Source organism: Puma concolor, unplaced genomic scaffold (genome assembly GCF_028749965.1).
Source record: "Puma concolor isolate L17-30 unplaced genomic scaffold, mPumCon1.1.hap2 unalloc_scaffold_11, whole genome shotgun sequence".
NCBI lineage: Eukaryota > Metazoa > Chordata > Mammalia > Carnivora > Felidae > Puma > Puma concolor.
Window position 1 is genome coordinate 105,676 of NW_028240136.1, and position 72,089 is coordinate 177,764.

General features: G+C 41.2%; 1 protein-coding gene across 3 annotated transcripts; it reads right to left on the reverse strand.

Annotated features, from left to right (window-relative positions):
- Positions 1 to 14,126: 14,126 nt before the first annotated feature.
- On the reverse strand, positions 14,127 to 60,469 carry LOC147571704 (uncharacterized). Of its 3 annotated transcripts, none has more exons than XM_086696132.1 (5): positions 59,516 to 59,705; positions 58,487 to 58,672; positions 58,268 to 58,362; positions 56,911 to 56,993; positions 14,127 to 15,238 (listed from the first exon to the last, which is right to left on the reverse strand). In XM_086696132.1, the coding sequence occupies exons 2-5, from the start codon at positions 58,525 to 58,527 to the stop codon at positions 15,212 to 15,214; spliced, it is 246 nt and encodes an 81-aa protein (XP_086552258.1). In that variant the 5' UTR covers positions 58,528 to 58,672; positions 59,516 to 59,705; the 3' UTR covers positions 14,127 to 15,211. The 3 variants fall into 3 exon arrangements, 2 of the variants coding, with proteins under 2 accessions (XP_086552258.1, XP_086552257.1); XM_086696131.1 differs by lacking the exon at positions 14,127 to 15,238 and adding an exon at positions 53,278 to 53,429; XR_015247118.1 differs by lacking the exon at positions 14,127 to 15,238 and adding an exon at positions 60,007 to 60,469 and having other exon boundaries at positions 56,709 to 56,993; positions 58,268 to 58,672; positions 59,516 to 59,616.
- Positions 60,470 to 72,089: the final 11,620 nt, after the last annotated feature.

Here is a 72,089-nt window from a genome sequence, read left to right on the forward strand (position 1 = left end):
GACTGAATATAAATCTTACAAAATATAGTTTTAAATTATCATGAGACTTATGCTGTAAGAGTCTTGCACTTAGTTCTCTAACAATCATTTCATATGCGATTGCAGCTCTAGTATTTACTAGGTATATGGCCGTAGGCAATTTATTTAATCTCTCTGAGCCTCGGTTTTCTCATCTGTAAAATGGTTATCTTCATTAGATCTATTCTATTTGTTCATTGTGAAGACGGAGATAGTCTAAAGCACTAGTACAATTCCTGGTGCTGAATAAAAGGCAGGACTCAGTAAAAGATAGTTCTTATCTCTTGAGGAGTCTGGGTGACTCAGTCAGTTAAGCACCCAACTTCGGATCGGGTCATGATCTCGTGGTTCGTGGGTTCAAGTCCTGGGTTGGGTTCTGTGCTGACAGGTCGGAGCCTGGGGCCTGCTTTGGATCCTGTGTCTCCCTCTCTTTGCCCCTCCCCCACTTGTGCTCTGTCTCTCTCTGTCTCAAAGAGATGAGTAAAAGTTAAAAAAAAAAAAGATAGTTCTTATCACTAAAAAAATTTCATAACTACTCTTAAGAATCAAAGTTTCTATGAGTTCACTCAATAAAACCTGGTTTTGAGATGCTGCTAGATGTTTCGAGGAAGATACACAAAGAAATACAGACCTCATTTTCACTACCTTTGAAGAATTCACAGTACCTTTGTGGGGACTATCACTAAGTGAGGTTCAATAACCTACCAGGAAATACTGTGATTAAGCAATAAATTGACACCATAGACCTACATTTCCTGAAACTTAAGACCTTTTTTAAAGAAAAGTGTTCTATCAGACTCCCAGGGTTTACCTGAATTATTTTTACTATAATACTATTTAAATATGTACAAACATAAAAGCATGTTATAACTCCCTATTATTCTTAACTATAAAACAGTAACAGGGGCTCCTGGGTGGCTCAGTCGGTTGAGCGTCCGACTTCGCTCAGGTCACGATCTCACGGTCCGTGAGTTCGAGCCCCACATCAGGCTCTGTGCTGACAGCTCAGAGCCTGGAGCCTGCTTCAGATTCTGTGTCTCCCTCTCTCTCTGGCCCTCCCCCCGTTCATGCTCTGTCTCTCTCTGTCTCAAAAATAAATAAATGTTAAAAAAAAAAAATTAAAAAAAAAAACAGTAACAAAAAAGAAAACAAGTAAAATTAAAAACAAGCTATAAAATCCATAAAAATTCAAATAAACAGCATCTAACATAGTTAATAATGTTGCTGAAACCAAATGGTGTTTTAGAATTTTTTGATTGGGGTCAACAGGGATGGAGGAAAGGCTTTCTGAAGACTTTCTGGAAAAAAGAGAGGGTTTGAGATAGCAAAGAAGGTAAAGAGGAACAATATAAGCAAGCTTTCTTCAGAGAGTAAATCAGCTGCCTGGGAACCTGATGAAAAGAAGGGGAAAAAAATAAGATGAGAAGTGAAGGTTACAAAGTTAGAAAAATTCTCTTTCAAGCTAAGGGGTATCTGCACTTATTTGAAGACAAGAAGAAATAACCAATTGAAAGAGAGACACTGATGATCGAGGGAAAGTCAGGAGGGAAGAGTTTGTCAGTATCACTGCACTTCTATATTTTTTAAAACTTTTATTATTGAAGTATAATGGATATATGATGTTATATTCGTTTCAGGTGGTCAACATAGAAATTTAATAATTCTATATATTATGCAACATTCACCACAATAAGTGTATTTATTGTGTATTTATGTCATCACACAATGTTATTATATCATTGACTCTATTGCCTATGCCATACTTTTCATCATTATGAATTATTTATTTTATGATGGGAAGTTTGTACCTCTTAAACCCTTCTATCTTGCCTATTCCTCCCCCTTCCTCCCCTCTGGCAACCACCAGTATGTTCTCCGGATTTATGAGTCTGTTTCTGTTTTTGTTTGTGCATTTGTTTTGTTTTTTAGATTCCACATATAAGTGAAATCATATGGTATTTGTCTTTCTCTGCCTTATTTCACCTAGCTCAACACCCTCTAGGTCTATTTCTACTATAGTACTACCCTTATCTATCCAGCACCTTTGCTCCCCTTTCTTTCAGTGACAGACCCCAACCTCATCTCACTCCACTGTGATTGGTCAGTGAAAGGGCTTCTGAAACAAGCTAGCCAATCAGATTGTTTCTTCTGAGATTTGAAACTTAAGCAGATACTTCCTTCCATCATTTTATGACACCATCCCTGAGGAAAGAACCACATGCTCTACTGCCGAGGTCCTTAGTAGGTCTTTCTTTTCTTTTTTCTAACATTCTTGTATAAATCAGTCTTTGCTTATACTATCCAGAGGTACAGTAAGTTAAATGAAACTAAAAGAACATTAACCAGTATGTAGGTAGGGACTCTAAACATTGATGTAGAGAGCCATTTTCCTTTCTTTGGGACCCAAGGAAAGCATAAGGGATAGGTGTTAATCACAAGCTGACAGGTAGATGAAGGGGTTCAGGTCAAATGACCTCAAACTTCTTAACAAACTAAGGATTGGACTGTCTGCCAAGTGTGAGGTGATAGAATGTGATTTTTAAAATAACTTAACACTAGGGGCACCTGGGTGGCTCAGTCGGTTGAGCGTCCGACTTTGGGTCAGGTCATGATCTCGCAGTTTGTGAGTTTGAGCCCCAGGTCGGGCTCTGTGCTGACAGTTCAGAGCCTGGAACCTGCTTCAGATTCTGTGTCTCCTTCTCTCTGCCCCTTCCCCGCTCATGCTCTGTCTCTGTCTCTCAAAGATGAATAAACGTTAAAAAAAATTTAAAATAACTTAACACTTGAAAACATTTTATGTACTGATCTTGTGGTACAAAATCTCTGTAGAGAGAGATCCAACAGTCTTTAGAAGATTTTTTGATGAAACCAATTGCAAGCCTTTGAAATCTAGGTTTAGAATTTGAGTCCAGTTTTCACAAGGAAAAGGGAAGCTAGTCTGCACAATTAAGGGGAGGGAGAAGTTAGATCTGGTATGTGTTGGCAGATGGATAATCTTGAGAAGAGTAGTAACAGGACTCAACACTATTTAGAGAAAAGGTGAGGGTGGAATGTCCCCCTGCAGTCTTGCAAAGTGGGACTTTGATGAGATTAGAACTGACTAGTGAAAGAGGATTTACTATGGCTTTTTGCTGAGTGGTGTGTGATTAAAAAAAAAAAAATCTTCTATACAATCTTTCCTAAGAAAGTTCTCATCAATGTTCCATCATTCTTCTCTGTTTGGGGGATAGTAGGACATTTGCTTGTGCAGGGGAAGCAGGGAAGGGCAAACTAAGAGGGCTGGAGAAGATGCAGATCTCATACGGGTTACACAATTACTTGGGAATCAACAAGTGACAATAAAAGGCTTTCAACTAAGAATCTGCCCTAGAAAGAGTTGTGTGTGTCCTAGGATTTGCTCTGACAATGCAATGGTCAAGCGTAGCCTGGAAGCAGACTGAAAAACACAGGGAGGTGGAGGTTGTGTAGATTCTGGTTTTGAAGTAGTGAGTAGCTTGATAAATCCTCTTTCAAAAACAGCAACAACGAAACCTACAAAACGAGGCAAAATTGTCAAAAACAGTCATTTTGGGGCTCTGGAAATGGACCAAAAGGAAACAACAATTTGAAAAGCATATATTCATGAAAAACTGCTGACCTTCGAGTAAGAACAGTAGAAGTCTGTGGCTTTCTTGCCTGTGGCTACTCCCACACCCCACCCCAGATTGGCCCGCACACCAATTCTATCAGATGAGACTGACCATGAAAACTGACAGCCTTGTTGCAAGAGGAGCAGGCTAACTTGATTTCGAGCAGAGAGTGGAAAATTGGCAACTGGGGTGAATGGGAAAGGGCTAGAGCCCTCTCTCTGAGCCCAGGATTTCAGTCCCTCTGGGGGGAAGGGAATGATAGACTGAAGGACTATCAAAAACTTTAATAGGGATATGAGTTAGCCATTGAAAGGTTTAATAACCATTCTACAGATCACTGGCTGTCTGGGAGCCTATTCTTATGCACAATGGGAGAACTGAGAGTCGGTGGAAAGTAAATGTTAGGGCAGACTTGAATATTGCCTAAATTTTGAATGCTTGCCTCAAACCAAACACAGATCCACAAGCAGATGGTGGAAGCCTTTTGAGCTTAAGATATTTTGCACAACCACTGGCCGATCGCTGGTTGAACACTAGGTTATGTAGACATAAGCTAAACAAAGAAAATAAAGAAAAACTGAACAGAGGCATCAGAGGCTGCACATTGTGAGGTAATAATCTAATTCTATAGATTAAGTACAGACAAGTTGCTTTAAACAGCAAGAAACAAACATTAGCAAATAAAACTCACCATAGGAAAAAAGGAAAATTGCAATCCAGTGTTGCTATAATAAATTATCTAAAATATCCAGTTTTTAAATTGTGAGAACTAGGAAACCAGGAAGGGTGACCCATATTCAAGACAAAAAGTAATTAGTAGAAACTGTCTCTTCATGGGTCTAGGTGCTGGATTAACTCAATGAAACTATTACAAGTATGTTCAAATAATTAAAAGAAGCCATGTTTAAAGAACAAAGGAAAATGTGATGACCATAACTCAACAATAGGGAATATCAACAATGGAACAGAATCTATTAAAAAGAAACAAATGGAGGGACACCTAGCAGGCTCAGTCAATCCAGCTTGTGACTATTTTTTTAAATGGTTATTTATTTTGAGACAGAGAGAGCAGGGGAGGGGCAGAGAGAGGAGGAGAGAGAATTCTGCACTAATAGCACAGAGCCTGACATAGGTTCAATCTCACAAACCATGTAAGCAGAGACCCAGAGTCTGACACTTAACTGACTGAGCCACCCGGGTGCTCTGAACATGTGACTGCATGTGACTCTTGATCTCTGGGTCACGTGAGTTTGAGCCCCATGTTGGGCTTAGAGCCTACTTGAAAAAGAAAAAGAAAAAGAAAAAGAAAAGAAAAACGTAGGAATGTTAAAGTTGAAAAATACAATAATCATAATGAAAAACTCACCAAATTGACACAATAGCAAAATTGAGAAGGCAGAAGAAAAAGTGAACTTGCATAAAAATCAGTAGAACTGATTCAGTCTAGAAGACAGAGAGAAAAAAGATTGAAGAAAAATGAAAGCCTTGGAGATCTATGGGACAACATCAAGTGCATTAACAAGTGAAAAATGGGTACCCCAGAGAGAGAGGAGAAGTAAAACAGGGCAGAAAAAAAATTTGAAGAAATAATGGCCTAACACTTTCCAGATTTCATGAAAAGTATTTATCTATAGATCCAAGACTTGCCAGGAGCTCTGAGTAGATCAGCAGGGAAATTCTCGTCTAGAAAGACAAAGAAAAGTTCTCAAAAGCATCAAGAATAAAAGGACTCATTACATAGAGTCAAACAATCCAACTAACTGTTGACTACTTATCAGGAAAAATGGAGGCCAGAAGGCCTCAAACTGCTCAGAGGAAATGCTTATCAACTAAGAAGTTTACATCCACTAAAATTGTTTTTGAACAATGAAGGCCAAACAGAAACAAATTCAGGTAAACAAAGGCAGAGAGCATCCATTGAGAAAGGCCTGCTCTACAAGATATGCTAGAGGAAGTGCTTTAGGCTGAGAGCAAATACCTTCAGGCAGTAATTCAAATCCTTGAGAAGGTAAAAAAAAAAAAAAGCACAAGAAATGGTAAATATAAAAGATGATGTGGGTAGATTTTTCTCTTAACTTCTTAAATAATTTAAGATTGAATAAAGCAGTCACTGTACCACTGAATGCAAGTAGTAACCATCAGAGACCTGGAGTGGTAATATTAATATCAGACAAAATAGACTTTAAGACAAGAAATATTGCTAGAGATAAAAAGAAAGGTTTAATAGTGGTAAAATGGTCAATATATCATGACAGTATTACAATTATAAATGTATATGTACCTGACAAAGGATGCCCAGAATACACGAAGCAAAAACTGACAGAAGTGAAAGGAGGAACCAAAAATTTGAAAGTTATAGTTGGAGATTTCAATATCCCATTGTAAATAACTAATAGAATAAGACAGAAAATCTTGTTAGCAAGAATAATGAAAATCTGAACACTTTCAAGCACTTGACCTCACTGACATTTATAGAATATGCTACCCAACGACAAAAGAATACACATTCCTTTCAAGTGCACATGGAACCTTTTCTAGTATAGACCATATGCTAAGGACTAAAACAGTTTCAATCAATTTTAAATGTTAGGAATCATTCGAAGTACATTCTCTGACTACAAAATAATTACACTTAAGAACTCAACAGAAAGAAATTTGAGTAATCTCCAAATATTTAGAAATTAAATAATATACTTATAAAAAACTCATAAGAAATTAGAAAATCTTTTTACTGAATGGAAGTAAAGGTATAAAATATCAAAAACCTGTGGGTGCAGAGAAAGGAGAACTTAGAAATTTATAGCATCAAATGCTTATAAAAGGGGGCACCTGCGTGGCCCAGTCAGTTGATTTCAGCTCGGGTTGTGATCTCATGGTGGTCTGATGGAGCCCTGCACCTGGCTCTGCACTAGGCATGGAGCCTGCTTGGGGCCCTTTCTCTCCCTCTCCCTCTGCTTCTTTCCCCATCATGCGTACGCACGCGCACTTTCTCTCAAAAAAAATACAACAGAACAGATAAAAAAGGTGTCAAATCAATAATAGAAGCTTCCATCTTAAGAAATTTAAAAAAGAAGAACAAAAAGAAAAAGTGAGCAGCAGTCAATGCAATAGAAAATGGAAAAACAATGAAGAAATTCAAGGAAACTGAAAGTGTGCATTTTAGAAAGATTAACAAAATTGATAAGCCTTTAGTTACTAATGAAGAGATGAAGAGAGGAGACAAAAATGATTGAAATAAGGAAAGAAGTGTCATGCTATCTACTCTACAAAGACTAAAAGACTATATGAGAATATTATGTACAATTCCATGTATAAGTCTGTTAAATACAACTCTGTCTTTGTAGAAATTGGTGTATTCTTTTTTTATTTTTTATTTTTTTATTTTTTTTAATATATGAAATTTATTGTCAAATTGGTTTCCATACAACACCCAGTGCTCATCCCAAAAGATGCCCTCTTCAATACTCATCACTTACCCTCCCCTCCCTCCCACCCCCCATCAACCCTCAGTTTGTTCTCAGTTTTTAAGAGTCTCTTATGCTGTGGCTGTCTCCCACTCTAACCTCTTTTTTTTTCCCTTCCCCTCCCCCATGGGTTTCTGTTAAGTTTCTCAGGATCCACCTAAGAGTCAACACATATGGTATCTGTCTTTCTCTGTATGGCTTATTTCACTTAGCATCACACTCTCCAGTTCCATCCACATTGCTACAAAGGGCCATATTTCATTCTTTCTCATTGCCATGTAGTATTCCATTGTGTATAAAACCAAAATTTCTTTATCCATTCATCAGTTGATGGACATTTAGGCTCTTTCCACAGTTTGGCTATTGTTGAGAGTACTGCTATAAACATTGGGGCACAAGTGCCCCTATGCATCAGTATTCCTGTATACAAATTGGTGAATTCTGAGAAAGATACAAGTGATCATAACTGACTTGAAAATAAATAGAAAATCTGGGCTCAGTCTCTTAAGTGTCTAACTTCAGCTCACATCACAACCTCGTGGTTCTTGGGTTCGAGTCCTGTGTTGGGCTCTGTGCTGACAGCTAGGAGCCTGGATCCTGCTTCAGATTCTTTGTCTCCCTCTTTCTCTGCCCCTCCCCCGCTTGCACTCTGTCTCTCTCCCCAAAAATAAACAAACATTAAAAAAATATGAAAAAAAGAAAATCTTAATGGACCTACATAACGAAATCAAATTAATAAATAAAAACCTTATGTTGAAAAGCCTAAGGTCAGGGGCGCCTGGGTGGCGCAGTCGGTTAAGCGTCCGACTTCAGCCAGGTCACGATCTCGCGGTCCGTGAGTTCGAGCCCCGCGTCGGGCTCTGGGCGGATGGCTCAGAGCCTGGAGCCTGTTTCTGATTCTGTGTCTCCCTCTCCCTCTGCCCCTCGCCCGTTCATGCTCTGTCTCTCTCTGTCCCAAAAATAAACGTTGAAAAAAAAAAAAATTAAAAAAAAAAAAAAAAAAAAGAAAAGCCTAAGGTCAGAAGGCTTCACTGTTACCTTCTGTGAAACAGTTAAGGAAAAAACTACCAATTATCCAAACCCTTTTTTCAAAAATTAAAGAGTGTGAAAATAGAGAGTGTCAGGTCTTTGTGCTGAAAACATTGAGACAGCAGAAACCACGTGTTGGCATTTGTATAATGCAAAAGAAAGAATTCTCTTCCCCACCCACCCCCCTGCAACTTCCATACCAAACACGTTATTGAACTTGTTCAATTCAGAGTTCTTTTCAGAGTTCTTTAGAGACAAAGAGCAAATGGGATACATACATACATACAAGACGAGATGTATTATAGGAATAACCTCATGCAATCAAGGAGGCTGAGAAATCCACGTGGAAGCTGAAGAACCAGGAAAGCCAGTGGTAGAATTCAGTCCTCAGAAGGACCTGTGAATGATTAAGAATTCAGGTCTCAACGGGTGGGATCCAGGACTGCCAATGTCCCAGTCCAGGAGAAGATGGATGTATTAGTTCTGGCAGAAAGAATTCACCATCCTTCCACTTTTTTGTTCTCTTTAAGCCCTCAACAAGTTGGATGACACCCACTCATTTTTAGGAGAGCCATCTGTACTTGGTTCAGCTATTCAAATGTTAATTTCTTCTAAAATACCCTCACACATACACCCAGAAATAATATTTTATCAGCTGTCTGGGCTTCCTTAGCCCATTCAAGTTAACACGTAAAATTAATCATCACGGAACTGTTAGGAAAATATCAGTTGTCCTCTTTGACAACCCAGAAAAAAATGGAGTAAGCAATGCTAAGAGGGTTATTTAAAATGGAGCCGGGAGGACATTGAGGAGGTGGGACTTATACATGTCTTCCATCTCAAATTCTCAGAAATTTTTCTGAACTCAGCCCAAAGCCAAGATATCTGCTATAGGTAAGAATGGACACAAATGAACTTTCCACCTAACACTAGCCCTAGCAACCAGCCACCTATAGATTAGTGTAACTGTAGCTATACCAGCACCTGTTTCATTTCATTCAAAACAACTTATATAAATTTCCTCTTTGCTCTTCAAAAGCTCTAACCTCTTTGTCACCCCAGAACATGCTTTTGATTTCAGTGGAATCTGTGTCTCTTGGATTGCAATCTTTTTTTTTTTTATGTTTATTTATTTTTGAGACAGAGAGAGACAGAGCATGAATGGGGGAGGGTCAGAGAGAGAGGGAGACACAGAATCAGAAACAGGCTCCAGGCTCTGAGCTGTCAGCACGGATCCTGACGCGGGGCTCAAACTCACGGACCGCGAGATCATGACCTGAGCCGAAGTTGGACACTTAACCGACTGAGCCACCCAGGCGCCCCTCTTGGATTGCAATCTTTAAGACCCCAAATAAATGCACTATAAAAAAATGTTTATTTAGTTGGAGATAGAGAGAGAGTGCACACACACGCATGAGCTGGAGAGGGGCAGAGAGAGAGAGAGGAAGAGAAAGAGAATCCCAAGCAGGCTCCACATTGTCAGTGCAAAGCCTGAAGCCTGACGCGGGGCTTGATCCCACAGATCATGAAATCATGAGCTGAGCTGAAACCGAGATTTGGCCCCTCAACCAACTGAGCCACCCAGGTGTCCCAAGGCACATATTTTATTTTGCAGCTTGCAGTTTTGTCTTTCATTGGTTGACATCTCCAAAAAGTCAAAGGCCTTCTCTTCTTCGCCCTTTTCCTCACCTCTGGCCTTCAGGGGAAGGTTGAGCAGTTCTATAAAATAGCCTTTTCCCTAGATATTTCTCGGGTCACAAAGACAATTTGAAGAAATGATTAATAAAGATATATGTTACCCTTTTAGGGCCAATTTTGTATTAAAATATTTTCTCCATAGAATACTACATTCATATTTCCTGCTAAGGAGACATCTGGTGTTAAATTCAATTTTTGTGTTACCTGTACTTGGCATCTCCCCACCACAACCCCACCTCATCCCACTACCTTGCTAGGCTCTCTTAGGATGTATATATTTATTCTTGCAACTCAAAAAGTCTCCAGGCATATGCTGGTTGACTTAAACAATGGCAACCTCTTTCACAGCTTTATACACAGGGTTCGCTATTGGTTGTTTTCTTTCAGTCATAGAAGGTTTACTTCCTTAAACTTATGCAGGATTTCATCTATTCAAAATAGTCTGGCTCTTTCCTCAGAAGTACCTGTAAATGATTAAGTATAATCTCCATTCCAAATTCACTGAATTGTCTTAATGTCTTTGTCCTTTGCTTCTGAGAATGGAAGAGTGTCTTAACCTCATCTCCCCCCACAATGATTTAATTTTCAACAGTGACTATCTTCATTTTGATCCTCTCACAAGTTTTTCATTCTGCCATTGCAATTTTAATTTTCTCCTTGTCCCTCTTTAGCCCATTAATCTCATGTTTCATTGTGTTCCATCTTATTTTCATTTCAGTATGATTTCCTCATGGCAAACTTCTTGTGGTTCAAGTAAGGACGCCGATTTTCTAAATTTTTCACCCTGTTTTTGTGGTGAATCATTTTCAGAGGCTAGTTCTGAGTTTCCAGGGTAATGGTTTCTTTTCCTTTCCTGCCATATTTTTCATAAATTCCTGGGGGGTTTTGAGGTTGTCTGTTTTTTGCCTATAGGAATGACAGAGTCCATCTGATCTTTTGTTTGCTATTCACCAGGGTGTAGGGATTGCCACTCAATCCATACTCCTGGTTGTATGCTATAAACATACAAGGGTCTTTTTTTAATATTGTATTTTTAAGTAATCTCTTCACCCAACATGGGCCTCGAACTCACCTGAGATCAAGAACCCTGAGATCAAGAGTCACATGCTCTACCAACTGAGCCAGCCAGGTGCCTCAACATATGAGTGTCTTACTAGAGGCTCTTATTTTGTGCGAATAGCCTTGATGAAGGACTAAGATATAACCTGGGAAAATAAATTCACACGTACAGCTTCCAGCTCCATTATCGATGCCTGCATCAAGTGCATCTCTGGCAGCACGATGTGATCTTAGCCTATTACCACTGCCAAGTGTTTCATGAAATAAATGAACAAGTACAATTTTCAGCTAGTACCAGGGGGGCACTTCCTTTGTCTTCTCCCATTTGATTGCTGGGAGCTTTCGTCTCTTATCCGATGTCAAAGAGAGAGACCTTACTGGGGTAGAGACGGAGCTAGAAAGAACGGAAGGAGAATGCCACCAATGTCTGCTTCCAAAAGAACACCTGTAGGGTGGAGGCAGGGGACATAGCTTAGTTTACTAAAATGTCTAATCTGGTATTTCAGAGAGGTCTGACAGATAAAGGTCATTCACATCCTATTAAAAAGGCATTACTAAGTGAGTGGGAATTTATATAAAATATTGGCTTAGGTTGGTCATCAGTCCTAGTTTGGGTTATTGCCCTGATTTTTCACCTCACACCACGTCTTCATATGTATTTTAATGAGAAGTTGTGCCAGTGTGAAACCAAGGCTGCTGATCAGATGCTGTTCTCAGTCTGAAGCCACAAGGGAAGACTTTAACTAAGTACTTACCCAAATGATGATGAATGTTATGTTAGTAGAGTCTGAAATGCAAAGATCTTACAGTGTGAGAGCAGAAAATCCTCTTTTTTTTTTTTTTTTTTTTAATTAAACAAGGATCTCCATTTCACTGCACTTACTGTTTTCCTTTTGTTGGAGAAAAAAAAATAAAATTCTATCTATAGTGGATCCAATAGTACTTTTAAAATGAAAGAAATCTCATATTTGTTTTGTATTTTATCACACTGCAGCCCTTCTATAAAATTGGAAATGATGATGACACTTTTAGAATTTATTGGGATAATAAAATGGTGATATTATTTTATAACAGTGTTACTCATTTCTCTTCTATTAATGCTTTTCATCCTTATTTCTCATTCTCTAGAGGAGACAGAGGATGACTCCGGCAACTTACATTTTAAGGAATTTATTGGTACATAGTTTAAGAAAAATGGTCAACATTTCTTTCTTCTTTCCATGATGTTATATAATCACATTGGACTATTCTTGTTCATGGACTTTTTCCAGTGGTGAATGTTGCATTTCACAGAGTAGAGTCCAATTTTATTTGAAAATTTCATGATTTTAATAAAAACCCCATTTTTAAATGCTTATTTTGCAGTCAGGAACAAAGAGAGCCTGTGACAGGCAAAACAGACTTTTGCTGAGGGTGTATGAAAGCTGGTAGGATTGCACATGCTACTAACATAAGAGCTTCTTAAAGGAGGCTTTTTTTTTTAATATAACAAGCAGTCTCCAAAAAAGTATTCAGTGCCATGGTTAGAATAACAGCATTTACACTTGTCAAGGGAAATAAAGAATCATCAGGCTGCTATTTTCCACATTATGCAGCATCGATTTAGTACAGACTGCCATGGAACATTCTCCATACACTTACTATGTAAAAATGTAAATCCCTAATTTAATAATTTTCCTCCAGGCTCCTCCCACCCTCAATTTGTCTTCATTTCTCCAATTCTTTGTAGGAAATTAGGGACCTCATTATTCATGGGTCGGGAAGAATTCAATGAATCATGGAAAAAAGGTAATTTATGAAGGCAAGTCGCTTTCTCATCTCCAATGTGCATAAATAATCATAATTTTATTGTCATGATACAATGACCTGATTTCTATTTATAGCTTTGGCCCTGAGAAAAATTAAGTGCAACATAAATTTCATGTAAAAAGATGAATTTGTGAGTCACTTGTCTGTCAGAGGCGAGCCTTGTTTGGAAGCAACTGAGTATGCCAGTGAATTGTATTGTTTCTTTCTTTTGGAAACAATACAAGCTCAAAGTTATGACATCTACTCCTGCCCTTTGACCAAAAAAAAAAAAAAAATGATTTCAAGAGTGAACACTAAATTATTTCATAGCACAGTTCTTTTTGGTCACTACATCTTGGTTTGACTCTGTATGTTCCTCAAATGTATTATGTATGTGTGTGTATACATGTGTGTTTGTGTGTGTATTCCTCAAAATGTATGTGTATGTGTGTATATACATATGTGTATATATATATATGTACACACATACACACATACTAGGAGCATATAGATTCAAAAATGTACATTTATACATATACATGCACATATATAATACAGGCTACATATGCACCTAAGATGTGTATTGTATATGGATGTATGTATGGATGTGTATACAGAGATTTTTCCCAAAGTGTGTGCATCTAAATTATGTCATGCATCTACAGATACCCTCCTGCCAGAGATGCATCTGATGACATGGTTTTTTGTTGAAGTTTGATAAAGCAATTTGCTTCTTGGTACTATTGGAAGCTACAGCAACAATTCAGTCTGGCTGCCATTTTTGGTCAAATATTCTTTCTCAATTAGCTAAAGATTTTTTTAAGTTGAGGTATAATACATGTGCAGTGATATGCAGTGATATTATGTGCAAATGCTAAGTGTACAGATTAATGAATACTTATATATGTCTACACCTGTGTAACCACTCTCCAGGTCAAGATGCAGAGCATTTCCAGCCACCCGGAAAGCTCCCTTGTGCCTTTCCCCAAGATATAACTAATATTTTTACCTCTTTCACCAAGTATTCGTCTTTCCTGATTCTGAACTCCTTATAAACAGAATCAATAGCCTGAACTCCTGTGTTGGCCTTGCCAAAGGAGCCAACATTAGACTGACTTCTCCTCATTAGCTAAGAATCTTGGATTGCAAACAACAGGAAACTCAATCCAACTTAGCTTAAGAAATATAGACACATTTAATGGCTCACTCACTGTAAAACATCCGGAGGAGCTTTGGTCCAGAGTTTATGGAGTCACGAGTAATCTACCTCTGTGTCGTGTGCCTCCTCTGGGCATTGACCGTGTTCCCAGAATGGCTCACCTCATCTTTCAACAATTGCTGAGGAAGTTCTAGGCCATACATCCTCATGCTTTACTGTCTAGCCAAAAGAAAGTTCTGTCCTCTGGTGGTTTCCATGGAAGAAGGAGATAACTTCTCTCAGTACCTGGAATCAGTGTGCTTTATTTACCTGCCTCTTCTCAAATCAATCACTATAGTAAGAGAAAAGAAGTACATTTATTTGAAAGCTATGGAAGCCCATCCCCAGAAAGATGAAGTCAGTCGTACCTAAACCTCATGACTACAAATGTGGAGTGCTCATTCTTTAGAGGAAAACTGGATATGGTTGCTGGAGGAAAACAAACAAATAGCCACAACAAAAAAGTCTAGCTTATAGTAGCCACTTGAAATATCAGTATCTTTCTCTAAAATGAGAAATCCTCTCATGATGTTCACTTCTGGGATCACCACGCTGGTAAACAGCATGAAGCCTCTCTCTGATCAAATAATTGCATGGGTGACTGTCATGGGGGAAATACTCAATTCAGTCAAACCACAATGAAAGCCTGCTTCCCAGAGATTGTCAATCTCAATAAACATCATTTGATGCTTTGAGGCATTTTGTAGTCTAATGGTGCTGAATCGGCCAAAGAGAATGTATCCAAAGAGGAATGAAAGCTGCACTAAAGAACAAATAGCCTGTAGAGGGGGAAAAAATGTGAGTTCAGATTTTTGTATGCCAGGCTGAGATTCTGACAATCAAATGCTAAAGGTGAAAATGCTAGCCTTCAACTTCCATAAATAAGCCATGGCTCCAGGGAAGACCTGGGTGCCTGGATCCAAGGAAGCCATATTTTCCAATCAGTATTTGTCTCGCATAAAGATCCCTCACTGAGTTGTTTTCTTATAAAGTGGAATTCATTTTGGTGCAAAGATTTGAACACTTAAAAGGCACACATACAACAGTAAATGGCACTCTTTGGAGACGTTGACCGATTCAGTGTGTAACAGAATAGGATTTTGACATATCCCAAATACCTAAATATCAGCATGAGCTATAAAAACATTAGAGAGATCAGAGGTGATGTTATGTCTCTAAATATCTTTACTTATCAACAAGCAGGAACATAGGCCTTTTACCTGAGGCATTTTTCTTTTCAAGTTTTCATGGTGGGATTTTATGGAAGCAACCCCTCATGTTTTCTTCTTGCCAGCAGCAGTTTTATTTATAGTCCAGCCCATTCTATCTCACTTCTTCTTAAAAGATGTCAGGACCTAAAGGAAGAAAATGGATTAGATCGGAGAAACTCAAGAGCTGGCTTAATGGAACCTCTGCCTTTTCCCTGTCTAATGCTCTTCACCCCCTTTATAATATGTGCACTACACAGCCTCAAACAGCTGTGAAAATGGGAAATGTTGAAAAAACTTGATCCAGCCATCCATCGAATAAGTCAGCAAACTTATAATAACTTTTTTGGACAGATTTTGTAAGTATTGCTCGTTATTGAAACTAGGAAAATATACTAAGTGTAGCTTAAATAAGAACTACCTACAATCCCATAAAGCAGAGAAAACGAATGCTCTTACTAAATATAGCTTTATCCTGCTTTGCTTACTCAACATTATATTGTGAACATTTTCCCAAGTCAAGAGAAAACTCTTCGAAAAAATTATTGACAATTCCATTTATTGGCAACTTAAGAGAAAGAATAAGGATTTTTCCTGTTTCCTGTGTAGATGCTCTTTCAGGGCAACAAAATAGCTATGGTCAGTATGTGAAAGTTGTGGTTTATGGGAACCTTCTAGGTAAAAATATGGAAAGAATGAGAGAATTTTTTAAATTATCATTTTGTACTCCCTAATAAAATAATTGATTCAGTCAAAGGCCTTCAGTAGATGAACCAATTGATGAAAGGTTGGAAAGATCAGGTTTTGGCCACCTGAACTTGCTCTGCCTTTAGTCTGTTAAGAATGAAACAACCAGACATCATGGCCAAGATGGGAGGCAATATGACAAACACAACACCACCCAAAAAATATTCTTACTTTAAAACAAAAAAATCCTGGGGCAGCTGGGTGGCTCAGTCGATTAAGCCCCTGACTTCAGCTCAGGTCATGATCTCATGGTTCAAGAGTTTGAGCCCTGCACTGGGCTCTGTGCTGTAAGCGTGGAGCCCACTTGGGATCCTCTGTCTCCCCTTCTCTGTCCCTCCCCCACTCGCATTCTCCCCCCCCTCAAAACTAAATAAACATTTTATTTTTTAATTTTTTTTTTAATTTTTTTTTCAACGTTTATTTATTTTTGGGACAGAGAGAAACAGAGCATGAACGGGGGAGGGGCAGAGAGAGAGGGAGACACAGAATCGGAAACAGGCTCCAGGCTCTGAGCTATCAGCCCAGAGCCCGACGCGGGGCTCGAACTTACGGACCGCGAGATCGTGACCTGGCTGAAGTCGGACGCTTAACCGACTGTGCCACCCAGGCGCCCCTAAATAAACATTTTAAAAAACCCACAATGAATAGATTGCCTAAATTAAGAGACTGACAATACTAAGTGTTGGTGAAGAAATGGAACTCCTTCAACTCTCATACCTTATTGGTAGAAATATAAATTAGTCGAATATTTCAAAAAATGGAAAATAGTTTGACAGTTTCTTATAAACTGCAATGTATATTTACCATACAATATAGCAATTTCATTCTTAGGTATTTACCGCCCCCCCCCAATGAAACATGTGTCCAAATAAGGAGTTGTTCAAGAATGTTCATAACGGGCTTTATCTGTAAGAGCCCCAAATTAGAAGCCACCCAAATGTTCACCAATACTAATGGATAAACAATTTGTTGTGTATTCACACTACAGAACATTGCTTCACAACTAAAAGAAAGGACTTCTGATATACACAATAACATGGATGAATCTCAAAAACATTAAACTTGTAGAAGAAACCAGGCATAAACAAGAATATATGATTGTATTAAAAGAAGTTCTAGAATTTCCAGAAAATTTGCAACAATTTGCACAGCGATCAGCAATATGTGACAGCCCCATCTCAGTGTACCCACACTGTCACTGAGGCTTATCAGTGTCTAAAGTCCAGTTAATTTATTGGGTAAAAATGGCTTCTCCTTTAATTCACATTTCTTTGTTTCTTAATAAAATAAGATATTTTCATTTTCATGATTTTTTTTAAATTTGTTTTTTGGTTATTATTTTTCCTTTGGAAATTATTTTTTTTTTAATTTTTTTTTCAACGTTTATTTATTTTTGGGACAGAGAGAGACAGAGCATGAACGGGGGAGGGGCAGAGAGAGAGGGAGACACAGAATCGGAAACAGGCTCCAGGCTCTGAGCCATCAGCCCAGAGCCTGACGCGGGGCTCGAACTCACGGACCGCGAGATCGTGACCTGGCTGAAGTCGGACGCTTAACCGACTGCGCCACCCAGGCGCCCCTGGAAATTATTTTAAAACACTACTTTTCCCCCTATTTTTTCTATTACTGCCGTGCTGTTTTCCTTAATGACTTATAACAGTTCTTTCTATGTTAAGGATATAAACACTTTGTAATATTTATGTTATTTTTTCTGTTTGCTTGCCTTTTTATTTCATTTATTTTTTGAAGAGCAGAGCCTTTTTCTGTTATAATAACCAGATTCATTGCTCTCTTCCTTTGAGATTTGTTCCATACTTTTATCTCCCAGGTAGAGAGACAAATATATTTGCCTAAATTTTCTTTAAAAAAAATTTTTTTAATGTTTATTTATTTTTGACAGAGAGAGATAAAGAGACAGAACATGAGGGGGGAGGGGCAGTGAGGGGGAGACACAGAATCTGAAGCAGGCTCCAGGCTCTGAGCTGTCAGCACAGAGCCTGACCTGGGACTCAAACTCACAGACCATGAGATCAGGACCTGAGCCAAAGTGGGATGCTCAACCAACTGAGCCACCCAGGTGCCCCTGCCTAAATTTTCTTGTAATTTTGTGTAATTTAATTTTAAATAAAAATTCACATTCATCTGGATTGACCCTGGTATATGGTGTTAGATACAGAACTTTTTATAATTCATACTTCTTTATAATTTATCATACGCCTGCCATATATTAAGAACTTATAGGGGTGCCTGGGTGGCTCAGTCAGTTAAGCATCCAGCTTTGACTCAGGTCATGATCTCACAGTTCATGAGTTTCAGCCTTGCATCAGGCTCTGTGCTGACAGTGTGGAGCCTGGAGCCTGCTTTGAGTTCTGTGTCTTCCTCTCTCTCTGCACCTCTCTTGCCCCTGCTCTCTTTCTCTCTCTCTCTCAAAAATAAAGAAACATTAACATTTTTTTTGAAGAAAAGAACTTATATAGTAGGGTCTATCATGGACCACTTGATTGTTACCTACAAAATACGTATCTATGTATCTATTATTATGTGAGTATCACACAGTTTAAATACTTGTTGCTATATATTTCAATATTTAATATGGCTTAAATTTCTACCTACTTATTTTTGAAAAGTTCCTTAGCTTTTACCATCCATTTCAATCTCCAAACACTTGTTGACTATATTCTGTTTGCTAGGTATGCTGCTAAAAAGTGGAGATATGTTTTGAGTTTTCATGGAGAACAATGAGTGCTCTAACAGCAGTAAATAACTAAAATAGCTAACACTTGGTGCTTCCTATGGACCAGGCAGTATTTAGGTGTTTTACATACACTTATACACTTAATCAACCCTTCAAACAATCATATAAGGTAGGTACAATTCTACTCTTCTTTATTTATGATAGAAATTGGGCACAGAAAGTAACTTGCCCAAGACTACACAGCTAGTACGCAGCTGGACCGATATTCAAGACTGGGCAGTTCTAGAAATTAAACCCTCTCACCTCGAAGTTGGGAATGTAAAATGGTGTAACTACTGTGAAAAAGAGTTCAATGGTTCTTCAAGAAGTTAAACATAGAATTTCCATGTGAGTCAGAAATCCCACTCCTAAGTGGATACCCAGAAGTATTGGAAATAGGTTGTCAAACCTATTTGTACATACATACAAGGGAATCCATACAAGGGTATGCATATCCATACAAGGGAATATTCTTCAGTCATAAAAATGAAGTACTAACATAGGCTACAACATGGGGGAACCTGGAAAACATGCCAAGTGAAAGAAGTGAGACACAAACACCAGTTGCATATTGGTATAATTCCACTTTTAAGAAATATCCAGGATAAATGAACTCTTAGCAGTTACTGGTTTCATGGGTACAGGGTTTCCTTTCAGGGTGTTGAAAATGTTTTGGAACTGGTTAGAGATGATGGTTGCAAAACATTGTGAATGTACTAATTCTACTGAATTGCACATTTTAAGATGGTTAATTTTGTGTCCCATCAACTTTACCTGAATAAAAAGGGAGGGTAGTTTGTTTCTCAAGTTCTTGTTCTTGACCACATGCTGCTATGTAAAATGGAGTGTAGGAAAGCTAAGCTTATCTGATCCTGAGGCTCAGAGCAAGCTTTACAGAGGGGCTGATGCTGGACCTGGGTATGGAAAAATGAATGGGGGTTCACCGGACAGATTGTGTGATTTTGCGTGTGGGGGAGGGTGGAGGAGGAAGGCAGAAGCATCCTAGAAAGGTAGAAGAGTTTGTGAAAACGTATAGGCAGAGGAAGTGAAGGTAGTTTGGAGACAAAATAAAAGGCTTTAGTGAAAGAGGGAAATGTCAGAAAGAAGGTTGACACATGCTATTAATACAACACATCCTTACCAACTGCACATTTTCAAAGGTCAAAGGTTGGAAATTTCAAGAGCTATCTGTGGGTAGCAATATAACTCAGGTTGGTTTAGGGCTGCTATTATTACAGTGGTGTCCAAACATATTTAGCTGAAGCCCGGTATAGAATGATGAACTACTTATGCATACTTGTAGTATTTGAGCCAACTCTCAACAGCTTTGAATACATTTTCTACAAAGGTGTTCACATGGTTCTACACACACACCAATTTATTTTTACTTATTTGTAGCAGACATTATCAGTGCCCTGCACAAATCCCTTTGGCACTGACCATTTCTAATCCAGTTGACCCGACTTCCAAATGCCATCCCTGAGTCTCCTTGCCTGTGGTCTTCCTTGGCCACAAGTGTGCACACTTTCCATTTTTACTGCATGCCAAAAATGCTGGGGAATTACACCCCTCAGAAGCAGCCCTCAACAGATGGCTGTTGGGAGTTGTCTCTCTCCTTAAATAAGTCTGAGGGGCATTTTCAACACACTCTTTGAGAGTCCCAGGTAGAATTCAGCTCAAGATGCTCACGGTGCTAGTTTGCTTGATAACGCATGCTTTAATTACTTCCTTCTGTCCCTTGTCTTACTTCTCCACTCCCCGACTTTTTCTTCAAATCCTTGTCTCAAGGTTTCGATGCTTGGGGAGAAAGCCAATGTAAGATATTCACAGATTTCAATTCAAATGTACTTCCTCAGTACATCATCTAGAGTCTAGTCAGGAAAAGAGAATCCACCCTAGATATTTCAGATATGGGGATTTAATACAAGGATCTGGTTATCAAGAGAAGAGGGGTGACGCCCAGATATTGGAAGCGGCTTTTCCCTCTGGCTTGAAACCAGTATCCTACCCTGGCATGCAGACAAATAACAGTCAGGGGAGTCTTCTCTGATCCCAGACAAGGTAACAACCTCTTAGTACCTGCTTTAGTGTGACTTTTATTTTAGTGAATGTTTGATTCACGTCTCTCTTCTCCACTACGTTACAAATCCAAGTGAGCGGGAACCATGTATGTGTTTTGCTCACTATTGAACCCCCAGAGGCTAGCACCAGGTCTGACACCGCAGAGGAACTCACTAAACACGTGGTTGAAGGGAAGGGCTGAATCAATGTTGTGCTGCTGCACGCTTTTGCCAGGTGATCCAAGTCAAACGCCTGATTCTCTTCCTAAAACCACATTCAGTGATGTCAGGTTGACAATTGAAAACTAAACATTGCGGGAGTATTTATACCATAGATGTTGGCAAACGCTTAGAAATACTGTTTTGTTTTCTTTATTTTGTTGCTGAACATTTACCGGCATACCGCTTAAGAGAATCCTGTCTCACAACGGAGCACATGCGACGCATCCATTTCCATAGCTCAATCGGGAAGACTTTCACTGAAGGTCTTCGCATCTGGCTGTGTTTGTGCAAGGAAAGAAGGACATTTTCACAGACTTTTTCTCCTAGGCATGACTGGCTCCCTGTAACTTCAAGGACGCCTGCTGTGGATTGTTCCTGTTCCATTATTTAACAAGTAACAAGAATCTGAAATAATCAAGTCAGGATATTGCTCACCATGCTCACCGCTTCCGGCATTCATGCACGTGTGAGGTTCTGGCCTCACAGCCTGCTCAGCCACATGGCAGGAGCGAGACGGGCCTCCAGCCAAGCTTTCTTTCAAACCTCTGCAAGTCTGGGCACATGCTGGTATGTCTGTAATCTTTCCCCAGATTCAATATTTGAATATGAATTTATTTGGGGGCATAGGGAAGTAAAGGCTTTCCATGAGATGCTCAGCGTCCACCCTATAGCCTTACCTAAACACCAAGGCACGCTGCAGAGAAAATAGTAACTTCACCTACAAAAAGAAGATCAAAATTACTCTTATGGAAGAGGAAAGTTTGTGAGCATCTCCCAAGATTGCTCTTTGAACCAGTCATTACAGTTAGGTTATGGAGAATATTTTGCAATGGGAGGAAATGGTTGACTATATATTAATTTATTTTATTAAAAATTTTCAGTGTTTATTTATTTATTTATTTATTTATTTAGAGAGCACACGTTAGCCGGGGATAGGCAGAGAGAGAGAAGAGAGAGAATCCCAAGCAGCCTCCGCATTGTCAGCACAGAGCCCAACGTGGTGCTTGAACTAACTAACCGTGAGATCATGAGCTGAGCTGAAATCAAGTGTCAGACCCTTAACTGATTGAGCCACCCGGGCACCCCAAATATATATTGAACTTAAAAACTTGTACCTTTTTCCTTTTTCAATCCTATTTCCAAACTGAAAATATACACATGCATTTTTCTCTTGCAATCTCTGTGTATGGTAGCATTGCAGGCGATTTTCATGCTCCTTTTTTTTTGGTATTATGAAGTATATGTATATTGGTCATAAAAATATTGTAAATTAAAATGCAGCAGTTTTTTCTTTAGTATCCACTTTCACTCCATGAAAAATTAGAAGGGGAGTCACAAGTGTGGTCTATTTTATCTCTGTCTTCAGAGGTGAGCACATATTAAAGTCTGGGCCAATCATAGAACCCCATCCTCCTAACCTCACTAATTCTTCCAGGGATATGCGTGTGAGCCCTGGAAACATTAATCAAAGTTCTTTCATGTGACTGACAAATGAATGTTAGGAGAGAGAAAGCATGTCTCTGTCTTTGAATTATAGACTGTACAGATATAGATTTGGGCTGCTAGAAGTTTTCCTCCCTCACTTGTGGAAGGAATCTTTATAGAAATAAAGCCAAAATGCCACGAGAAGAGAAATGAGGTCTGACCGGTGGTCGTATCTGGCGATATTGTTTGATCTCCTGGAATCGCCTGTTCCTGAAGCCAAACCCATCACTGGACTTATAGTTAGTTACCTAAGCCTATGAACTAACTTGTGAGTACTTTTTATTTTGTTTTGAAATGTTTATTTATTTTTGACAGAGAGAGAAAGAGAATCTCAGGCTGAGCTGGATCCCATGACTGTGAGATCATGACTTAAGCCGAAATCAAGAGTCTGATGCTTAACTAAGCCACCCACGTCCCCCTAACTTGTGGTTTAAGTTAGCTCAGCTAGATTTTCTCATTAGTAATTGAATGCCATTTTTACTAAAAACAAAAACAGAAAGATTGTGTTATGGCCAAAGATTAAATTAGAGGAACTCTTAGTTTATCTCTAAAAGTCATGGTAATTTTAACTGAGCCTTGATTTTCATGTGAGCATACAAAAGCAATCTCTTATCACCAAATCTTGAATCCCAAACGACAAATCAGTTACTGGGTATCAATTTGCTCTAGTTGGTAAGTGCTGGGACACCCAGAGATGAATATGAAGATTTCTATCTTCTTGGGACTTTTAATTCAGTGGAATGTTGGGACAAAAAGGATGAGAGAGAGACAGAAAGAGAGACAGAGAAGGCACTCTATAGTAGTGGAAGGCAGGAGATTTACATGATAATTCTACCTTTGAGCTAATTTAAGTAAGTGCCTTTTTTTTTTTTTTTTTTTTTTGGTCTGTCTCTTTTTCTGTCTCCAAAATATAAAGGAGTTTACTACTTCTCAGAGGACAGTCTAGGGGAACTGTAAGTTTCCTACAAGCCTTGTAGGGGGTCTAGGAGCTCGAAACTATTTTCCTAGTAATTTTTTAAATTTATTTTGAGAGAAAGAGCACATGAGCAGGGTATGGCCAGAAGGAGGGAGAGAGAGAGAGAGGGAGAAAGAGAGAGAGAGAGAGACAGAAAGAGAGAGAATCCCAGGCAGGCTCCGTGCTGTTAGTGCAGAGCCCTACCAAGGACTCAATGTCACTAACTCCGAGATCATGAGTTGAGCTGTAATCAAGAGTCTGACACTTAACCAACTGAGCCACCCAGAAAAGCTCTGATTTTCACAGTAATTTTAAAACACATTTGTCTTTTACAGTCATTCCCTCACAAATAGTTCTCCAAACTACAGGACAAGTGTTGACATCATCACTTTAATGGATAATTGAATATATGCTTGAATATTCCTGTGGTGCCTGCACCTGTCAGAGGTAGTAAGTTTAAGGTGTAAGTATGTATCTTTCCAGAGATGAACTCACACTTTTTCAATACTTCTACTGTACCCTCACAATCATAATCTCATTGACGTCCAACAAATTTTGAAATCCATGAATTTTTCTTGTATACACACAAAGACACAACTAAATGGGAGTATACCTTATTGTCTCATTTTGCAATATTATACTTTTTTTTTTTCAAAAAACTCCATTTAAGGTTTATCAAAATTATTTTAGGATTTATATTTTATTCTCAAATGAAAAAAAGATATTCTCTTTATATTTAAAGATGGTTCATTGGCTTATAACAGGAAGATTAAAATGGCTTGCTTAAATGTTGAAGATGTTGAAAGAGAAAACAGATACCTCAGAGAATTCTGTCTCACGGAAGGGAAGGATAGATGGCGAAAAACAAAACAGGCAAAGCTGAAAATAACAAATATATAATGTGAGCCATCGTTATAGATGCTAACAATTACCTTACTGGTCTGTGCAACAGAATATTTTCAAATATTATTGTGTGCAAAATTGTGGTATCAATTGAGATACCATTGAGAGTCATCATTAAAAGTTTAAAGAAAAAAAGAATTGAGTATTTTAACCACAGATGTGATAAACTCTTTAAAAGTCAAAAGTTGTTCGATACAGATTTGCAAGCTAGAAACAAAGCAGCTACTGATGCATCTCACAGGTTAAATATTTCATTGGTTTGAGAAGCACACAGAAGAGCTGCTAAACTAATAAATCCTGTACTGTTGACATTGCTGAATGCCTGCTGCATGAAAAGTCAGTCAAAAGAACAACAACAGTGGCATTTTCCGGAGATAACAGTAATTCATGGATTTGAATATTTTGCTGCAAATATAAAGAACGCATTAATTTCTCACTTGCAAAACTGTACTTACAGTTTGCAAATTTGAGTGAATAATTTTTTTAACATTTATTTATTTTTGAGAGAGAGAGGCAGAGCATGAGCAGGGGAGGGGCAGAGAGAGAGAGAGAGAGGGAGACACAGAATCCAAAGCAGGCTCCAGGCTCTGAGCTATCCACACAGAGCCTGACACAGGGCCTGAACCCATGAACTATGAGATCATGACAGCCAAAGTTGGACACTCAACCGACTTAGCCATCCAGGCGCCCTGCAAATCTGAGTGAATCTAAAGATGACCTGGGCTTGCTGGTTTGCTTGCATGCCCCTATCAGCATCGATTCACTATCCCATAGAATCTTTTTCCGTGAATCCTCAGCAACAGATTAAAAAAAAAAAGTGCTGAAACACTCAAATTTTGAATAATGTTTTGCACTTCATGATTTAGTCGTGGAACAATGGTTTTGACATTTGCCATGTCTAGTGCAAAAGCAACTTTGGGCCAAACTGCTGGGCTGTAGCATAGATCCAGGCAGTGGTATGGAATTTCTAGCCATCGTTCTGTTTTTCACTGATAGGCACTCACAGGGACAAGTAATCATTTGAAAATAAAAGTAAAAATAAATGCCGGTTTCATGAAGAGTGTCCTTGATGAACCAAATTATTAATTTTACTGAATAACAGCCCTCGGTTTTCTGTGTGACAAAATGGAAAGCATCCAGGAAGCATTTTTGCTGAATTTTGAAGTACTCTGGCTGTCTTGAGGAACAGTGCTTGTGGACAACTGGGTTAAGAGCTAAACTAACCGCTTTTTTTCATAGGGTGGGATCTCCATTTGAAAAACTACCTACAGACAAACTATGGTTATTCAGTTTTGGATATTTGGAAGACAGTTTCTTCAAAATGAGCAAAGGGAGACCATCACTTTGAGGAAAACAACTGACAGCATGTGTTACCAACTGCAGAATTTGAAGTCTCATGTACAGATGGGAACTGTGGAAAATTTTATAAGCACCTCCATGAGCATGACATGATGAGTTTTTCTAATGAGGTTGGTGGGAATATTGACATATGTGATTTGTGATATTTCAACGGAATGTGCGACATTTGGAAGATCCGTACAACTCAGGGAACCAGTATCTTCCAAATGCTTGATCCATGATGTTACAAAATCACTCATGGCTAAAGGAACTGTTCAAAGTTCACGTTAGACCAATTTTAATGAAATGGAATATAAAAACCTTATTGATCAGGTTCCAGATTCCTCATTGAAACTGATCTTTAAGAAACTACCTTTTGTCTTCCCCTGGTGATAGCGGAGAGAGAGAGAGAGCAACCTCGGTAGCCCAAGATCATTTTAAACTTTTTCTTGGATCATGCTTGCTAAATCCCATTACAAAAACCAATCACAGAGCAGAGCCTAAAGTCAGAGTGGAGGAAGGAGCAGGGACACAACACAGACGACAAAGAGAAAAGCGTGGCTATTGGAGGTGGTGGTGCATCAAGACCAGTTTTGCAATCAGCTGCACAATAATGATCATGGAGCCTGTCACTTTGTGCTAAGTGGTTTGCATAAATTAGACCAAATCCTGAAAATTAGTGTGGGTATTTGTGTAAATAAGGATCCTTGACTGCAAGGGAATCTTCACAAAAACTAGTACAAGCAAAAGTGTATCCCTTCAATCACTTTGCTGGGAGGTGAACCAGTCAGGGCTGTCTAGCACGTCCAAGTTAAGGCATGACTGGACCATAGGTCCAGGGGTCTTTGAAACTCTGTCCACAGCATTCAGTTTGGGTTTCCTCAGAAAGCTGGATCCATTCTGCAGATGACGTTTTCTCCGAAGCCAGAAGAGTTGTCTCACGGCAACTTGATCCTCTGAGTCTGCAATCCTGGAGGAAGATGGGGTATGTCTCCCAATCAATTTGTTCCCAAAGTCCCCAGGAGGCTCTCATTGGCCTGACATAGATTATTTCTTTATGCCTGAAAAGGAGTCCTGAAGCCAAGAGGGTTTGAGAACTGCTGAATGAGGCCATTGCTAAGGCACCTTCAGTTCTAAAATGCTTAAGTTATTCTTATATTATTTTTTTATCTCCTGGTTGCAATGTAGTGGACTGCACATTTAGAAATATCAGCATCTAATCATTACAGTATACTTTATTTCTCATATCTCACGAAATGCCTCACTCACGAGCTGGGACAACTACATGTTAAGTACCCAGGACCACTTGGAAGCTGGCTAAGCAGGAGGCTGGATGGGCCAAGCAGACCCCACAGTTCTTCTAACCTTGTCCTCTTCCTAAAACAAAAGAGCAAAACTAGATTTATGTTCTAAGAAAACTGCTTTGCCAGTAGAATCACCTCTTTGGTAGGAAATCTAAATTCACCAATTGGCCTTATTATGTGCACTGAGATCATCTCTCATGTTATCCATACCAAAAGGAAATCCCAGCTTAAGGAGGGTCAGTAGGTTCATCTTTTATGCCAGATCCAGGCAATTGTTGGGAGTTGCCAGGGTGGTCAGACTGTGAAGGGTCTTGAGGCGAGGGAGAAATTGGTGTCAACAAAAATGTCTTCCATGGATACAGAAGAGAGGAATGGCATGTATATGCCATTCCTAACTCAGCTTGTTTTTGCCTTCAGTATCCAGACATCTTTATATAAGAAACATCACTGAAAGAGGTGTAAGCATTTTGTGAGTTAGAGGAAAATGCACAAAATACGATTTAATAATTTAAGTAGAAATAAGCAGTACCTACTGAACTAATTTTATAAACTCAAACCAAAGAGTCACAAATGTCTCATTCATTCATTTGTTCATTCATTTTATAAACACTGATTTTTAATTTATTTATTATTTTTAAACATATAATTTATTGTCAAATTGGTTTCCATACAACACCCAGTGCTCATCCCAACAGGTGCGCTCCTCAATGCCCATCACCCACTTTCCCCTCTCCCCCACCCCCCATCAACCCTTAGTTTGCTCTCAGTGTTTAAGAGTCTCTTGTGGTTTGTCTCCTTCCCTCTTTATAACTTTTTTTCCCGCCTTCCCCTCCACCCTGGTCTTCTGTTAACTTTCTCAGGATCCACCTATGAGTGAAAACATATGATATCTGTCTTTCTCTAATTGACTTATTTCATTTAGTATAATACACTCCAGTTCCATCCATGTTGCTGCAAATAGCATGATTGCATTCTTTCTCATTGCCAAGTAGTATTCCATTGTATATATAAACCACATCTTCTTTATCCATTCGTCAGTTGATGGACATTCAGGCTCTTTCCATAATTTGGCTCTTGTTGAAAGTGCTCCTCTAAACACTGGGGTACAAGTGCCCCTATGCATCAGCACTCCTGTATCTCTTGGGTAAATTCCTAGCAGTGCTATTGCTTCGTCATAGGGTAGGTCTATTTTTAACTTTTTGAGGAACCTCCACACTGTTTTCCAGAGTAGCTGCACCAGTTTGCATTCCCACCAACAGTGCAAGAGGGTTCCCGTTTCTCCACAACCTCGCCAGCATCTATAGTCTCCTGATTTGTTCATTTTAGCCACTCTGACTGGTGTGAGGTGGTATCTGAGTGTGGTTTTGATTTGTATTTCCCTGATGATGAGTGAGGTTGAGCATCTTTTCATGTGCCTGTTGGCCATCTGGACGTCTTCTTTAGAAAAGTGTCTATTCATGTTTTCTGCCCATTTCTTCACTGGATTATTTGTTTTTCGGGTGTGGAGTTTGGTGAACTCTTTATAGATTTTGGATACTAGCCCTTTGTCTGATGTGTCATTTGCAAATATCTTTTCCCATTCCGTTGGTTGCCTTTTAGTTTTGTTGATTGTTTCCTTTGCAGTGCAGAAGCTTTTGATCTTGATGAGGTCCCAATAGTTCATTTTTGCTTTTAATTCCCTTGCCTCTGGAGATGTGTCCAGTAAGAAATTTCTGCGGCTGAGGTCAGAGAGGTTTTTTCCTGCTTTCTCCTCTAGGGTTTTGATGGTTTCCTGTCGCACATTCAGGTCCTTTATCCATTTTGAGTTTATTTTTGTGAATGGTGTGAGAAAGTGGTCTAGTTTCAATCTTCTGCATGTTGCTGTCTAGTTCTCCCAGCAACATTTGTTAAAGAGACTGTCTTTTTTCCATTGGATATTCTTTCCCGCTTTGTCAAAGATTAGTTGGCCATACTTTCGTGGGTCCAATTCTGGAGTCTCTATTCTATTCCATTGGTCTATGTGTCTGTTTTTGTGCCAATACCATGCTGTCTTGATGATTACAGCTTTGTAGTAGAGGTTAAAGTCTGGGATTGTGATGCGTCCTGCTTTGGTTTTCTTCTTCAATATTACTTTGGCTATTCAGTGTCTTTTGTGTTTCCATGCAAATTTTAGGATCACTTGTTTTAGCTTGGAGAAGAATGCTGGTGCAATTTTGATTGGGATTGCATTGAATGTGTAGATTGCTCTGGGTAGGATTGACATTTTAACAATATTTATTATCCCAATCCATGAGCATGGAATGTTTTTCCATTTCTTTGTTATCTTCAATTTCCTTCATAAGCTTTCTATACTTTTCAGCATACAGATCTTTTACATCTTTGGTTAGGTTTACTCCTAAACCTAATTCTTGGTTTGCAATTGTGAATTGGGATTGTGCATTCTTGGTGCAATTGTGAATGGTATCAGTTTCTTTATTTGTCTTTCTGTTGTTTCATTATTGGTGTATAAAGATGCAACTTATTTCTGTACATTAATTTTGTATCCTGCGACTTTGCTGAATTCATGTATCAGTTCTAGCAGACTTTTGGTGGAGTCTATAAGGTTTTCCATGTATAGTATCATGTCATCTGCAAACGGTGAAAACCTGACGTCATCTTTGCCAATTTTGATGCCTTTGATTTCCTTGTGTTGTCTGATTGCTGATGCTAGCACTTCCAGCACTATGTTAAACAACAGTGGTGAGACTGGACATCCCTGTTGTGTTCCTGATCTCAGGGGAAAGCTCTCAGTTTTTCCCCATTGAGGATGATATTAGCTGTGGGCATTTCATAAATGGCTTTGATGATGTTTAAGTATGTTCCTTCTATCCCGACTTTCTCGAGGGTCTTTATTAAGAAAGGATACTGGGGGCACCTGGGTGGCTCAGTCGGTTAAGCGGCCGACTTCGGCTCAGGTCATGATCTCGCAGTCCGTGAGTTCGAGCCCCGCGTCGGGCTCTGTGCTGACAGCTCAGAGCCTGGAGCCTGTTTCAGATTCTGTGTCTCCCTCTCTCTGACCCTCCCCCGTTCATGCTCTGTCTCTCTCTGTCTCAAAAATAAATAAATGTTAAAAAATAAATAAATAAATAAATAAAAATAAGAAAGGATACTGTAGGGGCGCCTGGGTGGCGCAGTCGGTTAAGCGTCCGACTTCAGCCAGGTCACGATCTCGCGGTCCGTGAGTTCGAGCCCCGCGTCAGGCTCTGGGCTGATGGCTCGGAGCCTGGAGCCTGTTTCCGATGCTGTGTCTCCCTCTCTCTCTGCCCCTCCCCCGTTCATGCTCTGTTTCTCTCTGTCCCAAAAATAAATAAAATCGTTGAAAAAAAAAATTAAAAAAAAAAAAAAGGATACTGTATTTTTTTAAAAGCTTTTTCTTCCTCTATTGATAGGATCAGATGGTTCTTATCTTTTCTTTTAGTAATGTGATGTATCACATTGATTGATTTGTGAATAGTGAACCAGCCTTGCAGCCCAGGAATGAATCCCACTTGATCATGGTGAATAATTATTTTTATATACTGTTGAATTCGATTTGCTAGTATCTTGTTGAGAATTTTTACATCCATATTCATCAGGGATATTGGCCTGTAATTCTCTTTTTTTGCTGGGTCTCTGTCTGGTTTGGGAAACAAAGTAGCACTGGCTTCATAGAATGAGCCTGGAAGTTTTCCTTCCCTTTCAGTTTTTTGGAACAGCTTGAGAAGGATAGGTATTATCTCTGCTTTAAATGTCTGGTAGAATTCCCCAGGGAAGCCATCTGGTCCTGGACTCTTATTTGGTGGGAGATTTTTGATAACTGAATGAATTTCTTTACTAGTTATGGGTCTGTTAGAATTTTCTATTTCTTCCCATTTGAGTTTTGGAAGTGTGTCGGTGTTTAGGAATTTGTCCATTTCTTCCAGGTTGTCCAGTTTGTTGGCATATGATTTTTCATAGTATTCCCTGATAATTGCTTGTATTTCTGAGGGATTGGTTGTAATAATTTTCATTCATGATTTTATCTATTTGGGTCATCTCCCTTTTCTTTTTGAGAAGCCTGGCTAGAGACTTATCAATTTTGTTTATTTTTTCAAAAAACCAACTCTTGGTTTCATTGATCTGCTCTACTATTTTTTTAGATTCTATATTATTTATGCTCTGATCTTTATTATTTATCTTCTTCTGCTGGGTGTGGGGTGTCTTTGCTGTTCTGCTTCTAGTTCCTTTAGGTGTGCTGTTAGATTTTGTATTTGGGGTTTTTGTTTCTTGAGATAGGCCTGGATTGCAATGTATTTTCCTCTCAGGACTGCCTTTGCTGCATCTCAAGCATTTGGATTGTTGTATTTTCATTTTCATTTGTTTCCATATATTTTTTAATTTCTTCTCTAATTGCCTGGCTGACCCATTCATTCTTTAGTAGGGTGTTCTTTAACCTCCATGCTTTTGGAGGTTTTCTAGACTTTTTCCTGTGGTTGATTTCAAGCTTCATAGCATTGTGGTCTGAAAGTGTGCATGGTATGATCTCAATTCTTTCATACTTAGGAAGGGCTGTTTTGTGACCCAGTACGTGATCTATCTTGGACAATGTTCCTTGTACACTCAAGAAGAAAGTGTATTCTGTTGCTTTGGGATGCAGAGTTCTAAATATATCTGTCAAGTCCATCTGATCCAATGTATCATTCAGGGCCCTTGTTTCTTTATTGATCCTGTGTCTAGATGATCAATCCATTGTTGTAAGTGGAGTATTAAAGTCTCCTGCAATACCGCATTCTTATCAATAAGGTTGCTTATGTTTGTAATTGTTTTATATATTTGGGGGCTTCCATATTTGGTGCATAGACATTTATAATTGTTAGCTCTTCCTGATGGATAGACCCTGTAATTATTATATAATGCCCTTTTCCAGCTCTTGTTACAGCCTTTCATTTAAAGTCTAGTTGTCTAAGTATGGTTACTCCAGCTTTCTTTTAACTTCCAGTAGCATGATAGCTAGTTCTCCATCCCCTCACTTTCAATCTGAAGGTGTCCTGAGGTCTAAAATGAGTCTCTTGTAGAAAATAGATGGGTCCTCCTTTTTTTTAATCCATTCTGATACCCTATGTCTTTTGGTTGGAGCATTTAGTCCAGTTACATTCCAGTGTTATTGAAAGATATGGGTTTAGAGTCATTGTGATGTCTGTAGGTTTCATGCTTGTAGCGATGTCTCTGGTACTTTGTGGTCCTTGCAACATTTCACTCACAGGGTCCCCCTTAGGATCTCTTGTAGGCCTGGTTTAGTGGTGATGAATTCCTTCAATTTTTGTTTGTTTGGGAAAACCTTTATCTCTCCTTCTATTCTGAATGACAGACTTGCCAGGTAAAGGATTCTTGGTTGCAGATTTTTTCTGTTCATCACATTAAAGATTTCCTGCCATTCCTTTCTGGCCTGCCAAGTTTCAGTAGAGAGATCTGCCACTAGTCTTATTGGTCTCCCTTTATATGTTAGAGTGTGTTTATTTCTAGCTGCTTTCAGAAATTTCTCTTTATCCTTGTATTTTGTGAGTTTCACTATGATATGTTGTGCAGAAGATCGATTCAAGTTACGTCTGAAGTGAGTTCTCTGTGCCTCTTGGATTTCAATGCCTGTTTCCTTCCCCAGATCAGGGAATTTCTCAGCTATGATTTGTTCAAGTACACCTTCAGCCCCTTTCTCTCTCTCTCTCTCTCTCTCTCTCTCTCTTCTTCTGGAATTCCTATGATATGGATATTGTTCCATTTGATTGAATCACTTAGTTCTCTAAGTCTCCCTTTGTTCTCCTGGATTTTTTTATCTCTTTTTCTCAGCTTCCTCTTTTTCCATAATTTTATCTTCTAATTCACCAATTCTCCCCTCTGCCTCTTCAATCTGCATTGTGGCCACCTCCATTTTATTTTGCATTTCATTTACAGCATTTTTTTTAATTCATCATGAAAATTTTTTAGCCCCTTGATCTCTGTAGCAATAGATTCTCTGCTGTCCTCTTTGCTTTTTTCAAGACCAGCAATTAATTTGATGACTATTATTCTAAATCCTTCCTCAGTTATATTGCTTAATATAGCGGTTTTGATCAATTCATTAACTGTCGCTACTTCGTGGAATTTCTTTTGAGTTGAATTTTTCCCTTTCGCCATTTTGTCTAGTTTTCTGTCCCTTATGTGTTTTAAAAGCTTGTTGTGTGCTCTGCACCTGTGAGCACTGCTATATTAAAGGAGGATCATACACTGTCCAGGGCCTGGCCCTTCAGGAGGTGTTTTTTCGGAGATTGTTACTTGCTCTCTATTGTTGTGACTTTGGTTATTTTATTACCCTACTTGTAGTGATATTTTGGACCCTCCACCAGATGTGCTTTGATTTGCTCCTTGGAGTAGCCCTGTAAAGGAAAACAGATAGACAAACAGGAGACAAAAACATGCAAACACACAAACAACACAAACAAACAAAAATGAAAAACTGAAGACTAAAACCAAAAACCCAAAAACACCAACTACAAGTAAAGAAGAGGGTGGAGGCAGTGCCGATGGAAGAGCACATACAAAGCGAGAAATGACAGGAGTGGGGGAAGGGGGAGGGAAGAAAAAATAAACATTGACTAGGCAGAGAGACTAAAAGGCTTAATCCAGAGAGAGAGAGAGAGAGAGAGAGGAAAATAAAGAAGGAGGCGGGGCAAACAAAACGAAGATAAAGTTACCCACACAGAGAAACTATATGGCTTGATTATTCCAGAGAGAGAGAAAGGAGTGTAAAGAAGATGGTGTAGAATGTGTATCAAGACAATGGATTAAATATGTCTGTTTAGACAGACCAATAACCAGAGTAACCAGCCTAGGGGAGGAAAGAGATACGGAGGAGAAATGGGGGCGGGGAGAATATATCTATATATCCAGAATTGACCTAGATTTAATCCAGACAATGCTGCATCCCTCGTCGGGAGGGGCTTTCCACAGGGTGTGAGCCGCTCGGGTAGTTACACAGTTACCCAGTGCAAAGGGGCGTGATTTGGTGTAGTCTGGACCCACCTCCACTGTGGGCCCCGGGAGTAATCCCTGAGGCCCCGCTTTGGTGGTGGTGGTGGTGGGAAATGGTGATCCCCAGTCTCTTCTCCATGGAGCTGGACCGCTGGACTCCATTTGAGTCATCACCATTGCACCGCGGGGGCAGACAGGCGGGTCCTTTTCGTTCCACCAACTCCCCTGACCTGGGCTGGCTAGGATTCAAAGTCCCGCTCCATGCACTCTGGCACTGGGGAAGCACCTCTCAGTGGGAGGATATGTGGTCCTGTCTGGCTTTGTCTGTGCCACCACACTACAGGGAGGACTGACTTCTCCTCTTGTGGACCAAGAGCCGCCGCCCTCCCCGCAAGCCCCTGGGGTGGTGGACGGTGGACTCAGGCAGGCTTTGTCTTTTCCCACAGCACTCCAGGGAGACATCTGCCTTTTCCTCCTGCAGACTGCACCCTCACCCAGCCACTGAGCCTAGGGGTGGTGGACACAGGCAGATTTTGTACTGTCGCGCAGCTCCAGGAAGGGAACCGCTTTTTCCAACTGCAGACTGAGCCCCTGACCTACCATCACACCCAGGCTGGCTCCCCTCCTCCCCAGGTGTGTGAAGAGGGAGCCGGCTCCAGTCTGAAGAAAGCCCCACAGTTAGAGATCAGATCCCTCTCAGTCTCAGTCCAAGGTCTTTATCCTGTCCAGATAGGGTCCTACAATTCCCTAGCATCTCTTTCTCTTCCCTTTGTCTCTCTGCAGAAGGCGGTCCCTGCCCTCCATGCCCACGCAGCCTTTTTTTTTAAATCTCCCCCGTTTCACAGTTACCCACCTATCTTTTCTCCAGCTTTCCCATTTTCTTCCTAGTAGATGCAATCTCTTTTCCTCCCAGGCTCTGGTGTTCAAAGTCGTTTGGCTTCTGCACCTCTTTGTTTGAGAGACATGGGAAGTATGGATCCCCCTACTTCTCCAGCATGTTGGCCCAATCATCTATAAACATTGATTAAAAGCCCACCTTAGTCATGCACTGTACCAGGTCCTAGGGAAGACAAGACATATAAAATTTGCTTCACGTCCCCGGACACCATACACTCTAAACTCAAAAAGCCTAAAACTTTATTTTCTGTAAAAAAGCCTTGACCTTAGGTAAGTTTTGAAGGGCATGTTTTATGTTATTACCGCTAAACAATGAGGCTGACCCAATAGAATTAGTATTATAGAATTATCTAACCCAAAGGCAACCTTTTAATACCCACAAGAGCTTTTTATTCAAAGACTCTACATACATTTGCCACAGGCTCTCAAGGAAATTATATGCAACATTCAATTACCTTTGTAGGTACAAATTATCCATTGCTGTCTTCTCTAATGAGAATAGGGCTTATAACCTCTACTTGCCTGAAATAACACCCATAATACACTATAGTAGACATGTAGCTGGATGGGTTAACATCAGCTCATAAACTCTGATGGCTTTTATTCTTCTGTTTTGACATGTCTCATGGCTGTGTGGTACAAACAGATGGAATAACCGTGGTAGTCTTCACAAGCTTGTGTAATATGTGGTGGGTAGTTTCTGCACCGTAATTAGTATTTTGGATCCTCACTCATTGATTTGGCAAAGAAAAAACAGTCGCCCATATTTGACAGTTGCAGTCCCGACTGGCCAAGCTAATTATGTTGAACGGGAACATTTGTTCCCCAAAGTCTCTGCTGGTGACATAGGCCGTGATGAAGCTTTTATCTCCCCAGTCATGGTTGTTCCATGGCATGCATCTTGAAGAAACCCTTTGGAAAACAGTGAACATGCACAATATAATCCTTCCAGCTTCTCCTCCCTGGAACCAGCTCTGTTCGTCTGCAGACTACTGTTTAGCAACCACGGGGACAGGAAAACAAAGAAGCAGTAGGAAAGAGGACAATCCATTATTACAAGAACAAATCACCTGACTCTCGAATTGTGGTTCCTGTTAAAATTTCCCTAACGCTCTTTGTGGGTTGGAGGCTGCGTGCCTGAAGGACAGATCACGGCATTTCAGTCAAGCACACATGGATTCAAATTCTAGTTCCCTATTCAAGGGCTGCATGCTTTTAGGAGACTTACCCTGTGTAAGCATAGTTTCTCTTCTGTAAAACTAGGATAGCGATGCGTACCTCACAGGGTTGTTGTAGAGGCTAACTAAATAGTGGCTATAGTGTGATGAGTACAAAGCTGGTGCTCAAGAGATTTTTTTCTCCTTCCTCTTCTATCTATATTACTTCTAGAATGTTCACATCAAAGGACATGGTTGCTCGTGCACCAAATTTTTATAGATGTTTTCAAAGCCTTTGGTAACTAAATGCTGGGTTGTTTGTTTTTTTTTAAACTATAAGCACCAGACAAAAGAATCAAGTGGAATGTTCAAGTGTTTTACTGCCAACATTTAACATGCTATCCCTGACAATTATTCTGCTTCTCCCATACCACTCCCTGCTCTTTTCAGCTGATACTCCGGTTAGAACTATTTATCTTCACCTTTGCTGCTGGTGGGGTGACTTGCTCTGTGCACAGTCAACCCTGAAGAGAACAATGACCTGTCATTTGTTCCAGCCAGCTTAGGAGGCTCATCTGTCTTATGGCCACTGACACCAGCTGCTGTTTGCAAGTCATTGCTGGGCTGAGCAGCAGCGGTTTCAGAATGCACAGAGGACCCGAAGGCCATTTGCTCTTGTATTCTAGTTCTTACATAGAGCCCCGGCCACTTTCCCTCTGGCAAACTCAGCATTGTTGGGATGAACCATGTGGTGTTTCCCCAGCGCTGCCAGACTCTCTGCGGTACATGCGCCACCAACTGTCAGCTCTGGCTGGGACTCCTATCTCAGAAGGGCCAAAGAATTATTTCAGGCAACGACACCGGAGAGGTCCATGAAGAATGGACAAGGAGAGTCCTATTTTCTTGGTTTAAGCAACAGAACGCTCTGTACTCCTCTTCTGTCCTCCCCAAACGAGGATGATCTGGGATAGATTGTGGCTGGGTGTGGCCAATGGCTACTGTGGGGGGAAGGGTGGGGAAAGTAGTTTCTACAGTGTCAGGAGCCAACAGGATTGTGAGGATGGCACAAACGTATCTAATGGCAATTGATCTTTTTAAATGTTTATTTTGGAGTGAGTGGATGAGAAGGGGAGGGGCAGAAAGAGGGAGACAGAGGATCTAAAGTGAGCTCTGTGCTGACAGCAAGCATTACACCCTTCCATCACCGATGAGGGGGGTGCAAGCGTTACATTGCCATCTCACCAAGAGAGGGTATAAGGAATTGAAACAAGGCTGCCCTAGAAGGGCAAAGAATATGACTGGCATACCGTAGGCAGCTGTTAGGGATGTGGTGATGAGCTCTTGTCGTAGGGCTCAGGCATTGGTATACGATCTTCAGATGTTAGTACCAAAAATATGTGCCCAACTCCTAACTTAATAGTGGGTTACTTTGACAATAGAAGCAATAATGCTAGTATGAGTAACAAGAAATATTTCTCCTTGCATAAGCTTATATCAGAGGGGGTAACCACTGCTAGTTAACAATAAAATGAAAACAACCTAACTGTAAACTAAATATCAAACCAGTTGTTGACCCAACACAGGTATGCAATCAAGGAAAGATTAAACCAAGTAAAAGGAGCTCAGCAAACACAAACCTTGCCTGTTCACCAAAAACATCACCTCTAGCATTTCTAGTGTTAGAGGCACTGCCTGCCCGGGGACATTCATTAAATGGCTTGGTATCCTGACCTGCAAATCACTTGTTCCCTAAATAGAGATTAGTAAGAATGGCCACATGAGGGTTTTACTGTCTCTTACTTCCAAGCTGTGAAACTGACCTTCCCGTGAAGAAGCAAGAATAGGACGAGAAGACAAGAAAGCCCTATGGAGCTTTAATTCACTGGCCCAAAGAGCCTACACCAACACGACCAGTAGGGACAACAAATCTCCCCATGGGCCAACAATTTAGGTTGGGGTGACCTCAGAGAATAAAATCTGCTCCGAGGGATTTAGATTTACACTTACCAGTCAAAAGTACAACCTCACTTATTGATCCAAAATACTTGATCAATGCCGTAGGTACTATACATGTACTCTGCCAGAGTTTCCTTTTGGGGTGGGTGGTTGTTTGCTCCACATTAAGTCCAGGGTTATTAAATGGTGACGCTGGCAGTGGTGTTTTCTCCTCTTCTATAAAGAGTTCCAAGGCGACCATTTTGGGAGAGCCAAGCGGTAGCTGGGCTGCTTCTGGATCCCTCGCTGCTTCGGGTTCCCTGTCGGGCGTCCTAGCAGTGGCCCAGTGGAAAAATAAGAGAAGATGTCAGAAGACACTCAGGTAACCAAAGATGTGAATGAAGAGCCTACTGAAATACCATCAGAAGACGATGGGACGGGGCTGCTGTCCAGAGGTAGAGTCCAGTTTCCGGGAGGATGTAGAATGAGCTGGAGGAATGCAGTGTCACAGTGGATGAGAGGTGTCCGGCCGGTAGAAGAAATGTTGCATGTCCCCGACGCTGGCTGGGGAAATGTGGTGTATGTCGTCACCTATCCCAAAGATAACAAAAGAACGATGGGTGAGACAGATGCCTGCATCTTCAGGAATGAAAGGGAAAAGAGCAATCTGGGAAACCTCTGATTTAAGATGCTTTTAGGTACATTTTTTTTTTTTTTTTGAGAGAGAGACAGAACACAAGTGTGGAAGGGGCAGAGAACGAGACAGACGGTATCTGAGGCAGGCTGCGGGTTCAGAGCCGCCAGCACAGGGGCAACCCAGGGCTCGAAACCACATATCAAGAGAGCATGACCTGAGCCAAAATGGGACGCTTAACCCACTGAACCACCCAGGCGCCGCAGAAAGCATCGGATTTAAAAGCGGCATCACTGCTACATTGCCAATGATGGGTTGCAGATGAAAGCGTGACACGTGACACGCCTCCGTCACCGATGGGGTGCCGCGAGTGTGACCTAACCTTAACCCCTAACCCTAACCCCTGACCCCAACCCTAACAGATGCTGGCTTCTTCAGCTGTGAAAGTGAAAAGAGCCATTCAGGAAGCATCAGATTTGATAGTGGCATCGCAACTCCATCGCCAATGAAGGGGTGCAAGCATGAGACTCCTCCATCGCTATTGGGGGCTGGTGCAGGCATGACAGTGATGGAGGGGTGGCACGCCTGCACCCCCCCATTGGCACATTTTTGGGTGAAATATTGTTGACACATTTCTTGTACTAATTTTAGGCATACATCCTCGTGATTCCATATGTCTGTAAATATGTTGTATGTAACCACAAGTGTAGCTATCACGTGAAAGCGTGCCACACTATTTTTGCAGGAATGACTCTATTCCGTTGGCTCTACCTTGTATCCCTAGTACTTATTCGTTCCATAGATGGAAGCCAGTATCTCTCTCTCAAAGGTGTCAATTTTTTATCTAACCTAAGTATTTTGGTGGTAAGCACAATTACCTCTTGTTCAGCATGTGTAAATTGGTGGGCTATTTTTCTGTGAACATTGCTTAAAGCATTACAAATGATGTCATTCTATTAATAAATTTGGTTTCATTCTTCACTTGCAAGAAAGGAAAAGGAAAAGATTTCTTTGTGTCCCAGGCCCTGTCACTAAGATCCATCCCAATCTGGAGAACAGGCTAAGTTGCCCAGAGCAACTTCAATGCCTCAGCTGAGCGGCCATGGCCTTCAGCATTGTAGGACTTCCCACGGTGGCCAGCAGAGGGCGTGCGAGCACCACAAACCGGAAGGGGCGGGTTCCTCTCCATGCGCGGTGATAGCCGGCAGAGGGCGCCCCATGAGCTTTTCTGACCCAGGGCACCTCAGAGCAGGAAAGGCTTCTGTCGCTCCCAGAGCACTCAGGGCCTCTGCCCTTGCCTGAGGACAGAGACCAGAGCGGCGTTTCCAGCAGGTTCTGCCGCCCTCCCCAGGGGAGACCTTGGGAGCCTTGCAGCAACTTGGTGTCTCCTGAGTCGCCAGAGAGAAGCTGCCTTGTTGCACTGAGTGTTGAGGAGAGGGCCCTGGGTGGCTTCCCTGGGCACTGGCCAGTCGGTCAGCAGCACAGGCCCTTGCATTTTGTGGGCTGTTCCCGTGTTTCATTCCTCACTTTCCCGGACAGTATTTGAACAAGACGTATTTTATTAAAGGACCCGTGGATCGAGGGGTCTCACGACATCACATCATGGATGCCGTGGATGGTTTGCTCCAGATTCAGGCTGGTTTCCAGGGAGAAATCCTGACAGAAATTCAGAAGACCGGGAGCTGCTTTCAGTTAGGATGTGAATACATGAAATATTCGTCTCAGGACCTTCTAGAAGAATGAGCTGGGACCCACTCTCCGAGTCCTGCTGGAACCAGAGACCGAGGTAAGGGCACAAACTGTCCCCCACATCATACATGCTTTTAAAAAATTTCATGCTTATTTTTCCCACATAGGGAAGTGATTGAAAACTACAGAAAACCTGGTAGGTAGGTGTCATTAACCTTATGTTATTTTTTAGCTCAAATTCCAGTTGGTAATGGTAGAGTGTAATATTAGTTTCAGGTGTACAATATAGAGCAACACTTCCACACGTCATCCGGTGCTCATCCCAGGTGCACGTCTTAATCCCCATCACCTGTTTCATCCATTCCTTTCCCCCCCCCCCCCCCCCCCCCCGCCATCCCACTGTGGAAACCCTCAGTTTGTTTCCTAGTTAAGAGTCTGTTTGTTCGTTACTGTCCCCTTTTTCCCCCCCTTTGTTTTCTTTCATTTCCATGTGTTAGTGAAATCACCTGGTATTTGTCTTTGTCTGACAGGCTTATTTCACCCAGCATAACATTCTCTCGCTCCATCCACCTCGTGGCAAATGATGAGATTTCATGTTTTTATGGCTAAATAATGTTCCATCCCATATACTACATCTCAGTTTATTCATCAGTTGATGGAAGCTTGGGCAATTTCTGTAATTTGGCTGCTGTAGAAAATGCTGCTATAAACATCAGGGTGCATGTATCCCTTTGAAGTATTATTTTTGTATTCTTTGTGTAAATACCTTGTAGTGAAATTGCTGGATTGTAAGGTAGTTCTGTTTTCAATTTTTTGAGGAATCTCCATGATGTTGTCCAGAGTGGCTGCACCAGTTTGCATTTCTACTAGCCATGCAAGAGGGTTCCTCTTTCCCCACATCCTTGGCAACACGTGTGGTTTCGTCATTCATTGATTTTAGTCATTCTGACAGATGTAAGGTGGTATCTCATTGTACTTTTGGATTGTATTTCCCTGATGATCAGTGTTGAGCATCTTTTCATGAGTCTCTTGGCTATCTGTGTGTCTTCTTTGGGAAAATGTCTCTTAATGTCTTCTGCCCACTTTTAATTGGATTTCTCATTTTTTGGATGTTGTATAACCTTATATGTTTTGGATACCAGCCTTTTATCAGTTGTTGTTTGCAAATATCTTCCATTCTGTAGGTTACATTTAATTTTGTTTATTGTTTCCTTTGTTATAGAAGCTTTTTATTTTTATCAAGTCCCATTATTTTTGCTTGTGTTTCCCTTACATCAGGAGACGTATCTACAAAGAAGTTGGTACAGCCAGTGTCAAATAAGTTACCGCCTGTGTTTTCCTCTGGGGTTTTTGTGGTTTCAGGTTTCACACATGGGTCTTTATCCATTTGGAATTTATTTTTGTGTATGTTGTAAGAAAGTGTTCCACGGGGCGCCTGGGTGGCGCAGTCGGTTAAGCGTCCGACTTCAGCCAGGTCACGATCTCGCGGTCCGTGAGTTCGAGCCCCGCGTCGGGCTCTGGGCTGATGGCTCAGAGCCTGGAGCCTGTTTCCAATTCTGTGTCTCCCTCTCTCTCTCTGCCCCTCCCCTGTTCATGCTCTGTCTCCCTCTGTCCCAAAAAATAAATAAATGTTGAAAAAAAAAATTTTAAAAAAAAGAAAGTGTTCCGTGTTTGTTTGCATGTTGCTGTCTAGTTTTCCTAAAACCATATGTTAAAGACTTTTTTTATGTTTGTTTATTTTGTGAATATAATTTATTGTCAAATTGGCTTACATACAACCCCACTGCTCATCCCAACAAATGCCCTCCTCAGTGTCCATCACCCATTTTCCCTCTCCCCCACCCCCCCATTCACACTTAGTTTGTTCTCTGTATTTAAGGATGTTGTGGTTTGCCTCGCTCCCTCTCTGTTTGTGCCTATTTTTTTCCCCTTCCCTTCCCCCATGGTCTTCTGTTCAGTTTCTCACAATCCACATATGAGTGAAAACATAGGATATCTGTCCTTCTCTGACTTATTTCACTCAGTATACTACCCTCCAGTTCCATTCATGTTGCTGCAAATGGCATGATTTCATTCTTTCTCATTGCCAAGTAGTATTCCATTGAATATATAAGCCACGTTAATTTTATCCATTCATCAGTTGATGGACATTTAGGCTCTTTCCATAATTTGGCTCTTGTTGAAAGTGCTGCTATAAACATTGGTGTACAAGTGCCCCTATGCATCAGCACTCCTGTATCCCTTGGGTAAATTCCTGGTAGTGTTATTGCTGGGTCATAGGGTACCTCTACTTTTAATTTTTTGAGAAACCTCCACACTGTGTTCCAGAGAGCTGCACCAGTTTGCATTCCTACCAACAGTGCAAGAGGTTTCCTGTTTCTCCACACCCTTGTCAGCAGCGTCTGTAGTTTCCTAATTTGTCCATTTGAGCCACTCTGGCTGGTGTAAAGTGGTATCTCAGTGTGATTTGATTTGTATTTCCCTGATGATGAGTGAGGTTGAGCATCTTTTCATGTGCCTGTTGGCCATCTGTATTTTTGAGAGAGAGAGAGACAGAGACAGAGAATACAGAGGAGGGACAGAGAGAGAAGGAGAGAGAATCCCAAGCAGGCTCTGCACTGACGTGGGGTCCAAACTCATGAACCCTGACATCATGACCTGATCTGAATGCAAGAGTCAGATGCTTAAGTGACTGAGCCACCCATGTACCCCAAGACTATCTTTTCCATTGGATATTCTTTCCCACTTTGACCATATACTTGTGAGTTCATTTCTGGGTTTCCATTCTATTGATCTGTGTGTGTGTGTGTGTGTGTGTGTGTGTGTGTGTGTGTGTTTTCCCTCAGTACCATACTGTTCTGATCACTATAGCTTTGTAATAAAACCTAAAGTCTGGAATTGTGATGCCTCCAGCGTTGCTTGTCTTCTACAAGTTTTGTTTTGGCTGTTTGGGGTCGTTTGTGTTTCCATACAAATTTTAGGATTATTCATTGAAGTTCTGTGAAAAATATTTTGTTGGAGGCTTCTGGGAAGATGGTGGCATAGAAGGACGCTGGGCTCACCACGTTCTGCGGGTCACTTAGATTCCACCCACACCTGCCTAAATAACCCAGAAAATTGCCAGAAGACTCACAGAACGGAGTCTCCGGAACCAAGCGTAGACAAGAGGTCCATGGAAGAGGGTAGGAAGGGCGGAGAGGCGGTGCGCGCTACATGGACTGGCGGGAGGGAGCCGGGGTGGAGGGGCAGCCCGCTGGCAAAGAGGAGCCCCTGAGTCTGCCTTGCAAAAGTGGAGGGGCTGGACAGAGTGTGTTCTGACAGCAAGCGGGACTTAACATCTGGAAGGTTATAAGTTAGATCTGCTCGGAAAACGGGAGGGCTGGAGGACAATGGGAGGGAGAGTTGTTGAGCCCTGGACAACAGAGCGCAGCTTGGTGGGGAACAAAGGCGCTAGCCAGCGCCATCTTCCTCGCCCATCCCCCATCCAAAATCCCAAAGGGAACCAGTTCCTGTCAGGGAACTTGCGTGCACCGTGCAAACACCCAACGCTGTGCTTCTGCGGATCCATCCCTCCGGCGGGTCTGACTCCCTCCCGGTGCCGCAGGGCCCATCCCGAAGCGGATACCCAAAGGAAAAGGGAGCTGAGCCTGCCCCTCCCAACCCTGTGCACCTGGCCGATCAACCCCAGCTAATATGCCAGATCCCCAGCACCACAAGCCTGGCAGTGTGCAAGTAGCCCAGACGGGCCACGCCACCCCACAGTGAATCCCGCACCTAGGAGAAGGGAAGAGAAGGTACACACCAGTCTGACTGTGGCCCCAGCGGTGGGCTGGGGGCAGACATCAGGTCTGACTGCGGCCCCGCCCACCAATGCAAGTTATTCAAGACAGCACAGGCGAAGTGCCCTGCTGTTCCACACCACTCCAGGGACTATCCAAAATGATGGAATGGAAGAATTGCCCATAAAAAAACCTCCAGGAAATAATGACAGCTAATGAACTGATCAAAAACGATTTAAACAATATAACAGAAAGTGAATTTAGAATAATAGTCATAAAATGAATTGCTGGGCTTGAAAACAGTATAAAGGACAGCACAGAATCTATTGCTACAGAGATCAAGGGACTAAGGAACAGCCAGGAGGAGCTAAAAAATGCTATTAATGAGCTGCAAAATAAAATGGAGATGACCACAGCTTGGATTGAAGAGGCAGAGGAGAGAATAGGTGAACTAGAAGATAAAATTATGGAAAAAGAAGAAGCTGAGAAAAAGAGAGATAAAAAAATCCAGGAGTATGAGGGGAAAATTAGAGAACTAAGTGATGCACTAAAGAGAAATAATCTATGCATAATTGGTATTCCAGAGGAGGAAGAGAGAGGGAAAGGTGCTGAAGGTGTACTTGAAGAAATCATAGCTGAGAAATTCCCTGATCTGGGGAAGGAAAAAGGCATTGAAATCCAAGAGGCACAGAGAACTCCCTTCAGACGTAACTTGAATCGATCTTCTGCACAACATATCATAGTGAAACTGGCAAAATGCAAGGATAAAGAGAAAATTCTGAAAGCAGCTAGGGATAAACGTGCTCTAACATATAAAGGGACACTGATAAGACTCGTGACGGATCTCTCTACTGAAACTTGGCAGGCCAGAAAGGAATGGCAGGAAATCTTCAATGTGATGAACAGAAAAAATATGCAGCCAAGAATCCTCTATCCAGCAAATCTGTCGTTTAGAATAGAAGGAGAGATAAAGGTCTTCCCAAACAAAAACTGAAGGAATTCATCACCACTAAACCAGCCCTACAAGAGATCCTAAGGGGGATCCTGTGAGACAAAGTACCAGAGATATCGCTACAAGCATGAAACCTACAGACATCACAATGACTCTAAACCCATATCTTTCTATAACACTGAATGTAAATGGACTAAATGCGCCAACCAAAAGACATAGAGTATCAGAATGGATAAAAAAACAAGACCCATTTGCTGTCCACAAGAGACTCATTTTAGACCTGAGGACACTTTCATATTGAAAGTGAGGGGATGGAGAACTATCTATCATGCTACTGAAAGTCAAAAGAAAGCTGGAGTAGCCATACTTATATAAGACAAACTAGACTTTAAATTAAAGGCTGTAGCAAGAGATGAAGAAGGGCATTATATAATAATTACAGGGTCTATCCATCAAGAAGAACTAACAATTATAAATGTCTATGCGCCGAATACCCAAGCCCCCAAATATATAAAACAATTACAAACATAAGCAACCTTATTGACAAGGATGTGGTAATTGCAGGGGACTTTAATACCGCACTTACAACAATGGATAGATCATCTAGACACATGGTCAATAAAGAAACAAGGGCCCGGGATGATACATTGGATCAGATGGACTTGACAGATATATTTAGAACTCTGCATCCCAAAGCAACAGAATATACTTTCTTCTCGAGTGCACATGGAACATTCTCCAAGATAGATCACATACTGGGTCACAAAACAGCCCTTCATAAGTATACAAGAATTGAGATCATACCATGCATACTTTTGGGCCACAATGCTATGAAGCTTGAAATCAACCACAGGAAAAAGTCTGGAAAACCTCCAAAAGCATGGAGGTTAAAGAACACCCTACTAAAGAATGAATGGATCAGCCAGGCAATTAGGGAAGAAATTAAAAAATATATGGAAACAAACGAAAATGAAAATGCAACAATCCAAACGCTTTGGGATGCAGCGAAGGCAGTCCTGAGAGGAAAATACATTGCAATCCAGGCCTATCTCAAGAAACAAGAAAAATCCCAAAAACAAAATCTAACAGCACACCTAAAAGAAATAGAAGCAGAACAGCAAAGGCAGCCTCAACCCAGCAGAAGAAGAGAAATAATAAAGATCAGAGCAGAAATAAACAATATAGAATCTAAAAAAACTGTAGAGCACATCAACGAAACCAAGAGTTGGTTTTTTGAAAAAATAAACAAAATTGATAAGCCTCTAGCCAGGCTTCTCAAAAAGAAAAGGGAGATGACCCAACTAGATAAAATCATGAATGAAAATGGAATTATTACAACCAATCCCTCAGAAATACAAGAAATTATCAGGGAATATTATGAAAAATTATATGCCAACAAACTGGACAACCTGGAAAAAGGGACAAATTCCTAAGCACCCACACACTTCCAAAACTCAAACAGGAGGAAATCGAAACCTTGAACAGACCCATAACCAGCGAAGAAATTGAATCAGTTGTCAAAAATCTCCCAACAAATAAGAGTCCAGGACCAGATGGCTTCCCTGGGGAATTCTACCAGACATTTAAAGCAGAGATAATACCTATCCTTCTCAAGCTGTTCCAAAAAACTGAAAGGGAAGGAAAACTACCAGACTCATTCTATGAAGCCAGTGTTACTTTGTTTCCCAAACCAGGCAGAGACCCAGCAAAAAAAAAAAAAAAAAAAAAAAAGAGAACTACAGGCCAATATCCCTGATGAATATGGATGCCAAAATTCTCAATAAGATGCTAGCAAATCGAATTTAACAGCTTATAAAAAGGATTATTCACCATGATCAAGTGGGATTCATTCCTAGGATGCAGGACTGGTTCAACATTTGCAAATCCATCAACGTGATACATCACATTAATAAAAGAAAAGATAAGAATCATATGATCCTGTCAATCCATGCAAAAAAAGCATTTGACAAAATTCAGCATCCTTTCTTAATAAAAACCCTCAAGAAAGTCAAGATAGAAGGAACATACTTAAACATCATAAAAGCCATTTATGAAAAGCCCACAGCTAACATCATCCTCAATGGGGAAAAACTGAGAGCTTTTTCCCTGAGATCAGGAACACGACAGGGATGTCCACTCTCACCGCTGTTGTTTAACATAGCGTTGGAAGTTCTAGCATCAGCAATCAGACAACAAAAGGAAATCAAAGGCATCAAAATTGGCAAAGATGAAGTCAAGCTTTCACTTTTTTCAGATGACATGATAGTATACATGGAAAATCCGATAGACTCCACCAAAAGTCTGCTAGAACTGATACATGAATTCAGCAAAGTTGCAGGATACAAATTCAATGTACAGAAATCCGTTGCATTCTTATACACGAATAATGAAGCAACAGAAAGACAAATAAAGAAACTGATCCCATTCACACTTGCACCAAGAAGCATAAAATACCTAGGAATAAATCTAACCAAAGATGTACAAGATCTGTATGCTGAAAACTATAGAAAGCTGATGAAGGAAATTGAAGAAGATATAAAGCAATGGGAAAACATTCAGTACTCATGGGTTGGAAGAATGAATATTGTTAAAATGTCAATACTACCCAAAGCTATCTACACATTCAATGCAATCCCAGTCAAAATTGCACCATCATTCTTCTCAAATCCAGAACAAGCAATCCTAAAATTCATATGGAAGCACAAAAGGCTCCGAATAGCCAAAGTAATCTTGAAGAAGAAGACCAAAGCAGGAGGCATCACAATCCCAGACTTTAGCCTCTACTACAAAGCTGTAATCATCCAGACGGCATGGTATTGGCACAAAAATAGACACATAGACCAATGGAATAGAATAGAAACCCCAGAACTAGACCCACAAACGGATGGACAACTAATCTTTGACAAAGCAGGAAAGAACATCCAATGGAAAAAAGACAGTCTCTTTAACAAATGGTGCTGGGAGAACTGGACAGCGACATGCAGAAGGTTGAAACTAGACCACTTTCTCACACCATTCACAAAAATAAACTCAAAATGGATGAAGGACGTGAATGTGAGACAGGAAACCATCCAAACCCTAGAGGAGAAAGCAGGAAAAAACCTCTCTGACCTCAGCTGTAGCAATCTCTTACTTGACACATCCCCAAAGGCAAGGGAATTAAAAGCAAAAATGAACTATTGGGACCTTATGAAGATAAAAAGCTTCTGCACAGCAAAGGAAACAACCAACAAAACTAAAAGGCAACCAACGGAATGGGAAAAGATATTTCCAAATGACATATCGGACAACGGACTAGTATCCAAAATCTATAAAGAGCTCACCAAACTCCACACCCGAAAAACAAATAATCCAGTGAAGAAATGGGCAGAAAACATGAAGAGACACTTCTCTAAAGAAGACATCCGGATGGCCAACAGGCACATGAAAAGATGCTCAACGTCGCTCCTCATCAGGGAAACACAAATCAAAACCACACTCAGATACCACCTCACGCCAGTCAGAGTAGCCAAAATGAACAAATCAGGAGACTATAGATGCTGGAGAGGATGTGGAGAAACAGAAACCCTCTTGCACTTTTGGTGGGAATGCAAACTGGTGCAGCCACTCTGGAAAACAGTGTGGAAGTTCCTCAAAAAATTAAAAATAGACCTACCCTATGACGAAGCAATAGCCCTGCTAGGAATTTACCCAAGGGATACAGGAGTGCTGATGCATAGGGGCACTTGTACCCCAATGTTTATAGCAGTACTCTCAACAATAGCCAAATTATGGAAAGAGCCTAAATGTCCATCAACTGTTGAATGGATAAAGAAATTGTGGTTTATATATACAATGTAGTACTACGTGGCAATGAGAAAGAATGAAATATGGCCCTTTGTAGCAACGTGGATGGAACTGGAGAGTGTGATGCTAAGTGAAATAAGCCATATAGAGAAAGACAGATACCGTATGTTTTCACTCTTATGAGGATCCTGAGAAACTTAACAGAAGACCATGGGGGAGGGGAAGGGGAAAAAAAAGTTAGAGAGGGAGGGAGCCAAACCATAAGAGACTCTTAAAAACTGAGAATGAACTGAGGGTTGATGGGGGATGGGAGGGAGGGAAGGGTGGGTGATGGGCATTGAGGAGGACACCTGTTGGGATGAGCACTGGGTGTTATATGGAATCCAATTTGACAATAAATTTCATATATTTAAAAAAATTTTGTTAATGTCATAGGGATTTCATTACATGTATAGATTGTTTTGAGGAGAGTAGGCATTTTAACAGTATTTGTTCTTCCCATCCATGAACATGAAATGTATTTCCATTTCTTTGTGTCCTCTTCCATTTCTTTCATCAGCGTTTCATAGCCTTGAGAGTACAGGCCTTTCACCTCTTTGCTTAGGTTTATTCCTGGTATCTTGTGGTATTTGGTGCACCTGTCAATGGGATTGATTCCTTAATTTCTCTTTCTGTTAATTCATGATTCGTTTATAGAAATGCAATAGATTTCTGTACATTGATTTTTGTATATTGTGACTTGTGGAATTCATATATCAATTCTAGCAATTTTTATGGGATTCTTTCATGTTTTTTGTATGGAGCATCATGTCATTTACAAATAGCAAAAGTTCTACTTCTTCCTTGCTGATTTGGATTCCTTTTATTTCTTTTTGTTGTCTGATTGCTATGTCCGGGACTTTCAGTACTATGTGGAATAACAGTGGTGAGAGGGGACATCTCTGTCTTGTTCCTGACCTTAGAGGAAAAGCTTTCAATTTTTCCTCATTCAGGATGAGATTAGCTGTGGGTTTTTCATAGATGACCTTTATTATGTGCAGGTGTGTTGAGTCTCAATCTACTTTGCTGAGGGTTTTTATCATGAATGGATGTGACATTTTGCCAGTTGCTTTTTCTGCATCTGTTGAAAGCATCTTATTTTTCTTATCCTTTCTTCTCTTACTGTGGTGCATCATGTTGATTGATCTGTGCGTGTGGAACCACCCTTGCAGCCCAGAAATATATCCCACTTGATTATGGGAAATGGTTCTGTTAATGTATTGTTGAATTTCATTTGAAGGTATTTAATGAGAATTTCTGCATACATGCTCATCAGGGTATTGGCGTTCACTTTTATTAAAAATTTTTAAAAACATATTTTCAAATGTTTATTTATTTACTTAGAGAGATAGAGTACATAAAAGTGAGGGAGAGGCAGAGAGACAGGGAGAGAGAGAATCCTGAGTAGGCTCTGCACTGTCAGCGCAGGTCCAATGTGGGACTTGAACCCATGAACCGCAAGACAATGACCTAATCAGAAATTAAGAGTTGGACAGTCAACCGACCGAGCCACCCAGGTGCCCCTGCAGTTTTCGTTTTTTTTAATTTTTTTTTTAACACTTATTTATTTTTGAGACAGAGAGAGACAGAGCATGAACGGGGGAGGGTCAGAGAGAGAGAGGGAGACACAGAATCCGAAACAGGCTCCAGGCTCTGAACTGTCAGCACGGAGCCCGATGTGGGGCTCGAACTCACAGACTGTGAGATCATGACCTGAGGCGAAGTCGGACGCTCAACCGACTGAGCCACCCAGGCGCCCGTTTTCGTTTTTATCTGGTTTTGGTATCAGGGTAGTGATGGTCTCATAACATGAATTTGTAAGTTTTCCTTCTTTTTTATTTTTTGTAATAATTTGAGAAGAATAGATATTACCTCTTCCTTAAATATTTGGTAGAATTCATCAGTGAAGCCATCTGGCCCTGAACTCTTGTGTTTGGGGAGATATTTTTTAAATTACTGATTCAATTTCTTTCTGGTTTCAGATTTTCTATATCTTCCTATTTCAGTTTTGGTAGTTTATGTGTTTCTATGAATTTATCCATTTCTCTCAGAGTGTCCAATTTGTTTGCATTTAGTTTTTCATAATATTGTCTTCTAATTGTATTTCTGTGGTGTTGACTGTTATTTCTCCTCTCTTATTTGTGATTTTATTTATTTAAATTCTTTCTTTTTTCTTTGTGATAAGTCTGGCTAGGAGGCTTTCAAGTTGATAACTGTTTTCAAAGAACCAGCCCCTGGTTTCACTGACTTGGTCTACTGTTTTTTGTTTCTGTATCACTTATTTCTGCTTTAATCTTTATTATTTCCTTCCTTCTGCTGTCTTTAGCCTTGGATTGTTCTTTTTATCATCCTTTAATTGTAAGTTTGGATTGTTTGAGATTTTTTCTTGCTTTTTAAGGTAGGCTTGTATTGTTATATACTGTCTTAGGACTGCTTTTGCCACATTCTAAAGTTTTTACCAGTGTATTTTCTCATTGATTTCCTGGTTGGCCCATTCATTTAGTAGCATGTTGTTTAACCTCCCTTTATTTGTGGTTCCCCCACCCCCTTTTTTTTGTGGTTGACTTCACATTTCCTAGCTTTGTGGTCAGAAAAGATGCTTGGTCTGATCTCATCTTTGTGTACTTGTTGAGGCCTGATTTGTAACCTAGAATGTGATCGATTCTGGAGAATGTCCCATGTGCACTTGAAAAGAATGTGTATTCTGCCATTTTAGTATGGAGTGTTCTGAATATATCTGTTAAACCCATCTGGTCCAGTGTGTCATTCAAAGCCACTGTTTCCTTGTTGATTTTCTGTTAGAGGATGTGTCCTTTGATGTAAGTAATGTGTTAAAGTCCTCTACTATCATTATTATAAATTAGTTCCTTTATGTTTGTTGTTAATTCTTTCATATATCTGGTGATTGCATGTTGGATGCATAAAAATTTACAATCGTTGGATCTTATTGTTTGATTGTCCTCTTTATTATGAGATAGTGTCCATCTTCATCTCTTGTACTGTTTCTTTTTTTTTTTTTTAATTTATGTTTTAGTCCTTGTCATGTTCCTGACCTTAGGGGGAAAGCTTCTCAGTTTCTCTCCATTGAAGATGATATTAGCTTTGGGACTTTCACATATGGACATTATGATGTTGAGGCACGATCCTTCTATCCCTCCTTTCGTGAGGGTTTTTTCATCAAGAAAGAAGGGGGCGCCTGGGTGGCGCAGTCGGTTAAGCGTCCGACTTCAGCCAGGTCACGATCTCGCGGTCCGTGAGTTCGAGCCCCGCGTCGGGCTCTGGGCTGATGGCTCGGAGCCTGGAGCCTGTTTCCGATTCTGTGTCTCCCTCTCTCTCTGCCCCTCCCCCGTTCATGCTCTGTCTCTCTCTGTCCCAAAAATAAATAAACGTTGAAAAAAAAAAAAAAAATTAAAAAAAAAAAGAAAGAAGGCTGTATTTTGTCAAATGCTTTTTCTGCATCTATTGAGAGCATCATGTGGTTCTTATCCTTTTTTTGGTTAATGTGATGTATCACATCACTTGATTTGCAGATATTGAATCAGCTGTGCATCCCAGGAAAAAACCCCACCTCATTATGGTGAATACTTCTTTTTATGTATTGTTGGATCTGGTTTGCTTATTTTTTGTGAGAATTTTTGCATTCAGTTTCATCAGGGAAATTGGTCTGTAGTTCTCCTTTTTAGTGGAATCTTTGTCCACTTTGGACTCAAGACAATGCTGGCCTCATAGAATGAGTTTGGAAGTGTTCCTTCCATTTTCTGGCCATAACCTTATCTTGTTCCTTCATTTGGGATGCATTCCTCTTGTCTTGGCATTTTGGCTGAGTATTTGCCTTCTCTGTGTTCCAAAAGCTCCTTATGTTACCTGCCTGTGAGATAAATGGCTTTATGAAGAGGATGTCATCTAGTGTCCAGGGCCAGGCACATCAGGGAGTGACTGTGGTGTGTGTTGCGTGCACTGTTTTGTGTTCTGGCTGCACTATCCTTCAGGCCAGTCGTATGGGCAATGTATGGTCCTTGGCCGGAACGTGGGGAGTTTTATCTAGGTCTGCTCTGATCTGCTTGTTAAATGAGACTTGGAACGACTGCCACTAGAAGTGAAGCCCTGCACAACTGTCTGGTCAAGAGAGGTGCTGTGGTCAGGGGCTTCTGCTGGTCTTCTGGAGAAGGGGCCAGCTCCTCTGGGACCGAGGCAAGCTTGACCTAGAAGGCCAGTCTCGCCAGAGCACAGGAAGGTGGGGCTTGGTGTAAGCAGGTTAGGCAGTCAGTGTGGGAATTGCCTTGTTTCCGGTAGGTGGCTCTGTGTTTATGCTGGGGGGCAGAGGAGGGAAATGGTGCCACCCAGCTCCTCTGTCCCAGCTCCTTTGTCCCCTCTTTGTGACCACTGTGAAAAGAGCAAGGGCTCTTTTCCTAGAGGATTTATGGAGTGAATACTAAATTAATAAAATAGCATACTCCCCATAGGAAGACACCTAAGTCCACAGTCACCCCCCACCGTTTATACCCCTCCGCCACAAAGGCTGCTTACTGTGTATGTGAAGAACTATAGAATGAGAAGGAATGACAGTCCCAGTTTCCACCCAGGGAATCATAGCCCTTGTGGCTCAAAGCTCTGCCTCTAAGCCCCCGCCTGTGCCCGATCTGCTGCTCTCCTGACAGTAGGGTCTCCTCCTCTCTGGAAGTGCTATCCAGTGGCACAGAGACACATGGAGCGATAGGGAGCCTGAGGTCCTGCAGAGAATCTGGAAAAAAGCATGCTCTTAGAGAAACACTTCGCCTATACATGTTAATTGGGCTCAGCTAATTTATTTTAATTCAGAGGTACTTCTCAGCTTAAGTAGAGTAAAATTTGCAGGGTACTTTTGTCCTCTAAAAATATAAGCTAAAATTCTAATTAACAAAATTAACACAAATGCACTTTGATTTCTGGTGTAAATTTCCGTGTTTTACCCGTACCTGTGACACAGGACACCACAGAACCTGCTCATGTGAACCCAAGTGAAGACCATGGTGGGGACTTGCCACACAGGTCATTTTGGATTTTTTTCTCTTCACAACTTAACTTTCAGTGCGTGTTTTCTACAACAAGTATGTCACCTCTTATAGTTCAGAATGTTCATACCCAGGGCACACCTGAAGGGATTCTGGACAGCATGTTTACCACAAAAAGATTGAATGCTGATGGATATGAAAGTTACGCTAAGACCACTCTATATGACACATACAAAAATATAAGTTGCAGTGAAGGGAGTTTGCATTTTCAGGTTGTAGAGATATCCACAGATTTTCTGAACACATTAAAACCCTTGACAGAAACAGGAGAGGAAGAAACAGCAAGAGCAGTGATGCCACATTGAGGAGATCCAGAAAGAATGAGGCAAGCCAGGAGACTTCCAAGTGGAGTGTGGGATCATCCACCTTGGCTTATTTCCAGGAACACACTGGAAAAGCCCTAAGGTCCTCACCCCTAAGCACACTTAACTTGTAAACTTACACAAAGAGATGCCAGGTGGCCAGTAGAGAAGCCCGTAGACTATTCGGTAAAGGTTGTGCATTTGGAACATAAAAAAACAAGCAGACATATCATATGACACAGAAACCAGAGACATTGGCAGGAGAGTGTGCTGTACAGAAAGATGTGGGTGTCAGGAGAGACTTAGAACTGAAAATGGCCAGAGCATTTCCCTTGTACTTCTCGGCACTTTTGGTAGAGTCAGTATTGGTATCACTCACGGGGGTGACACCAGCTCCTGGATATGCTAAAGGCCCTGGATGGGATGGACATTTACTCTGATTTGAGTAGACTGTTGGGGGATTAAAAACAAAACAAAACAAAACAAAACAAAAAAACCCTCCTCACATTCCTCACACAACTGAAACTCTTTGCTCCAGTCAGATCACAAATCACATGCAGAGGGTGTGCCTCATCCCTCAGGTGATCCCCAAGAAGTGGAACACCCATCCTGTAAACCCTGACGAAGACTTGTAAAAGCCTTGATTCAGATGTTTTCATCACTCATCAAACAATGATGGATGGCTGGGGCTCGAGTACATGGATATACATTAGGCTGTGCCTCATGCCTCACAGAGCCCAGCCCGCGGGCAGGGCATTTCTAATGAACCGCTATGTCTGCTTTTCTGCATACAGCCCCATTCCTTCTCCACGAGAGACACCTGTACCAACACAGAGTGGAGGAAATGACAGAAAGATGATATGTCGATCATGAAACACAAGGAATGTGGTAATGGCGGCAGACACATTCCCCTTGCATCATAATGGTCTGTGGTACCACCTCTGCACCTTGGCCAAAGACCTAACACCAACAAAAATGAGTGTGCTTTACAAGTCAACTCATACCGCTCAGATCATCTTACCAAGTGTTGCTGGTGGAGGGTTCGGAGTGACCCCAGGGCCACCAAGGTTCAGGAGGTGGATGTGCTGAATAGCCCATGGGGGTGCGTCTAGGGTCCTTGTCTGCAGAATCTTCCAGTTAATGGAGGAAGTCCCCATGGATCCACACTGTCCTGGAGAACAGAAGTGACAGCTACGTGCATATGCCAGAAAAGAGAACCAATACCCAAAGCAGCTTTAACCCAGAGAAGAACGTGTCAGCACCTGCCACCTTCTCTGCCAACAGGATCCAAGAGTGTAGCATCAGTACCTGAAAACTCTGTCCCTGCAACTGGATACCACCTTCAGCTTGGGGTAGTAGATGCAAGAGGTGGAACTGCTGTCACCACACATCACTGCCCATGTCTGCGGAAGTAAAATGGCAAGGGTCCCGTCCTAGAGGGTTAACAGAAGTAATTACATACTAATGAAGCAGCATTCTCCAGACAGGCAGGCATCTATGTCCCAGTTCACCCTGCATCCGTCCTCTGCAGTGACTCCTGATGCTCTGTTTTTGATATATTAGGAACACAACAAATTAGTGCAAATAAATGGCTCATATTCTGCTCGTGGAATCACAGCCACTCCTGACGAAAAGTTCTGCAGCCGGACCCTCACTTTGCCTCCTCTGCTCCTCTCCCTGAAAAGAGTCTTCCCTCTTGAAGTGTTGTCAAAGGCCTCTGAGACCTCTGGGGAGTGGAGGATGCCTGGGATCTTGCAGGGGAATGAGAGTCTTCTGTAAGGAACAAGTGACTTGTGGTGAATGTCTCCAAAGCTCAGATGTGTTCATCTTAATTCATAGGGAATTCTGATTTTAAGCATACTACAGGACACAGAGTAATTAAGTCCTACAGAGAACAAGAGGTAAAAATTCACATGACAGAATTAATTCAAGTGTGTTTTGATTTCTGGTATAAAACTCCTGGGATGTGTCATGAGACTGTATCAGCTCTAACAGTGACTGGGGACACAACCAGAAACTGCTCATATGAACACAATCGAAGGACACAATGTTCAGGTTATTTTTACCTAAGGTATAGCTGGAAGGATTCCAGACAACTCATTTACCAACAAAGACGGGAAGGTGATGAGTGATGATAATGACTTTGTCTAAGACCACTCTGAATCGCACAGGGCACAGGGACACCTGGGTGGCTCAGTCGGTTGAGTGACTGACTTCAGCTCAGTTCATGATCTCAAGGTTTGTGAGTTCAAGCCCCGCGTTGGGCTCTGTGCTGATAGGTTAGAGCCTGGAGCCTGCTTCTGATTCTGTGTCTCCCTCTCTCTCTGCTCCTTCCCCACTCGTGCTCTGTCTCTCTCTGTCTCAGAAATAAATAAATATTAAAAAAATTTTTAAATTGCACAGGGCTCAAAATAAAAAGTTGGAGTAATTATGGGGTTTTGCATTTTTCAATTTTAAACAATACAGTAGACTTTCTAGCAGGTTAATCTCCTAGCCAGAATCAAGAAAGGAAGACACAGCAGCCACACTGTTCCCACAGAGTTGAGGTCTGGCAGGGGTGACCCAGGCCAGGAGACGTCTGTTTGGAATATGGGGTCATCCTCCTCTCGTTATTTCCAGAAACACACGGTAAAGTTTTAGGGTACTCAGCCTCTAAGCGCTTTGGGCTTCTAAACTTACCACAAAAAGATGACAGGCTGAAAATAGAGAAGCTTGTAGGCTCCTAGGTTAAGAGTGTGCATTTGGAAAACAAATAACAAGCAGGCATATCACACAACACACAAAACGAGACTAGGCCAGGAGAGCGTGCTGTACAGACAGATGAGGGTTTCCCGAAAGTGTTACGACTGAGAATGGTCCCAGGATTTACCTTGTCCTTGTCTGCATTCTTCGTACAGTCAGAGCTGCTGTAACTCACAGAGCTTGCACCAGTTTCTGGATCTGCTAAGGACCCTGGAAGGGATAGAGGTTTATTCTACTTTAGTGGACTGTGTGAAATTAGAAGAAGCCCTCACCTCATTCCTCCAATATCTTAAACTGTTCCCTACACACAGGTCCTTGGCCAGAGGCAGAGGGTATCCCACATGCCTCAGGTGACCCCCAAGGATAAGGGGGAGAACCATCCCCTCACCTTGATAAAGACCTCACCGTGCCCTAGTTCATGTTTTTCGCAATTAATCAAATAACTGTAGACAGGTCAGGCTCAACTAGCAATCTAGAAGTCATCACCTAAACAGAGGTTTCTCAGTATACATTATGGGAAATCACCATTTCATTACAGATTAAGAATAAAAATAAGGATGCCTGGGTGGCTCAGTCAGTTAATCATCTGACTCTTGATTTTGGCTCAGGTCATGATCTCACAGCTTGTGAGTTCGAGCCCTGCATCCGGCTCCACCCTGACGGTGTTGAGATTCTCTCTCCCCGCCTCTCTCTCTGCTCCTCACAGACGCGCGCACATACACACACACACACACACTCTCTCTCTCTCTCTCTCTCTCTCTCTTTCTCTCTCTCTCTCAAAATAAATGAGCTTTAAAAAAGGGTAAATGGAGAATACTGATTGGGGTGTATCATCAGGGAATGCTCAACCTGGGTATGTTTCTTCAGGCTCCAGGTGGATTGTTCAGTCTTTTCGCTTATCTATAAGCTGCCTTCTACATTGGAAATTATTATATAACTATATCTGAATAGAAATGTACTTATACTAATATATAAACGAGAAAAGAAAAACGATGGGTATTTAGCAGTGAAGCTGCAGACTTGCCCTGATAACATCAGAGGACAAAGCTATATGGAGCCTGAATTTAGGAACGTAGGGCTATGGTTCAAGAAAAAAATAAAATAAAAATGACAACGTTAAAAATAGTAACGAAATGAACTTCTCCTCAAACAAAACTAAAATAAAGTCTTCACATTGCGTCAAGGTGGGAAGAAAGCTAAGGCCCATGTCCCATCATCCCCTCCAGGCTCCTCTCTTTAGCTAGGGGATGCTGGAGGAGGTGGGAGGGTCCACAGTCAGGGGAGGGGCCTGAGCTCCACCAGTCACAGGGACAGGTGCTCCGCTGGCTGGGGCACCAGAGGAGAACACCCTCCTGTCACCCCTTCAGACCACCTACTGTCTTTAGGTAGTAATTGTGGTTCTGTCCAGGACACACGATGATCACCCACAGGAAAAGGCTTTGCCGCAGAAATTAGGCTGCTGCACATCACCATCTGCTCCTTACCTCTCCTCGGAGGGTTCTGCGTCTCTGGACTTCCAGGCATTGGTCTCTGCCTCCTGTATCCTTCAAGCAGCCTCTTTCCTTCCATCCCATCCAGTCTTGGATACAGAAAAAGAATGGACTTCTATAAGAGTTGCAATGCCACGTCCTCTGACTAGACACTAAACAACACAGCTGTCATCCCTCAAAACACCCATAAAAACTCATGTCACGCTCCCACACCTGTGTTTCAAGCGGGCGACCTCCCGGCTCTGCTCTGCCATTTCCCTCTCCCAGATCTGAGGCTTGACCTGGGGGAGAAAAACACATCCACCTTCAGTCGTGCCAGACTGTGCGCCAAAGAGGGAGAGGAGGAAAAAAGGAAACACTTACCCAGTTGTCCTGAGCATTCTTCTCATGAACTCCGATCTGAAAAGCAACAATGAAAAGTCCATGTTTAGGAATTCCAAGGGCCACTACACTCACCCACATGAGGTACTAAGGGTTCAATATGTCAGGCAGAGCTTAGGGTCCCTGGTGTCTGAAGGTGAGTTCTGCCTGCTGAAGCTGTTCTTGTCTTTGTCCATTTTGTTGCCTGTGAGTTATAGTTGCTTTTGTCAGATAAGGCCCAATATTGGGTATGATTTTCAATAATCTGCCCATGTTCTCATCATCCTCCTATGTGTCCCTTAATACAATTTTACACATGAAACACTTTTCACATGATTGTAAATGTACAATAGGATCAAAACTGTTGTTCCATCCTTTCCTAACTCATTCCATGACTGTAGGGTTCAGAGTTCACATAATTCCTTCCCCCTTTCAATTGTGCCCTAATTCATCATGTGACAAGTGTCTTTCATCATAAAGCTCTTTCGTCCTTTCACTTAGATCTTCACCACGTTTCCTAGGGTTGCAAAGACCAGGGCCATGAAATGGCACTACCATGTTGATGGTATGATTCATTCTAAGACACACTGCTTTCCTACAGATTATGATACTTGACACCACCCCCCAGGAACGTTGGCATGGATGAAGTTTCCACACAGTCTGGCCATTGCTTGAAATCTGGAAATGTTGATGAAGTTAATTGTTTTGTTCTTTCTAAATCTTACCTTTTTATCTGTTAATAATCTATGCATATGTCCTCTGAAGTTTTGTTTATATTAGTATGTTGAGTCTAAACATCGACTTTTAACCTTGTAAAAAGGTTAGAAACAAAAAAAATGAAGAGAGGTTCATGAGCTGCTGGTAATTAGTAGCTGAACTCACTTGTACTTGTTTATTTCTTTCATAGCTATTTTCACATTTCCCCTGCAGCTGCCAGCTGATTCTTCTTTGCCGCCAGTTCACACTGTGTCATTTTCAGCTTCCTAAGATGGGAAAGACATATACACAGTCCAGGAGCCAAGGTCCACAAATTCTGCCTTTTTACCTCCCAGCACTCTTGAAGGCCTAGATGCAAATATCCCTTCCCCCACCTCACCCATAAATGCACGGACTGACAACACAGTGAGAGAAATGAACTGAACACCCCATTTAAGTTAAACAAAATTAAGCCTCTGCCTGCTGCCATGTCTCTGCTCTCAGACCTGTTTCCTCTCCTTCATCATAAAGTCATCAAATAACATTGCACTTTGTGCCTTCCCAGAGCTGGTCTTTTGTTTGAAATGGTGAAGGCTCATTTTAGTTCAGCATGAAAAACCGTGTCTGACCAACCATACCCATTAGGATGAAGCAAGGGATCATCACTAGTCTCAGACCTCCATGGGGAGCCCTGATTCTCAGTCCAGAAGTTGTACCCTGACACAGACAATCACCTTGAAAGACGACCTGCCAGGTATGGCTTCCCCAACATTGCAGCTCCCTCCCAGACATCGCTAGAGCCAGGAGTACAACCCCTGTGTCCACCTTCACATATCCTGGTGGAGGAAAAGGCCAATCTTAGAGCAGCAACATCTCCTGAAGTAGAACCTGATATGAACTGTCACACAGTCTGGGTTTATCTCCAGGAAACAGATTTCAGATGGAAAACTATCAACTTCATGGAGCCAATGTACTTGAACAAGACTCAGTTCATTGACAGTGAAGGCAGCAAAGGGAAATGCTTAGAAAGGCTGGCTTGCTGTGTTGCCCTCAGACTATTTTGTTCATGGTGTTGCTTTAAAGGGTTTCAACTTGGTAATGGATGTATTCAAGAGTCACATGCAAAATTGAAAGACTCCTAGAAACTAACACCAAACCTCTAGACAGAGAAAGGCACATGCAGTTCCTTCCGGCATCTCAGGCAGTCCTTCAACAAATGCTTTCTGGAGTGGCTGGAATGTAGTGGTTCTGTTGTAAGGGATTGAAAATAGAAAGGTGGCCAGGGTGCTGTACGTGCTTCCCAAAAGAGCTTAGAAATGATAAAAACAAGATGCCAGTGAGACAGAGCAGGCTCCACCCCAGGTGTGGGAAGGACTAACAGAAGCTGAGTCTCCAGGGAAGAGAAGGAAGTATTTCCTTTTCAATGTGAATGAGGGACTCTAAAGGCCCTGATCTCCTCCTGAGAACAAAAGGAAATACTGTACAAAGGAGGAAACATGTGAGCGAATGCACCAAATTTCTAATGACCCCATGAAGACACATGTGACCAAGATGGAGAAGAAGGAATCCCAGGACAAAGCCAGCCTGGCAGTGGGAACCAATCTCCCCAGGACTCATGAATGAACTTGGGGACAGACAACTGAACTGCAAAATAGCTGAACAACTTTATGGGCACGGACTTAGAAGGAAACATGTGTAGTTCAGAGGCGGCCAGCAAAGATGAGCCCTAGTGAAGCTGTGGGCTTTGGTGAAGACTCAGAGCAGTTACACTTAAAAAATCAGGGGACATGAAATAACTCAGCTTCCTTAGGAATTGGGCCTGCTGTGAACAATCTCACTAGCAGAATTGATGCAGGGATCCAGTACTACTGGCACCCCTACCCACTTTCCAGAAATAAATTTCTATTATTTCTGCATCAAGATAATTAATTTTTTCCCTACACATTCTTGACCTATGTCTGGTCCTGAACAAAAATGACCTAATTCCTGGATGACAAGACAACGTGATGGGACTGAAACCCATGCGCCAATGGAAATGGATCCCAAGCAGATCCAGACATCAATGTTATTAATGCTGATACCTTCCCTCTTCCACCCCAAATACATGACACAATGTGTGACAAGCACTTAGGACAGAAAGGAAAATGCGGGTGACAGAAAGCAAGGTAAGAAGGACAGGCACAATTCTGAATGCATTTGGCAAAAATACTCTGGACCCAGTTCCAAAAGAAATTTAATTATCTCTACTGACTGCCACATTCATTCATACAACAGTACTTGTGATAGTTCTCACATGAACACTTTACTCTTCTATAGCCACTCTTCTTCCTTCACAGAATTCTTCAAGGATGCCTGCTTTGTCCTTCAGCTGTTTGACTTTTCCTTCTTTGGTTGCTTTCACAGACCTCAATGCATTACACTTGTCTTCCAGGGCCTTTTTATTTTCTGTACAAACATGGATTTGCTTTCTAAGTGTGCACATGACCTGAGACTTGTTTTTGGTGAGATAGGAAAAGGGCAAGAACCGTGAAGGCAGGAAGGCACTCTTTCCCTTTCCAATGCAAAGTCATTGTCACCAATATGGGGATTTCTCCGCAACAGACAGCATACTTTCCAGTTGACAGTTATTGGACCTCAAGACTCTCAACTCTACATGCTCGAATTCACCATTTTCATCTTGCATTTTTAAGTAAGACAGATAAGAGAAAAACACTTTCCATAAGTAATGATTGCACAAAAATTTGAGTGCACCTAACACAACAGGATTGTGCATTGCAATAAACAAAGACCTTGAGGCATAAATATAACTAGGAGAAGATAAAGATGGTGGGAAATAGTTCACGTCAGATAGCTTATAAATGGTTTTCTTGTTGGAATATATATATTTATGTACATATGTATGTGTGTGTGTGCACACACACACACTTTTTCCCCATTCATGTTGAAAATTCACTGTTCAGCATTACGAAATGAAGAGACTATGACGCACCTGAGTGGTTCAGTCAGTTGAGTGTCAGACTCTTGATTTCAGGTCAGGTCATGACTCCAGGATCATGGGATCTAGCCCTGTGTTCGGCTCCACGATGAGTGTGCATCCTGCTTAAGATCCTCTCTCTTTCCCTCTGCCTCTCTCTCCCACTTGCATGCCCTCTCTCAGTAAAATAATAATAATAATAATAATAATAATAATAAAGAATTATTTAAAATTTTTTTTTAAAAAAAGGAAGGGACTATACACTTTACATTTTCCCCATTATCTCTCAACTATCTTTGAGAATTTTCTATATATCTTAGAGGGCAGAGCTGAATGATGTGATAATTAGTTGTGAACATAAAAGATAAGTTCTAGTCCTTGAAATGGCAAAAGTCATCATGGTGGTCATAGTGAAATTCCAGGTCCCTGCACAGGAGGTTGGACTCCCAGAGGCCCGCTCTCTACTGTGGTAAATGGCAAGCTAATCGCTGTGCTCACCTCACCCAATGAAAAAACTCTCCAAAGCCAAATTACAGTAAAACTCAGCAGCCAAGTCTTAGCACTTCCTGATTCTTCACATTCCTCTCTCTCTCTGAGATAGCAAGGTAGCATGTACACTTTGAAGGGTATTCTTTAAATTTTCATTAAAGTGCTCAACTTTTTTGATGTTCTCCTTTAACAAACCCTGTTGAATGAGTAATAATAATTCATTATTTTACTTGTGTTTTTAGAATGCAATCTAGGCAAAGAAGGGATTCTTACCTTCCATTTAAGAGCTTCATCAGAGAGAAACTTCCGTTCTCTCTTAGTTTCCTGAAGATGTTTCTTTAAATCATTGTTTTACAAAACATGGAAAAGGAATCAGAATTCAAAAAAAAAAAAAAAAAACCATAATGCTAGATAAACCTGTTTACTAATGTGTGACTCCTTTCACAAATAGAGAGGTAGCTCTTTACATTTGTGAAGCTTGTCTTCAATTGGGACTGTTTATAGAACACATGAAATAGGTCAGTAGGATGCTCTACCAGAGTGGAAGTAACCAAAATGAAATCACACAAAATATTTGAAAGGGCAATGCTACCTTCTATTCCCAAGTGGATATATCTTCAGCAAGTTCTTTGTTTTCTTTCTTAAAATTATTGATCTTCGTGGTTGTTTGCTGTAAACTAACTAAAAGGAGATAAAAACAATTTCTGAGGTTGTTACCAAACCAGTTATATCGAATAATCCCAGTGTTTTAGCCGCACAGACACATAACCTGACAGGTGGGTGTAACTAACAGTTTAGCTTTCCCGTGTGTCTGAAGAAATCAAGTTTCAGCAGCATTTTAAAGCGAAGAAAGCCTATTTCAATGAGATTCCTATTTAAAATATTGTCCAAAATGGAGAAATGCAATAAAATATCTTCTGCTAATTTCTCTCTTATCTGGAAGCACCCTTCTTGGAAAATTCAGTCCCTTTAAATAGTCACCACCAGAGATGAAACAGAAAAATCAAATCCTATCAACTTACGTTTCTCTCCTCCAAGTATTAAGGTACACAGAGAGGTCCCAGCAAATAAAGGAACAAACAAAAACAAAAAAAAACATCATTTAGTCTGGATTTGAGCCACTCACACCCCCAGGTGCTATTTGGAATTCCACGCAAAGAAAGCTCAAACTGCTGCTGACTGACTACTCAAAGGTCTTGGATGACTTCCTCCTGCTCACAGATTGCCTTTCATGAACCCTAGGCCAGGAGCCCTGGAGGACAAGGTCTTTGGAATCAAACATACGGGTACCATCTCAGCTTTACACTTAGTGGCTGAAGGATCTGGATTAATGGCAATTCCAAGAAGACAAACTTTTTTCATCCCGACGTGCGAGTATTACCCTCCAACCTTAAAGGAATATTATTCAACACACAGGAAGCACCCAATTACAGGTGGATAGCACACGTAAGCTCTAGAACAGACTCCTGTTCTAACAGGGATTCTAACAGGGATTAATTCTCTTATCTGACCACAGAGTGCAAACTTCTATTGGCCGGCCCACTGTGAGAGCTCTCATGCCCTGAGATCACTCTTCTCCCCACCACCACCACTGCATTCAAAGGGATGAACACCAGACTTTGAGGGCTCCTTACGTGTCGGGCAGCCACCCTGGCTCTCAACAGACAGCACCACAGCATCACCACAGTCTATGGAGCCCATGCAGAGTACATTTCCCCCATTTGTGTCACATTCACTTCTCATTCTTCCCTGGCATGGACGGCTCCTTGCACCTCAGACTCAAAACCTTGGTTTAAACCTCTCTTGTGACACACACCCTGCCTGGCAATATGTGGCTTCTTCTCTAAGCTTAGGCTTCTTGATAGACTCAAAAAGGGTTTTCTTATCTTCACATTTCAGCAAGAGCCGGGTCATGGCAAAGTGCTCACTCCACACCTCAGGCTCATATCATCACGTGTTTCCTAACCATTTCTATGTAAAATTACACTCATTTCATTCCCTCTACTTTGGTGATGTGTTCCTCCTCGTGATCTCTTATCTTAAGGGATGGCAACTCCCCTCCACATTGTCACTTAGGCCCCAAACAGGGAAGAGAAAGATTTTCAAGAGTTAACATGCCAATTAGACATCAGAAATCACCATATGTATCCCTAGTTGAATGAAAATGCACATCAAGGGGTGCCTGGGTGGCTCAGTTGGTTGAGTGTCCAGCTCTGGGTCAGGCCATGATCCCATGTTTTGTGGGTTCTGCCCTCACATCGGGCTCTATGGTAACAGCTGGGAGCCTGGAGCCCACCTTGGAGTCTGTGTCTCCCTCTTTCTGTCCCTCCCCCACTCGCACTTTGTCTCTCTTCCTCAAAAAGAAACAAACATGAGAAAAACCCACATCAAACACCAGTACTGAGAAAATATTACAAAGAAAACTAAAGCTTGAATTCTTACCTTGATATTCTCGAGGTTCTAAGAGAGGAAGAAACAAAATTAAGTTTGTTGTCAAAACATATTGTTAGTAAAAAACCCAGTGTTCATGATACATACTAAAATAATACTCCAATGAAATCACAATAATCATTTAATTTTGCCTAATGAATTCACAGGATTAAAAAATAGGAAAAAATTAGAATTTCCTATTTAAGTCATGATACTTCACAAACATTTCCGTTAAAACGCACAATGTATATAGCTTATTTTTTTTTTAATTTTTTTTTCAACGTTTATTTATTTTTGGGACAGAGAGAGACAGAGCATGAACGGGGGAGGGGCAGAGAGAGAGGGAGACACAGAATCGGAAACAGGCTCCAGGCTCTGAGCCATCAGCCCAGAGCCTGACGCGGGGCGCGAACTCACGGACCGCGAGATCGTGACCTGGCTGAAGTCGGACGCTTAACCGGCTGCGCCACCCAGGCGCCCCTATATAGCTTATTTTTGACCCCCAAATCGATTTACATTTTCCTAAATGAACATTGAACCTATTCAATTTTGAAAATTGATAATACAGACATTTTTTAAAAATGCACTAAATCGTCATTTCCCTGACTTTTTCTTTTTAAACCCAGGTTCCACACTGAAGTTTAGAACTGGGATTATTTTTAAATCCTGAAATAAAGAAAAAAGGAAGGAGGAAGGAAGGAAGGAAGGAAGGAAGGAAGGAAGGTAGGAAGGTAGGCAGGCAAATTCTAATATTTTTCAAGTAGTTAACATAAGTTAAGTATTTATAAACCAGGTTAAAATAGAAAACTCAATAATATTAAACATAAGAAGTCAATGACTTCTGTTGTACATTCGTAAAGTATCTAAAGAAACTCCTTTGGAATATCTCCAAAAATATGCCCAAAATTTATGCAAGAATGGGAGAAAGTAACAATAAAAAATGTACTAGAGATACAACTGATAATGTTATATGGATAGATGTTTACAGATAGGGACTTAGAGGAGTAGTGACTATTATAAACTTGGGATTGTTATTTCCCCCAAAATATACTTCTAGTTCACTTTCTAAAAACATTGAGGTTTTCTTTCAATGTTTACTTTGATTCTGAATCACAGCTCGAAGTGTCAGATTTCTGAAGTAAATAAAGATTTGCCTAATCAGGTGATCTTCTCTATGCTGATGACATCTAGGAGATTTTAAGTTCCTTGAATACACAGCTCCAAGTAGCCAATGAAAGGAATTCACATTCCTATTTCACGGTATTGCACCTAAATCAATCAATAAGAACTATGAAAATTATTTCTAAAAGAATGCTAAAGTCCTGGATATGGTCCCCAAAAGAACACATATCATTTTACAAAAACTAGACTAACCAGCACTGTAGGAGCAAATACACCCACAATGCAATTCACACGAATTCACATACGAAGCTTTAATTTTGTGCGAATGAACCACTCTAGAAAGTAGCCTCCAAAATGTGTAACATTTGTTTCTTCAGCTCTCAGAAGTGAGGTCACTAAAATGCGTGCTGGTGGGAAATGTACATGTCTTTGAGTGGCCACTGTCTGAAAGAGAGCAGGGGCTGTCAGCACAATGATCATGGGTATCGAACACACAAAAGACAAGCCATACTGGCATGAATGTAAACATCCTCCCTCGTGGGTATTCTTGAAACATCTGGCAACTGTCTGGCTGCTGATATTCATAGTTGACTTTTTTTTTTTTTTTTTTTGAAATTATTGTCAAGTTACCGAACATAGAGTGTATATAGCGTGCTCTTTGTTTTGGGGGCAGATTCCATGATTCATCGTTTACATACAACACCCAGTGCTCATCCCAACAAGTGCCCTCCTCGATGCCCATCACTCATTTCCCCCCACCCCCGCATCAACCCTCAGTTCTCTGCATTCAAGAGTCTCTTATACTTTGCCTTCCCTTCTATTCAAAACTACATTTTCCCCTTCCCTCCCCCCATGGTCCTCCATTAAGTTTCTCAAGTTCCACATATGAGTGAAAACGTTTGATATCTTTTTCTGACGGACTTATTTCACTTGACATAATACACTCCAGTTCCACCCACATTGTTACAAATGGCAGGATTTTATTCTTTGTCAATGCCAACTAGTATTCCATTGTATATATATATACCACATCTTCTTTATTCATCAGTTGATGGACATTTAGGCTCTTTCCATAATTTGTTGAAATTATTATTGAAAGTGCTGCTATACATGTGCCCCTATGAATCAGCACAGGGAGGAGAGCATTTTAAGAGAAATAGTTCATTAGCTTCTCTCCTGGGAGCCCTGGGACAACACCCAGATGGTTGACGGCCCCAGGTGTTCTGGGCAGGGAGGGCCTAGCAGGTGGCCAGGGTCACCCCAGTTATAAGTGGAGCAGAGAGCAGGGAAAGATGCAGCAGTGAACAGAGTTGGGGGCCTTGAAAAGGTGAGATGATTCATGGAGGCGAGGTAGTGTCCCCAAAGCCAGTGTCAGCTTCCCATCTGGGGAGCCCTTTGTGGCTCCTAGGGGCAGGACCAGGAGCCAAGAGTTTGAGATCCAGCTGTGCTGCTTATCAGCTGTGTGACCTAGACTGGTTTGCTTCAGTAAAATGGTGTCCTTCCATGTACATGCCTGTGTCCATAACTGTGGTGAGGACAAGAGAAAGCCATGTACTGAGCGCCTGTGCACATTAACCTCACCATCTACGGGGATGCAGGATCATCAAGCCCAATGGTCAAGAATGAATTCCTGTTATGTTTTATGGTGCGAAGAGGTGTTTTCATTTCAGCATGGGGACAGGACCGGTTGGAAGGAAGAGCTGCACTGGGAAAGTGAGGAGCAATTAACTGTATACTTTTAAGTTTGGGGGTGGAGAGGCTAGAGGTAACCTATCTGTAAAGGGATTTGTGCATGTTAAAGAAGACTCATGGGATCCTGGAGGTCTGGCTGTTGTGAAGACAGGGTTGCTTTCAGTCTCTAGCCAATCATCAATATTTAGTGCCATTAGTGCCTTGAGCAGGGTCTCACTCTGCGCTTAACTGACTGTGCCATCCAGGCATCCCCTGGCTTGATGTTTCATAAAGGCAACCTCAGTTCCTTAAAGCTGTATGGTCATATCTGAGTCTATGTATGTCCCTCTGAAATATGACATTCCAGTCAAAGCTTTGGTAAAATAACCAATACTTTCAATAGTGTCCTGTTACAAGGAGAACAGATTCTTAGTGAACTTAGGAAAACAACTGTAATTACCTTGTAAGAAAGAACTTTTGAATTTCAGAAGGTTGAGGTAGAGAGGAAAGTTAGATGCATCATTGTTCACAAATGAATGTTTTACCATGTTTCTGTAAGTCATAGAGACTCCTGTTAAGAGAGTTTCCTTAATCTGGCAGAGCAAACATCAGAGAACAAGTAACATTTCCAACAAGAGTCACGAAAATTATAATCATTTTCTTCAGTTCATTTAGTTCCATGTTACTAATTCTTGCTCAGTTTGAATGTAGCTTTCGTTAGTTCTGGAAATTCTTACCCATTGCAGCTTTATGTTTTTTTTAAGTTTACTTATTTGTTTGAGAGAGACAGAGGCAGCATGAGAGGGGAAGGGAGAGGGAGAAGGAGAATCCCAAGCAGGCTCCACACTGTTAGTGTAGAGCCCGACAAGGGGCTCAGTCTCATAAACCATGAGATGGTGACCTGAGCCAAAATCAAGAGTCTGATGCTTAACTGACTGAGTCACTCAGGTACCCCAGTTTTATGATTTTAAAGCTATCAAAAACCTGCATTTGTTTAAAAAGAAGTCCTTTGCATGAATTTGCTTGAAGATGAAACACATTTTGCAAATGACAAAAGACCATAATACAGCTGACAAGAAAATTCAGTTATTTCTGTGACATAGAACACTTCGATAATCAGAATATCAAGGGATATTAAAACTTCAGGAATTTCATATCTATATCTGTCTCTATCTATCTTTGTCCTTATATGAACCGTTATAGCATTGGCCCAAGCAATACAAGCTTAAGTTTATCGTTATTTGTTTGTGCATTCCAAGTATCTTAACATACCAAATAAACAAGCCTACTTGGTCAAAAAAGACTTCATTTACTATTTAAATCTTGGGAAAGTTTTAATGTACATGCCTAAATAGGATTATGGATCATTATAAAACTTAAAACTTATTTATTTAACCAAGGTGACAAGAGATTCCAAAGGCCAATAGATAGGGTACTATACTTGTTAGTAAAACTTAGCTCCTTTAACATTGTGAAGTTTTAACTTTCTTAACAAACCAAAGACCTGCTGAAGGCAAAACAGGGAACCTTTGGTTTTCTGGGCAAGCAAAACAAAAGAGAAAACAAGATTTATGTTTTCTTACCAAGTGCAAACTAACAATCCAAGAAAACGTCTTTTTTTAGCAGAGAGAAAGAAGAATTGTAATCTTCTAACAGTGTACCTCTAGAATCCATTCATTTTGGGGTGCCTGCGGAGCGCAGTTGCTTGAGCATCCCACTCTTGATTTTGGCTCAGGTCATGGGATCAAACCCCGAGTCAGGCTATGCGCTAAGCGTGGAGCCTGCTTGAGATTCTCTCTCTCTGCCCCTCCCCCATGTGTGCACATACTGTCTCTCTCAAATACGAAATAAAGAAAGTCCATTCATTTCAATGTTAGTCTGTGCTGATGACATAAAATTATTGTCCAAAGACTACCCTTCACAAACTTTCTACAACTTTCTTTCGCACTCAGATTTAGTCCCAAGCCATTTCTTTCCAAACAACCAATCTCATTTTAGGAGAAAATTACTTTCTTTTACCTCAACAAAAACGTATTCCCATTCATCACATCTTCCTTACACATCTCTTCGTTTTTTTACATGCAGAGTTACTTTCCTTATTTCCATCAGTCTTATTTACATTTAGCAGAAGAATTTTCACTCTTAGAAACCTTAGTCTCCAGTGAAAACTAAGTAGTAACCACTTGTGAACTCTTATACCAGAATTCTTCTAGATCTAAAATTCATAAAACTACATTTTATAATTAAAAAACATGTTTTTTCCGTGGTACAATCTTTTAATAAAGCACAAATCATTTGGGTCCAACAGACCCATTATATCTTCAGCTTCAATGTAATAAGAAGCCAAAAGTACAAATCTACATTCAGTAATCAATGCTACAGCACTCAGTCCTATTTGGAAAAGGCCTAGATGGCCAATGGATTCAGTTCTCTTTATCATTTAACCAAAACTTTCAAGTTAAAGACTTTGAAAGCTATCTTAACCATTATCCAAGAAAACTTTGAGACAGACAAAATTCAGAATCATTTTAAGTCCTCTTTTTGATAACAAATTGCCACAGAAATAACACAAGCTTATTTGACTTTCTGCACACCTTGGTAGAATAAAAGTTCTATATTTGATGCTGACAACTCCAAAGACACGTCCATTTTCATTAAGCCAACAAATGTCGTTTAAATAGCATGTATATTTCACCCCGGGACACTAAAATGTCAATCAGTTTGTTCCCCATTGTCAATTTTTACCTGGGGCTGTGGCTGGAACTCTGAAGTGGGAGGGGTTAAGTCCAAGAGGGTACTCTTTGCTCCTTGACAGCAAGGGTAGGAGAAGGCGTCAGAGGTACTGAGGATGTATAGGAGTCTTTAGGGGTCTATGCGGGTACCACCGCACCCCAGGTGGTACAGAAACAGGTGGAAGGGTCCTGGGGAGGCTCACCTGTCTCCCTCACTTGACCTGGCCCCATGCAACACCCCCACGCTAAGTGTACCCTGTCCCTACTCTGTGCTCCTGTCCCCATGGCCACACTACCCTGGCCACTCCCTGGAATCCAGGCCTGGACACAGCTTTCCATAAGCCACTGACACGGGGTGCCCAGCACCGGGTTGGAACCAGGAAAACACCCCCTTCCATGACAACTTAGATGGGATAGGTCATGCCAGGGTCTGTGTATTCTGTCTGCCTGTGCTGGCCTCCAATGGAGTGCCAGAGTTATGTGGAGTGTGCGTGTGTGTGCGTGTGTGTGTCTAAATTTACGTTATGCACCTGTTCGTGGGAATTCTGTTTCTGTGAGTCTATTGACTGTGGACATGAGTTTCTTGTTATTTGGTTGTTTTCATGTTTGTCACTTGGGTTTATTTGTATGTATGTGTATCTGTGTCTGTCTCTGAATGAGTATATATCCTCTGTGCAGACCTCTGTGTCTGTGACTGTATCATCTTTATCTTCCAGGGACACGGGTCCCTGTGGTGGGAGTGTCTGTGTGTATCTGTGTTTCATGTCTGTGTGTGTATTGGTTGTGCATGTGATTCTGAGGCCCCTTTGGGTGTTCTTGATCATACCTGTGTGTGTGTGTTTTCTGTGTGTGTGTGTGTGTGTGTGTGTGTGTGTGTGTGTTTAGCGTGTGCAGAGTTTGCTTTATGGGGCTGTTACACGTGGCCCTGCGTGTGTGTGTCTGTGTGGGTGAGTGTGCTCCCCTCAGGGTGTCACTGACTATGTCTGCAGCGTGGGTCTGTGTGTGAGTCTGTCCATGAGTCCCATACCCGAGTACCCAGATGAGGCTGCGGGTGATTCCATGCCCGTGTGTCTCTGTGCTTATGGTGTCTGTTTCTTTCTGTGAGTGTGTATGTCTGTACCCCTAGGAATGAGCGGCTGCAGAGGAGACCCTTCAAGGATGAGTCCTGGGGTGGGTGAGCAGGAGACAATCTGGGCTGCCCTCAACCTGAGGCTCAGCTCCCTCTGTCCATTTTTCTCCTGTCCTCCAGTGTCCCCGCCTTGTGTTGCCACCTCAGTCCCCAAGGATGGATGGAGTGAAAGGTCAACTCACAGGACCACAGGCCAGTGGCTGGGAGGGCTCC

Bases quoted from the DNA above. Each gene is read 5' to 3' on its own strand.
- LOC147571704 (XM_086696131.1), bottom strand. From the start codon at position 58,527: ATGGCAGAGCAGAGCCGGGAGGTCGCCCGCTTGAAACACAG. The intron at 56,994-58,267 runs GTAAGGAGCAGA...TATCCCTTCCAG, and splicing joins GCAGAACCCTCCGAGGAGAG to GGTCCTTAGCAGATCCAGAA. The intron at 53,430-56,910 runs GTAAATCCTGGG...GCTTTTTTCCAG, and splicing joins AGAATGCAGACAAGGACAAG to ATTCTCTGCAGGACCTCAGG.